The sequence below is a fragment of the Protomyctophum bolini genome (genome assembly GCF_963924005.1).
Source record: "Protomyctophum bolini genome assembly, chromosome: 23".
NCBI classification, from domain to species: domain Eukaryota; kingdom Metazoa; phylum Chordata; class Actinopteri; order Myctophiformes; family Myctophidae; genus Protomyctophum; species Protomyctophum bolini.
The window spans coordinates 2,254,166-2,326,254 of NC_137884.1; the positions used below are offsets into that span (position 1 = coordinate 2,254,166).

Genomic DNA, 72,089 nt, shown 5'->3' on the forward strand with positions numbered 1-72,089 from the left:
CAGGGCATTCCACACTTGGGTGGCAGTGCTGTAGAAGGAGAATTTGCCCATGTTTGTTTTGAAAGTGGGTGGTACCGCAGATCGTTGTTCTCGCTTCCTCTTGTATTGTTGCTGTGAGAGTGGCTCACTTTCTTTAGGTATAGTTTGTCAGGTATATGCGGGTATATAGAGTGCATAGAGGGCAAAGCTGCATTTACAAATGTAAATGTCCAGTCCCAATTTCAATTGCTTAACTCTGTTTTCTACCCGGAGCCACCCTATAGACTATCCAAATGAGTTGCAATAAGATGGGTCATGCATGGGCCCCAGACCGAGGAGTATAGTCAAATTTGTTTGTTTTGGGCAGATTTGGTTAAGGGCGCATGATTTAGTAATTATTATTATCATTATTTATTTATTTTCTTGTTCCCATTGCACAGTAGTACTGACATTTTGTGGCATCTTTGGTCTCGGGGGGGAGGGGTGGGTGGGATTGTTTTTTTTTGTGTTCCTTGCTTTTGCTGTTATGTGTTGTGTTTATGTGTTTTCTTTAGTCATTCATGATGTTAACGTGTCTTATTGTGATTTTTTTGTCTTTAATAAAAAACATTTGATAACAAAAACAAAAATGTGTTTGTTTTGGGAGGTTTGTAGCTTGGTCTTTAGTGTCATGTTGAGAACAAAGAGACACAAGCATAATAGTCAACGGGGCTGAATTAGGGCTCCATGCAGCTGGAGTCTTGAGAGCACTTTTGTTGACAAACGAGGAAAGTCTGCCCAGAAATCCTGTTCTTTGGTTTACTTTTGTGATTACAAATAGCTTCCCCCAGTTGACGTCTCGTTTATCCTTTTATCTTTTTAACCCTGTATCTGTTATGTTTTACTTTGTTTTTTTTTTGTGATCAAAATAGCTTTCCCCAGTTGACGTCTCGTTTATCCTTTTATCTTTTTAACCCTGTATCTGTTATGTTTTACTTTTTTTTTTTTTCTCTTAATAAAGTCTGTTCCTAGTGTTCCCTTGTAAAGCGCTTTGGGTATTTAGAAAAACGCTATATAAATCTGAGCTATTATTATTATTATTACCCTTGTTGCCATGCTTTCACCTGTCAGTTTGTTGTCAAGAATACAGCCAAGATATGAGAGACACCTGCTCTTGACGCTATACTGTCTGGGTACACTGTCTCTCTGCCTGTCTCTGTCTCTCTCTCTCTCTCTCTCTCTCTCTCTCTCTCTCTCTCTCTCTCTCTCTCTGTCTCTGTCTGTTTCATGCCTTTCCTGACTCTCTCTTTCTCACCGTCACTATGAGAAATAGTGAGAAAAAAAATGAGAAAAAAAAATAAAAAAACAAAGAAGCGAAAACTGCGCAATAGTGAGTCACAGTTCTTGTTGCCATGGCGAAACCTACAAAACGGTAAACAAGGTCATTACACCATCTGCAGGAAATGAGTGCTGTTCTGATCGAAAACCATGATGAACAGACGATGTGTGACGATGAATGAAAAAAAAACAACCCACTCAGCTCTCTCTCATTAGTAATTACTGCCAACCAGCAGCAATCACCATGTGCACTTCAGCGAGAAGTGTCTCACATGTCTGCATGTCTGGGGTCTAATTTGACCCTCCTCGGGTCACACCTCTCACATACAATACTTACACCTATGAGTTGACATTGTAATTTAGCCTACTGTACATTGCAAACCAATTTAGTACACAATACAGATAAGGTGGGAGAGAAACCAGTTGCTGCCCTGCCGCGATCACAGACGCTAGAGCGCCGCAGTGCCGCCCCCTTTCATGACGACGACGACAGGCCAAGGAAATAATTCCGCATTCATTTCCCCTGCATAGACATTTCAAAAAGTATTTATTTAAAGACCTTTGAAGCTTCGTACAAAGCCAACTCGAGTTGTGACAAATCATGACAACAAACACAATATTTTGGGCCGAAGAAATAATTACAGAAGAAAAACCTCCAAAAAAAGTGATGTAACCTGTCCCCTTTTTTCTTCTTTCTAATTATTTTTTTCCGACCAAAAATGTATGGTGTTTGTTGTCATTGTGTTTGTTGGCTTTGTACGAAGCATAAAAGGTCTTTAAATAAATACCTTTTGAAATGTCTATGGGGAAAATGAACGGGGAATTATTTCCTGGGTCCTCTTGGACTGCGACGCTCTCCATAGCGTCATCTTCAACAAAACACGAGCAAAGTGCTCACGACTGTATGTGGCCTATAGTCATTATCTTTCGTAGTCCTGCATGGTTGCTTATTTGTCCCTCAAAATCAGACAACACTGCTTAGTTCACATGTATGCACGCAACTTGACGCAAGCGTTTGACTGATGCTAATTTATAATTCACGTGAAGCATAATTATGTTGAGGGGAGATGACAAATGGTTGGAGGCCCTTATTGGTTCATCATCTTTTATGAGATCTGAGGTGTTGTTGATTTTGGAGCCACTCTCAGACAGGGAAGCCATATGTGCCTACCATGTCGTTGAGTGTTTTTTATTCTTTTCTTTTATGTCCTGTACTGCAATGGTTCCCAAAGTGAGTTCCGGGGACCCTCAGGGGTCCTTGAGGGAGTTCCAAGGTGTCCCCTGCAGCAAAATGATAGTTTGGAACCAAATGGACCCTTATGGGTCTGTAACTCTGAGAGCGTTCCATTTGTACACTCTCAGAGTTACATTAACATTGATTTTACAATATAAATTGGGGGGTCCCAGAGATAGAAATGCCATTCATTAAACGGGGGTCCGTAGACGAATATGTCATACTGTGGGGGTCGTTGAAATGAAACGGGTTGAGAATCACTGCTAGAGCCGTAGAAAATCTTCTCTAATGGGGGTCCCTGGCATATCTTTTTCAAATGGGGGTCCGCGGGCTAATCAATTTGGGGGTCCTTGACATGAAAAAGCTTGGGAACCACTGCTGTACTGTAAACAGAGAGGATTGGTTCCCTGAGACTACCTTGCGAGGGCAAACATTAAGCTAATTTGCCTGTGGCGTTTCACTCCCGCGGGGCTTTGAAAAGCCAATAAAGTTTCTGTTGTTGTGAGATGGATTTTTTTGTTTTTTTCTTCTGCCTCCTCGTGTAAAAGTGACTTTCAGACGGCCCTATACTGTGTGATCTGGGTCTAGACAGACAAGCAAACACATGCAATATTCAATACACTGATATGCATGTACAGTATAGAGTATACACTCCCAAACTGGAGTGGGGCAAACATGAATTTACAATGTCATGAAGCAACAGTAAAAGTGCTCTGTGTGCATTCTTGTGTGAAGTCTTTCCCTGTGTGTGAGCTTCGTCTGTCATCTGGTTGAGCTGGATATACGTAGAGTATAGACGATATGGGAGGGGAGACATGAAACCCATTAAAACCAACTGGAGATAGCATCTGTGTCATTTCATAAATGGCTGTTCGAAAATAGCAGATGTACAAGCTCACGGCACGTCACCTTGTGCCACGCTGCGAGCTTTTACTGCTATCGAGATATTTCATCTCGAAAAGGTGCGAGAACTATTGATTTAGAAGGCATTTTGTACAATCGGCCTCGGGTTAACCATCTTCGTGTTGCCGTTGTAAACGCACTTCCTCATTACTATTCCCTACCCAATCTCCTATTCTGTCTCTCTGTCTCTGTCTCTAATGAAACTGTTCCTTCCTTCTGCCTTTCATCTGTCAGTGTGAGGAGGCCGTCAGGCCCGGAAATAAACAAAGCATCGGCTTCTCCTTCTATACCGCCTCTACCTCCATCACTTCATCCCTCTCTCCATCCATCTCCCTTCATCCCGTGCTTCTATTACCGGCGAACACCGTGCAGTGCTAAATAGACTGGATCTCTCAGCTCGGTGCTAATTCCTGTTTCTTCTGGTTACTACAGTGCCGTGGCGCTGTGCGCTCTGATGACTTTCTGACAAATTCACTTCCCCGTCCTTATGTTGCCCTTTCCAGGGCGGCTTGAATGAAAAACGACACACCTTTCGCTTCCCATATTGCCTCCCGGAACCGTGTCAATGAACACCATTATTTTATTTTTGCCCCGGGTGACGTCAGTGTTTGAAACCAAATATCTCTATATGGGGAGCAAAAACAGACATGATACGATCAGAGAGAGAGAGAGAGAGAGAGAGAGAAGGAAATCATAATACAGGGAGTGTCCTCACACGTAATTGTCTCATTATAATCGCTATCATATATTGTGGATGGACACGAGACGGAGCGGAGCAGGTAATTGAGGCCTTGCACGGAACGTCAGCATCGTTTTATTTCTTCTGGCATGTAACCATTGCTGAAGAAAGCACCCACTTTCTGTGCTGTGGTAGATTAGGCCAGTGGTTCTCAAACATTTTCATGTCAATAACCCCAAGTTAATATGTATTTTGGCCAAGGAGCCCCTTCTGAATACATTTTGTGCCAGCGATCCCCATAAGAGAAGATTTTTGTACACCTATTGATACTGTAACTTTACTATATGTCATAGTGTATTTTGCTCAGGACCGACTGTGGAATAACTTGTTGTTAAATGTTTTGTATTAGAGTGAGTTATATTGTATTATTGTCCCCCCCTCGAAAGGGTTTACATTCCTAGCAAATAATTAATTCTAAGCATCCAATGAAAGGCTATAATCCTATGAAGAAAGCGTTAAATCAGCTTATGAGAGGAAAGGTGAGGGAGAAACGTCGCTGGACAGGCACCTATCTGCCTGTCTAGACGAGGATAAGGGCAACTAGGGAGGTAATATAACATTACTCTGGTCATTGAAAGTGTTCGTTTTTTCCTGTCACCCCCGCTGGTATCGTTTTAATTCGCTCTGGAAACAGGCTTGCATGGAGACACTCTGGTTTTATGGCGAGGTGTTAAAAATGTGGCCTGGATGTTTTCCCTATAGCAGTGGAGGGTGAAGGCAATGATGGCTGCTGGCTCCCTCGCACTCCAAGCCTTGTGCTGTGATGACGGCCAACGGTGCTGTTGGGCCAAATCAAGGATTTTAATGGGAGATTTTTTATTTTTCATTTTGTTTTACGTTGCATTACGTTGGATTTACAATCCCACGGAAAACGGAGGAGGCTCATTCCACATTCCTACTGATTGCAGGGGTAGTTAATTTTTCTATAAACCGCGTGTTCGAGTCCTGTTCATGACGACCTTTACTGCATGTCTCTCCCCTTCTCTCTCTCCCTTTCCTGTTCATCTTCACTGTAACTATCAATAAAGGCACAAAAGCCAAAAACAAGATATAGACGTTGTGTGGGAAACCTCACAATTATGTCCAAAACTGTTACATTGAAAGATTCAAATTCGGAAACGAGACAATGAGAGAGATTTACAACAGAAAGCAAACTCCAGGTGGACTAACTAACTAGGGCATTTAAACATATGATGCCTGCCAGTCACAATGTGGGACTGGGTCTCAGTTTGTGGGACGCCTGAAAGTCTTGGAAATGAGGGACTGTCCCACGCAAAGGGCGACGTCATCTGGTCATCCTGTTTATGTTTGAAATGCAAACACATAAACAACAAAGATAATGCAATATGTTTGAAGGATGTGGCCCCCATCCCTTCGGAGGAAAAGGTTTGTACGGATTTATGCAAAGTATTCCAACCCAAATCATAGCTAATCATGCAGCTAAAGGAGAGAGGGCCCGGGCTTCGTCGCACGACTGTGTCGACCGTCCAAGATAGCAGACGTACAAGCTCCCCGGTGCGGCCCGTCGTATACGAAGAAGTACGAATCAAAGTAGACATGGGGCAGCCATGCATGACAACGATAGCCTATACAGACAGCTACGCATATCCTCTTTCACAAGCTCATTTTGCCAGCACTTTCATAACCGCCACAGATGTTGAACTATGAAGGCTGTTCTGCATTCTAATGTATGTTAAGTAAAACAAATATATATATAATAAACATATTCCAGGCTCCTGTGGGGAGAGAGCGAACGTCCTTGCCTGCATATAAGGTCAGGGACGTTGACATTTGCTTATATACGGTAAAATATCAGTATGAAATTGGGTTATTATTATTAGGCTACATTGAGACGCCTAGTGCTCATTGCGGTCACAGAGAGGAAAGCATGATGGGAGATACATTGATCATGAAGATAATGGGCATCATGTGTGCATGGGACAGCTGATTTGAATATGGAAAAAAACAAGTTACAGTATAATGCGTGACGTGATATGGTCTGTTGACACCATGGACTGGTTTGCGTGAAATTGTAGTATTGCAAATAATACATAACATTGCACGTGTCACACGCACGCACGCATGCACACACACACACACACACACACACACACTTGGCACGCATGCATGCATGCACGCAAGCACGCGTGCACACACACACACACACACACACACACACACACACACACACACACACAGCTTGCATCAGATAATAACCAGTAAGACGCGCAAACGCGGGAAGCGAACGCAGCTGAGACCCTGCAGATCATGTCTGTCTGTCTGTCTGTCTGTCTGTCTGTCTGTCTGTGTGTCTGTCCCGCTGTTACTGTATATGTGGACCTGGTCCCTTTTGTGCCCATATATGGAGCTGAGTGATTGCTGATGCAACACACTCCATATTTGGATAGCGGGACAGACAGACACACACACAGACTTGATCTGCTATAGGTCTCATAGTAAGTGCTCACTGCGTTCGCAATCACTGCGTTCGCAATAATGAATTGCATTTTTATAGCGCTTTTCCATGTGCTCAAAGCGCTTTACAATGGTTCATTCATTCATACATTGGGAGGTGAAGCGGCAAACAGTCGACACCAGCGTCCTCACTTCCCACATTCACACACCAATGGTGGCGAGCTCACAACTACCAACTCATTGGAGGCAATGTAGGGTTCAGTGTCTTGCCCAAGGACACTTCGACATGAGGAGCCGGGATTCGAACCACGGACCCAGGGATCATTGGACGACCTGCTCTACCTCCTGAGCCACAGCCGCCCATGATGAAGGAAAGGTGTGAACGATTGACTTTATTTTCGCTCAATAATGACAGGTGTTTGTTTTTCTGTTAATAACTACTACTATGTATTTACAGATAAACAATGATAATGTTGGGTGCATTGGAGCATTCAGTCCCATCTCACACACACACACACACACACACACACACACACAGCTTACACTTTTTTCAGTGGTGCCTACTGCCTCCGCTCCATTATGTAGCTGTGTGTCCCATGTGTATGTAAGTATACGCGTCCCAGCACGGAAAGCTGCAACACGATAACTACGTCATTTCTCGACCGTTTGGACGCGGGAAGGCTCAGCGGAACTATTTTCAAATGTTTTTAAAATGGTAGTAAAAAAAGGAAAGGTTTTGGACATATATCGGCCTACGGTTTTCACTCGACAGCATTAATTTATTGTTCTATATAGGACTACATTGAAAACCAGCTCTGGCAGCTTCTCTACTGTTAATTGTGTAATTGATAATACGTTTCCTCGATTGTTTATACCGATACTTGATATCACAACACTTTATTACTGGATGTTTTCTGAATTTTGGGGGCAGGGCAGCTTAGCTGTTCAAACCTCCAAGATTTATATCATCTTAAAGTGTTATTTGTGAGAGTGCCAAATTATAACATATTTTCCAGCTTTAGCAGTGATGAATGCCCAATTTGCCCATGCTCAGAGTCAGACAGACAGACTTGGAGAAGGATGCTAAAAAAGATCTATTATATGTAAATGTCGACTACATGCTAGCAGATCAAGGTCCTTACTCTGACATATATGAGACATCAGCGCCCTCTGGCGGTCATTTAAAGACAGCAATTCAATGTGACTAAAGATCACTTATGGACAATAAAACATTATGCATTCTTTTTTATATATATATATACATATTTATCCCACGATTTTGCAACCCATTTATGTGTCAAAACATATTCATTCTGTTTACCAATAGTGGAAATTAACTAAATACTTTTAATCAAGTAGGCCTAAGCTTTATATTTCTGCTCCATTCTAACACTTTAGATATTTTTTTATTCAGACCTTTTAGTTGTAAGAAGAGTATGTTTAAATAGTGTTATTGCTGCTTTTAGTGTTCTTGCACTATACTGCTGTGGACTCTTCATAGAACATACGGTGTGTGTGTGTGTGCGTGTGTGTGTGTGTGTGTGTGTGTGTGTGTGTGTGTGTGTGTGTGTGTGTGTGTGTGTGTGTGTGTGTGTGTTTCTGTGTGTGCGTGCCGTGTGTATGGGAATACAATGTACATTTATAAACGATATCAATTATACAATTATGGTGGTTGCATTTTGTCTCCCAAGTCTCACCAAGACACAGGATCTGACTGAATCTGAATTTGAATTTTGACCTGATGGTCAAGATTCCATGTAGGCTATGCCCTGAGCAAGCAGGCAGGCTCAATTAGATCAATAATTGTAAAGATTCAAGGTTCAAATCCCTGGTAGAAGAGCAAAGTTACATAGTGCAACTTTAACTCATTTCAGATGAAAACTTTCATATAGCGCCTTTATCCAAGGTGCTATAGATTGTGCATCGATGGCGGAGGAAACCATGCAAGGAACCAACCTGCACATCGGGAGCAAATAGGGGTTCAGAGTCTTGCTCAAGGACACTTCGACACTAACTCTGGGGGTGCCTGGGATCGAACTGGGAACCTTGCTGTTGCCATCCGGCCACTGTCACACCCTGTTGACTCATGACTCTTAAAAGCAGGTAGGCCTACTGTAAGTGATTTTCTTTGGTTAAGATAAGTGTTAAAAAGCTCTATGTTGTTATATTGTGACGTTTGTTCAGTAACAGGAGCCTCCATGTCTCTCCAGCTTTTTATTAACTTTTTTTTTAGGAATACTTTAAAAATAATACCCACGGTTTTTTTTTAACCGATTTTGACCCCCTATGATTTATTCTTTTGTGAAGTCAGGATGAAATATTAAGGAAGAGATTGATTGATTGATTTATATTTTATATATTATATATTATATATTATATATTTATATTTATATTGTATTGCACCAACAGCGTCGCAATCCCCGGACGGCAAAGTATGACTACATGCCACAACCATGACCGATCAGGGCTTGTCGTCCTGGGTCAGCCCTCGACGAAATGTCGTCCTGGTCACTCATAGCCATGAATACAATTCATGCCACAACACCGTGCGCTAAAAATAAAAACGATAAAAATAAAAACGATACACCATTTTTCACAAACAGCTGTAAATATTCTGAGCATTTTCATACTAATTTGGTAATTTTCCGATGTGTATTTTTCGAGAAAAACACTTTTGCAAACCTGTGACGTCAGGTCAGATGTCTTCCCCGAGACTTTATTAACAAGTTGTATTTCATATCTCTACATCTATATATCGATGGATCTATCGATCTCAGTGTGTTTGTATATAATAATAAAAAAATCTGGCATTTTGTTCTGGCACTCTGGCACTGTTAATGATTAAATGATAGATACTTAATGTATCAATCATTAAATAAAATGTTTGCACCCGGTCGAGTCCACGGCAAGCTGCATCCGGTTTGTCATGCCATCTAGATACATGGACCCTTGGACTGTTTTCGTATCCGGTCTAACAGGATCTCGACCATATATCTATGTCACTTTAATAATATATTCACAGCGGTCTGAATGCATGTATTTAAATACATTTAACTGTAAATGATAGAATAAATTGTTGTTTACATTATTCATGTTTACCTTAGTTTTGTTTGCTAGCTAGAGCTAGAATAAAATATTAATGTTTGCATGAGCCGATGACGTCATATCCTCGGCGCGCAGTGTGATTTCTCTACTACCTCAGGTAAGACGTGTTTCTGTTTCCAATATTATACCTGTATAATCTTATATTTTTACTTAAAATAACATTAACATACATCGTTAATTCTGCACAACCCCTAAATGATAGAACAACGCCACAGGGTTATTGTTTACGTTGACGTAACTTATGTCGGTGTATATTGGTAGCAACTAAAGCCTGGGTATCGAGGCTAGTAGACAACATGACAACACATCCCGTTCCCAAAGTTGGGTCCGGCCCGTCCGGGGACCCCCAGGGGTTCTTGAGGGAGTTCCAGGGGGTCCCCAGCTTAATGATAGTTTGGAACCAAATGGACCCGGTCCCTTATGGGTCTCTAGTCTGTACAGACCCTAGCCCCGCAAGCAGAACCCGAATGTAGTAAAGTTTCTGATACTTTGTTTACTTTACCCATTGGGTCCTGCTTCACGCTGGGCTGTCGCCAGTTACGCACAAACAAATACAATGTAAACACGCCATGAGACGGACTTCTGCGCGCTTTTACCATGTTTATTCATGTATTGACTTACGAATGTGCGAACTATAAGTACCTTACATACCATACCGACACATCTCCTGTGTCGCGGAAGCCGTTAAGTATTTTTAATCCATGATTGATTAAAAATGTCGCTTCTTCCTACCTTGTTTATTGACACCTCATTGTACCGCCTATCTGGCTAGCTAGTGGTGCTACAGCTATGACGGAGCAGATCAGAGGCAGGGACATAGCCCGCAAAGCCAACCGCACATCGAGAGGCGGTACAATAAACGGTAAATAAACAAGAAGAAATCAAAGCGACATTTTTAATCAAACATGGATTAAAAATACTTAACGGCTTCCGCGACACAGGAGATTTTATCAGAGGTATGTAAGGTACTTATAGTTCGCACATCCGTAAACAAACACAATAAAAAGCGTCGTAATACCGCGCCGATCGACTAAACGATGAGTTTGTGTATATCCGCGTTCCAACAATCGCATTGAAAAATCTTAGCATGACCAGGAACCCTACGTATAAAGCGCCCATCAAATTTCATAAAAGCTTTATGTAGGGTTCCGAGAGGGGCTATACAGACCCTAGCCCTGGTCCAGTGGTTACAGCGAGTCTCTCTCTGACGCCCTCCGCAGCCGGGCTAATTGGTGTCAATTTGGGGGTCCTTGACATGAAAATGTTTGGGAACTACTGTGCTAAACAACAACTCCATGTGATTTGTGACTAAAAAACGAAATGTTTTATTGAGTTGTGGTTTTTATTGAATACTTTATAAGTCAAACCATTTCCCTCTCATCTCCCTTACGGACTTATGTGTGTGGGTGGGTGGGTGCCTGCCTGCCTGGCTGGGTATGAGCATAAAAACAGCATGGTTGTTTTTCACCACCTGTGTGTAACCTAACAAACTCAATTGCACATATTAACTGTATATATGATGATTTCGGGTGTGCCAGTACTGTACAGTGACAGTACAGTAGAGGGCCCGGCACACGGTAACTCTGTCTTTTCTCAACCACTTCGGACACGGGGCGGCACGCCGGGGGTCTGGAACTACCCCCCCCCCCCCCCCCCGGGACCCCCACACGGATTTGCACCACTCACTTCACATGGGTGTGATTTTCATTTTGGTCCATTGTACTCAAGTTAATCATAAATAGATGTAATCCAAAACATTGTGATGAAGCTCAGTGAAAACTGAGCTTTATCACAATTAGTTACAGAGGCGGAAAGTTCTTATAACGGCAGGGGGTTCAAGCACCTCCCCCCCCCCCCCCAGCGGTGGAAAAAAAACGAGTTTTGTTTTTTCGAACAAAAGCCACCTTATTAGCATTTGAATGCGGCATGCGCGGCGGCCCAACACCTATCTTGTATAACCCCTCGTAAAGGTATGTCACTTGTGACTACGTGTATGAGATGACAACATGACCACTGGGGAGGGGACATTTCAGTGGACAGTCAGTGGGTGCATAATTTACTGCAGTGCATATAGATATATTTTGCCAAAATGCAGTGGGTTCAGTCGCGCCTTTGCCAAAATGCCAGGGGGTTCAATCGCGCCTCTGAACCCACGGAGTTTCCGCCACTGATTAGTTAGATACCGATATTAATTTGACATGAAAAAACACTGCAATAGGATTCTGAATAGAAGTTCCAACAGTTGGGTGTTACATTCTGAATCATCTTTTTTCTCTTACAGATCTTCCAACCTCAAACAACTCTCCAACTCTCCAGTCCAACACAAACAAAACAAAAGGCACTTTTAAGAGCCACTCTCTCTCTCTCTCCCTCCCTCTCTCTCTCTCTCTCTCTCTCTCTCTCTCTCTCTCTCTCTCTCTCTCTCTCTCTCCCCAGCTCTTCCCCTCTCTCGCTTCCAACCCCACGTGTGTGTGTGTGTGTGTGTGTGTGTGTGTGTGTGTGTGTGTGTGTGTGTGTGTGTGTGTGTGTGTGTGTGTGTATTTTTCCCCCTTGTTTGTCTGTCTGTCTGTTTGTTTGTTTTTTACTCATCACCATGAGTGATGAAAAAGCTGTGATTGCGGATCTGCAAAGGAGTGTAGATGAAGCAAAAAGGGCAGCTGTCATCAAAGGTCTTAAAGACTCCATTCCTCTTGAGTACCACTCTAGACCACCACCACCAGCAAAGAAGGCAAAGGCAGCTAGACCGAGGGTGACATGGGTAGAGAGAGACAGCAATTGGAACGTCGTCCATGCAAAGCCAAGACCAACCAGGAATCGGTCAAATCAGGGTCAGTATTGTTATACCATTAACTCATTTAGACGTGAGGCTGATTCTAAAATCCACTTGAAACTTTCAAAAGCTTTTGCGGTCCCCCTCATCTGACCACTGTTCAATCATTAGATGGGTGGACCGAATACATTTTTGTTTTTTCTTACATTAATTAAAGAGATACCGTAACTGGCTACTATTACCCCTAACTGCTCCCAATGAGCATATCTGGTGTCTGTTGATGGGTGTGAATTGGTACAAAACATTGAAAATCTAATTCTAATTCAAGCTACAGCAATACAGTGATGCAAATAGCCTGCATCCTTAGACCGACTCAGTTGAGAAAGGACACAATCATGTCACCCCCTGGGGTTCCTGTGACGCAATACCGTACTGTAACCGAATCCACGCTAAAAATAAATCAGGGGAATACACACTCCCCAGGCGAATGGATCACCTGCCTAAAAAATATACATTATATTACATAACAATTACATTAGTTTGCACTGTTGGTTGCAACTTTGCATAATACTTTGCCAATCTTAAAGTTGTCGGATACATTTTCTACATGAATATAACCATTATTAGCCATTGGCTATCGCGATTAGGCGATAGCCAATGTAATTCATGTGTCGCTCGCCGTTCTCCCACTGTTAAAACGCACTGTGAGATGTCCCTGGGACCCATCTAAAAGACCACCCCTGGGTCCCATAAACCCATTACACTTAACCTATTTACATCACTGCAATCAGTCCTAATGATTATCCATAGGCAGATAAGTTACGCTAATTCTGTCCACATTATGGTTTGGGAAAAGTATACTAGTCCCCTCAGGATAATAACTAGGCTGACAATTTATAATAATGTTATGAGTGGTGTTGTTTTTGTCCTGTTATAGCTGGTCCGAGTCGGAAGGATGGTCCAGGTGCTTGCAGTCAGAAACCTGTTCCTCCGATCGATCTTCCTGACACCATCTCTGAGGTCTCCGTTGCTCCAGTTGCCCTTGGTGTGTATTTCATTAGTGTAAAGAAATATGCTCATAATATATATTGTAATAATCTGCCAATGAGTTTGAATGTTAATTACGTCTTTCTATTACACATTTGCCACAATAAATGGGCAACTACCCCTTTCACAGCCATTATTATACTTTTTTATTTATTTTTCTAAGCACAACATGTTTTTAAATATCCCATACTCTTTATACAGAGCGTTTCTTACAAGAGCTCCAGCACTCTCTGAGCGTTGCCTCGGCTGACATTGAGGAAGCCCCAACCCCAACAGCTCCTCTCCTAGCTTCATCAGACTGGGCCACACGGAACCGCTCTCTCTTAGAGAGATGGCGGGCACAGAGACCCCAGCTGATTAACAGCACTGCAGCAAAGCAGAATGTAGGCACACGCATGTGCCAACAGTGTGCCGTGAATGCAGCTGCTGTGTCCTGTCATGGCTGTGAACCACGCCCATTCCTGTGTGCTGGATGTGACATCATCGTCCACACAGACATGAGGAACGTGTTCCACAACAGGAATGCGATGACTGCCGGGTTCTTCCAGCCTTTGTCTCCCACCACCTGTATTGAGGATAAAGCTCATTGCCATTGTGGTAAGTTGTTGTTTGTGAGTACTGAGTAGACCATACCACGTCCTCTCTGCTCATTAAACTCATTAGTTTGACCACTTAAACAATGCCTTTTTCGTCTTGTGTTACGGCCATGGTCAGTGGCCTACAGACACAGGAGATAGGCTCCTGCCCTATATGGGCCTCATGGCTCGGCAAGGCTTACTACTTTACTTATGGCCATGAATCTTTTTAATTTAGTAAAGATTCAGTCTCTTCAATTATCTAAATTCAAATGTATGATGTTTTTCAGAGCGCTTTGTACCTGTGCGGATACCGGACAATATCTGCAGTTGTCCAGATGCATTGAGGGTCAACCCGGGAAAGAACATTGCTGTGATCACACAAGATGGTAAGGATGGGATTTAGTTTTTGTCCTTTTTTAAAAAGCATCTTAAAAAATATATTTACTAAGTAATTCCCACAAGGTTTGTCATAGGTGTATTTATTAAATCAAACGCATGCCTATTGACTAATTTATGCCACGCTAAGTTTTACATTATAGTGTCTTTGATTTTTCCAGGACGATATGATCTCAGGATGCCTGACCTGAGCTGTAACTCATGCAAAGCCACGTGGACTGCTGGAGTGGACCATCTCATTCACAGGAACTACTGGCCTGCTACCCCTCAGTTTTCGACGGTGTATGACACGGATGTCTTTTTTTCTTTTCACCAAATGAAGATGGCTTCACCAGGCTTGTCCTGTCAGGCATTTTTAAGAATGCTACAAGCTCGAACTGTCCACTTTGGCAGAGTGAGTACGGTATTTAGCCTACAGTATTTTTTTCATGTGCGTTTAATTTGTTGCTCGTTATTAGCAGTTGATTTTCCTATTTTGAAATAGACTGGGACCATCTGTGCCGATTCCTTCCTGAAAAGCTACTTTCAGTGGGAAGTTGTACAGTTCGAGGTAGACAACATCTGCAAGGAGGAGCCCTTCAGTTGTCCTGCTTGCACGCCAGAAATGGTAGCGATTTCGGTGGATGGGAATCGTAAACTGTATCGCTTTAAGAGCGCAGCAGCCAGGTAATTCAAAATGAGTATAATGTAACAGCATTAAAATTACCAAGAAAACAAAAGACTTGTCTTATTTGCACCAAGAAACCTTAGCCTGAAAGATGTAAAATGACAATGTTGAGTATGTTGTCTTTCTTTCTTAGATCTGAGGAACAGGCCATCTTTGATGGAAAATTCATCGCAAGCGATGAAGATGTCTCCAGCTTTGTGGACTACATTCACCAGACCACCAATCATGTAAGATTGCATACTAGCTAGCCCCTTTTCGGAACCCTCGGTTACCTTTTCTGAATTTTGGACGGCGGTACCCTAGGTTCCCTCGTAGATTTTTACAATAAGCTCATTGCTTATACGAAAATGTTTTCATTATCCATTTTCCATATTGTAGGTCTCTGGAAGAGGCGTTTGTGGTGGTCAGTGGTCTGCAGCCAGGGAGACGTCCAAAAAGTCCACCAGTAACCTTGACGAGGAGGGGCTGGAGCTGGCAGTGTGCAGGCATGGAGTGCTACACGGGGCACTTAACGTGTTCAGGGGGGAAATATTTGCGTACCCATTGTACCTACAGAACCAGCTGGCCAGCAGGAAAATAAATTTCTTCTGCATGGACGTGGCCTGCAAATACTGGCCCTACCTGCAAAAGGTCAGCAACAAATGTCCAGAGCTGAAACAGCTTCTCGACATGAAGCCCTTCTTGTCAGTGTTTCACGCCAAGGCCCACGACTTCAAATGTGAGGTAAGGAAACATTCTCATGTGATTTCTTTATCAGAACACCAGCACATGGATGTCAACATCATCTGTGCATTGTATTTGTTGTTGTATATTTACCCAGGTGAAATGGAGTGGACAATACCAGGATGGCGCGGGTCAGACACTAGGGGAGGAGGTGGAGCAATGTAACGCCTTCCTCTCAAGGATTGGAGTGACCACCAAGCACATGTCTAAAGCTGGTGAGATGACCACATACTGCAACATTTAAAAAATGTGCATATACTGTTGTCACGAAACGGTCGGTGGCGTGACGTCAGGCCACAACGTCATGTCACCCTATAAAGTGTGGCACAGACTCAGCAGTCAGTCAGACTAAGAAGTGTGCCAGTCAGTCAGTCAGAAGAAGAAGCAGTAGAAAGAAGATCAATAATATAATAATATACTACAAGCAATATAAAAAGGAGGTACTTCCAACGCCGAAGGCAAGATACAGATCCTCTCTATAAGACCTCCTCAAGGAGCCTCTTATACCAGCCCTTTGACAGCTCCCTGCTAATACAGGAAATGGTCATTACATATACTGTATAATCGTACTCGCAAATGTGTTAACCCATTAACACCTGGGACCAAATTCTACAAAATGTCTGGTCCTCAATTTTTTGTATGTCAAGGACCCACATAATTATCCCCAAATACCCCTATTTGACAATATGTTGTTGTGAAAGAATATATATTTAAGGATTTGCACAAAAAAATAGCACTTCATAGCTTTAAGCTGCTATATTTCAACAGATAAAGCAAAAAAAAATGGTTTATGGTTAAAGCTTTTAAAACAATGAGGTGACACATATGCATCCTCAGTTCTAAATGGGTTAACCTATATTATGATGATATTAAACATCAATTTCAGTTTGAATCACACACAGACATGTTGACCCTCGTGACCATGTAATCGGCAAAATAGTTTGGTTAATGTTTGCAACTTTTTTATATTTGCAGGACGCACAGACATGTTGACGCTTATGGCAATGCGCTGGAATCAACAGAAGTTTGCCAATTTAGCCACCTCTTTGTCTCGCCGATATCGGAAGGTAATGACATCAGTAATGTTCTTTAAAGATCTTTAAAGGGGAAATCTACTCATTTACAACAGTGAACTGTGTCATTAATATACCTTAGTGTCGAAGGAATGAAAAAGTCCCCCCTTCTGTTTAGCATAAACCTCCGTTTATGTTGCCTTCACAGGAGGCAGATTAAACGATTCATTGTCAAAGGAAGCCATGCAGCGACATGACGTTGCAAAGGCTCAACGATGAATGTATCTGCTTCAAATCTCACAACGCGTTTTTGTATTGTTTAATCTGCCCGTGTGAATGCACCATTAGATTATGTCATGTGATCAGTGACATCACAAAATTGTATCGTTCTACACAACAACTCTAAGGTATAATGACATAGTTCAATGTTGATAATGATTGGTTTTCCACTTTAATGTTCCATGTGAAAGTATTTGACATGTTTGAGACAACATTTGTTTTCTTGTCTTTCTTTGTCATTGTAGTGCGTTAAAGATCTTCAAAGCCAGCTCCAGAACCTGGAATCAATGAAGGTTGATTTTGCAGTGGCTGAGAGCCAGTTGGAAGACTGGGTGAAGGACGTCCAGGAGTGGGCAGAAAGTGAGAAAATTATTATTGTTAATGCACATTTTGTTTTCCAGAATAAGGTAGGGTATTTAGCCAATTTAGGCATTTATCAAACGCTCTTAATCCAGAGCGATTCACATTAAGCAAGAACAAAGAATATGGTAATACATCAAATAAAAGATAGTCATCATGAATCATACGTAAGCCCAAGAACCTAACAGTGGAATATCTATATATATATGATTTTTGGTGTGCAACTGGCTTAAGTGAGCATTGTGTATTTTGGTCTCCAGCAAACACTCCAAACCCTTAACAGCAGCTTTCAATGACCTGTGTCACTGTCTGATGCCAAAGTAATAGACATTAGAGACTAGCATTAGAGAAAAAATATTTCATGGTCAATGAGAACATTCCTTAATAGCTTTTTCTGTCTGACACTTAACCCTTGTATCTTATAATTTAGTTTTGTACACACACTCATTTCTTCTCTGCAGCAACAACAACTACTGCTGATGAGCCAGATGCGTTGGCCAACAGTATTGAGATGATGGTGACCAGTATCAAGCGGAGGTCTCAGCGTCTCTATAGAGACAACGATGGAAACAAAGCTCGTGCCAGGCTCCGTACCAAGATAAGGAGGGAGACGGAGATCCTTACTTCTGTTGTGGAGCGGTACAATGCGATGGTTCCTAGCACAGAATCCCTGTGCATGGACACAATCCTGACTGTGGATACAGCATGGCCATGGCAGCTCCAAGACGGTGGTGTGTACACTAGTCTGTTTACTACTTCCAACAAATTTGACACGTAATGACCCATAATATACTCGCTTGCTCGTTGAGTTGGTGAGAGGCAATTTTGAGTGTTGTGGTTATAAGCATCAATTCGTTAATCCCTGTGAATCTTTGTCATGAATGCATTCCAGATTATGTCGGACTCAAAAAAAAGAGAAAGGCGTTTGACACCATCATGGCAGTAAGGAGACTCAAGGAGGAGAAGGAAATCCTTGTGACCGAGATGGAGCATCACTGGAGAACTCTTTCAGCTTGTGCCCGTGACCTGAAAGAGATGTCCTGCATTGTTTGTTCTGGAACAATGACAAGTATGTATTGCGATAACATCTTTTGCTAAAACTTTCTATGCATCCTATGTATGTCTATAATTCATTATAGATATACTTAAAATACATTACCAGTAAGACGCACGCATCCGCCATTCCGCCTGGGTAACGGCAGACTGCTGGGGGAGCGCTGGCTGGTAAGATCTTAATTTTCAGGCCTGTTAAGTTTTTGCCGGCTGCCGGGCATGGCTGCACTAATAACTTTGGGGCAGGCCCGTCTAGAGTTTAAATCGACTGGTATCAGTCAAAAGGGAGACATCGAAGAGGAAGGATGGATGGGGAAAGATCAACATATGGAATGTCTGAACAGGTCAGCTCCATATATGGAGATCTAAGGGTTTGAGGTCAGATGTAGAGTTTGGATCTCCATATATGGGCTTAATATTGATGACATCCCTGATGATGTCACATGCTCCATCCCTGATCATGAATATAATACACACCATTGATGATTACTGTTACTAACAGATTTTATTTTGTGTTCTACCCCCAAGACTCCTGGGACCTAAGTGAAGATGGGTTGAGAGGTCTGCACTGCATAATACTCAAGAAAGAGTGGGACATGAGAAAGGTGATGATGCAGTCACGAGCATGTTACATGCAGGCTTTGAGTGGAGCAGAGAACGTCACCTTTTTGGACAACTCAGATGAGGATTATGACAGCGGCTCTGACATGTCTGATGACGATCTTGTTTAGCTCTCCTGTGGTTGTGTCTCTCGCTCTCTCACCCACTCCTACAGCACGTTCTTAAAGCCTCACCAGACCCCTGTCCTTGACGGACTCCTCCCATATATTGGATTACCAATGTTTTCGCTCTTTTTTTGCCGTATGATGCGGTGGTGATAGTTATACTGCCTTAAATACTGCCTTTTCCGGCATGGCATGGAAAGGAGTGGCATTTGCATTTCTTTCATCATAACTAAATGCTGCATTCGTGGTCTGGAAAGGGCAGTTGGTTTACAGACGGGTAAACGGGCAGGGGCTGGAGCCCTCTTTGATGTCTATATGCACGTCCCTGACTAGTAGCCTGCACTTAACCTAAAAAGAATATTCAAAATTTGAGACACAATTTGAAAAGGTATATGGCTGCCCCTCGATCATTCCTTATACCTGAATAATAACAGTTAAGGACAATTAGTGTGGTCGAATGTCTTATCATCACCTTCACAATGTCGTTTTTGTTCTCCATGCAGGCAACAATGTGTGGGTTTTCATTTATTTTTTGTCTTTTTTTTGAGGGGCGCTAGGGCTAGACCCTCATATGTCCAGCTTTGTGTGTTTGTGCATACCACGTTTTGGCTGATTTGAGTGGCTGACCATGCACGGAATAAGATGATCACGTGTTATTTTTTTCCCCTCCTTTGGATTTTGTTGTATAGGGAGAAAAATTACACTTGTGTGAAGTGAGCAGCGCTCTTATCATCACATTCCATTCTCAGCCAATCAGCTGAGCACATTCGGTGTGCTCATATACAGACGTGCATACACAAAGCTGTGCATACATAAGGAGCGCCACTCAAAAATAAGAATTTGTATTACATTTTGTAAAAAGCAGTATTGTTTTTGTCGACTAATACCGAGACTAAAAATGTTCGACGACTACCTTTTTTCACTGACGAAAACTAAATGAAAGCTAAGATATGATGACTAAAGCTTAGACTAAATGTATTGACAATTTTGTCAACAAAAACTAGACTAAAATGCTAAGGGTCTAGTGGACAAGAGATCCAGTAGCCCATAAGTCATTTAGCAAATAGCAAATCTACAAGTTCACAACGCGTTGCGCTGCGACGTGTTGTGAGCTTGTAGATCATTAGGTCATTACGACGGCATCAAGGCCCGCCAAAATACATTTTAGTCGACTAAATCAACTAGATTTAAGTCGACAAGTCTTATGATATTTAGTCGACTAAAAGTAGACTAACACTAAAACATTCCAGGTGACTGAAACTAAATGAAAACTATTCAAGAGACTATGACTAAAACTAAAATCTAAATTTGCTGCCAAAAACAACAGTAACAGGCTCTGGGCCTGCCTACAAACAATGCCTATACAATTTAAGAAATGGGAGGACACTCACACAACCTGTGAGTCACACGCCAAAGGAACCAGATGTCATCCCTCCCAAGAGCTTCCAAGTTTTACCAGAAAACAATTTACACATCAAACAATAAATAAAGTGTCTGTTACACTTTAGTTTTTGCTTTGTTTGATGTGTCTTGATGTGTGCTGATTTGTTTATAGAGCTGTCCTCTTGAATTGTAAGAACCATAATTCATATTGTTACGCAATTATGTTTTCTAAAGAAACTTGAACTTTAATCTATATTGTTCTCAGAAGATGCACTCTGTTGAGGACAAAGAACGACAGGCCCAGCCCACTGTCCTCTACCACCTCACTGTGTGATAGGATGAGCTGTGTGTCCTGACCCTAGACTGACGCTCTGCTGTGTCTCAGGAGGACAGTAGAGATGTCCCTGCGGTCTGTGACAGTCAGAGACAGAGTCACCGCCTGGCCTGCTGCAGTGCTGCTGCTACTCTGTCCAGTATTAGTAAGTCATCTTGATCTCCACTAGATGGCGGCATTTCTATATAAACGGATCACCCAGGATACCTTTAGTTTAATGACCATAATTACTACAACAGCAGTTACAGCGCCTATATCTGAGCCCGGCCGAGACGCATATGAATGAATTCCTGATGCTTTCACAAACCTGTCATAGTTAGTTGGTGTGAAGTGAGGCCGGGGCGCGTGTGAAGTGAGGGGCGCTTATTGATTACGTGATGTTATGATGATGTAAAACAAACGGTGACAAAGCAAACATTAATTTCTCTTTATTGTTAATGGCGTTTTTAAAACAATCATTGAACTATTAACAAACATACATTTCTGTTAATTGTCAATGTCGTTTTTAAAACAAACATTGAACTAAAAACTAACATTAAACCTGTAGGCATAATAGGAGGGGCTAGCGCCCCTCAAAAATAATACATGTGTATTGAGCTTGAAACGTACGCCACTGCACTCACATTCTGCACGAGACTAGACATCTCTATAGCAACAGGCGCCCATGGGTTCGACAGTAACATAACATAAATTATGGGGCTAAGCAAATACATTATAATTTTGTATTATGTAATATTCTACACGAGTGAAGACTAGGCTACGCCGCTACAACACATCCAAACGTCACCATGCATAATGTGATTATCCTATTAGGATAATCAAAATGAAATGTGATGTGAATAAGTCTAAAATTCGTAATTCCACCGTGTTGTATAGGCTAATGTAGGCCTATATAAATGGACATTTGCGACTGTCGGCTGTCTCAGCTGTTGCTGGAATATAGGCCTATAGTTTCATTTTTCATTTTGGGCGTTAATAGTCTACACAAATCAGTGTACAAAAAAAAGAAAAAAAGGACATATCATGCAAGCTATAGCCTATACTGACAGATTAATAATATTGCTTTTACTCTGAAAATGTGCTGACTATAGGCTATAGCCTATATATATATATATATATATAGGCTATATGTATACGTATTTAAGCTGTGGACAATTTGTGCGCGCGTGTGAGAGAGAGAGACCCTCTGGGCGGAGAGAGAGAGAGAGAGAGAGAGAATATTTTACAGTCAGTCAGTCGCCCCGGTGGAAGCGTCATTGAAGAGCAGATTGGAGTTGGGTTTGATTTAAGGTCAGCGGAACTGCGGAACAATAGGTTAGTTAGATCAACTAACAGGTCGCAGTCTTCAATGACAATTAAACATTTCACTATAACTCTACATCAGATAAATCCCGCGTCTCTGTAGTAGGCTAGAGTGCTTTTATTTACTTACCTGGCTGCATGCAGCGACACCAGTTGCGTAACCGTAACCTATATATTTCTGATGGATTTTCTTCACTGACGACTTCAACCTGACAACCAACACAAAGTAAGATGTTAAAATCGTATTTTATTTTGTTATTCCGTGTATTTATTTTATGCTTGTATATTCATGCGTAGACCCATGCTATGGTTTTCAAAAGTTTTCATGTTAAGGACCCCCACAATGGTATGGCTACCGGTATTTGGCTACCATATCAATTTTGGAAAGCAAAGATTTGAGTTAAAAAAAATATTCTCCTTAAAAATTCAAGATTGCACACATCATTCAAAAGTAGAAGATCTACAAGCTCATAGCGAGCGCTATGAGCTTATATAGCTGCTATTTTTGAATAGCCAAAAAATATGTTTAAAGTGGTTAAAATCTGATTGTGAAGCTATATTAACACATTATTGCTGGGTACCTCTCCAAGGACCCCAGACCAGTGAGTGAGACCACACTGCTGTTGACTCTATATGAATGAGTGATGTAGAGGGCTTTAATCTTTAGCTCCAAAATCATTTGAGTTTGAACAACCAGGAAAAGAGGTACCAAATCCAAGTAATGGACAATCCATGTGCAAACACTCTTACATAGTGCTCTTTTTTTAAAGGGTGACATTTTCAAGTCAAAGAGACCGACCACATCACTGACATCAGACAAGAAACACAATGTAAAGGTTTTATGTTAAAAGTATGCAATACAGAGATGGTGATGAATACGAAGATAATTAACACATGGCCAGGTCTTAATTAATTAATTAATTGATTGAATACCCTTAATTTTGAAGGCCACTTAGATCCGGATGAACATCTACCTCATCCACGTCCAGGTGGCCGGCCTTGACTCAACATCTCTGGTCCTACAGCGAGATTCATGCCATCCACCTCGCACTGGCATTGGAAAGGCGGGCACTACAGTGGTTCTCAAAGTGGGGTCCGTATGGTGGGGGGTCCAGCTTGTATACACCTGCTTTCAGACATGACGTCACGTGGCAGTCCAAGTCCACGGACATGTATCAGCAAGTCCCCTGGTGGCTCAGGGGTAGAGTGGCTGGATCGTAACCGCAAGGTTGCCAGTTCGAACCCGGGCTCCCCCAGAGTTAGTTAGTGTCCTTGAGCAAGACACTAGAACCCCTAATTGCTCCTGATGTGCTGGTTGGTGCCTTGCATGGTTTCCGCCGCCATCGGTGTATGAATGGGTGAATGTAATGCATAATATATGTAAAGCGCCTTGGATAAAGGCGCTATATAAATGCACCATTTACCCCAGTCACATCATGTGCTCTAATGATGTTTGTTTAGAGCACTTATGTCGTAAGTCGTCTGCCAGCCAAGTCTCTGGACTTTAATGTTTGTTTAGGGCACTAAATGACACCGTAAGACATCATGTGGCCCACATAAATTCATCTTGCTGCACCCCTCACTTCACAGGAGCTGTAACAATAGGATTGTTTGGTTGTAGGTTTTTAACATTGGATGATCACGTCCTATGGAACCTGAATAAAGTGTAAGCAGCTTGAAATAATGCTTTAATTAGTGTGATTAATACAGTAAGTGTGGTTCTGCAGCCAAATTTATATCAACTTGACGTGTAAAAGTGTGAGAACCTCTGCGTTGCACTACAGACGTCAGACCTCTGCCGAAAGGAACAACTAATCTGCACCACCGGCGTTAGAATAACTCCAAAGCAGAGATCTGGGCGGTCTCTCTAAGAAGATGCCAGGAATGTAGTGTCTATCAGAACAGGCCGAGAGAAAAGGAGAGCATGGGAACCGATGTTGTTCACACACAACTTAGTGGATTTGTGCGCAAACAGGGTGCCAAACCCCTTTTCAACTAGGAAGGGTAAACCCCAGAACCTTCCATAACCTGAAACTGTCCAGAACTCGTGAAGTTCTGTCATGGCTTGTACGTTTACGTTAGACAAAACAGGAAAGGGTGCACACCAGTGTTGGTGAGATGCTGGCCTAAGGCAGTAAATAAGTGAAAAAGAGAAAAAGGCCGCACACTCGTAGCCACGATGCTGTATTTTTATTACAAACACACACTTATAGGGGAGCAACAACAGGTGCATTCCATAGGGGGTGTGGTCGTTTCTCCTGATGACGACCACACCCCCTATGGAATCCACCTGTTGTTGCTCCCCTATAAGTGTGTGTTTGTCATATGGCTTGTGTATTCCCTGAAGAAGGCCGAAAGGCCGAAATGTTGGTTGCTAATAAAAATACAGCATCGTGGCTACGAGTGTGCGGCCTTTTTCTCTTTTTTACTTGTACGTTTACGTTTCCATTAATATCTAGAACTGGGAATGTAGCCTATACATCATTAAAAAAAAAAGAAACATGAGGAAAGGAAAAGAAAGCAAAAATTGCTGATCTGCAAGCTCACGACACATTGCATTGCAACGTGTTGTTTGCAATTGTCCTTAATGTGGCTTTGTTTATATGAAGATGAAGTTTGTAATTATAAACTTCTGCTGCTCCTGAGCGTGTGGTCTGTTTCTCTGCAGTCAGACACAGTAGCTTATAGGCCTCGTTCGCAAAGCAACGGTTAGGGATTCATTGAAAGTAATAGGCTAGTAAAACATAGGAGTAGCTGCACTTCAGGTCAGTTAAAAGAACAGAACCAATTCAACGTGCTACCATAGCCGGGCTCTGAATGCACACGTAAATCACAGTGCAGCAGGTGTCTCCATTCTCCCCTCACCAGCGATGTCGGAGGGCAACGAGGCGCGGAAGGGGCTGCTGTCGCTAGTCTGGCTTCCACTCACGTGGCGAAGCCGGTGACCGCGTCATTGCCCATGCCGTCATCGTCGATGTTAACTACAGAAGTGCACCACAGTGAGGGGAGCGCTCGCCAAGCCGCCTCTCCCGTAGTCTCAGTCGGGCGGGCCAATTAAGCTGAAGAGCTATACTTAAAACTGTTTCTTGAAGGGTGTCCAAGCCCTCGATGACTCTGGGACTTCTCTTTCAGCCTGGTCTGTACCAGCTGACCCTTGCTATGACTCTGGCTTCTCCATCGGCCAAAGGGCTGTGGCAGTTTAAGGTCAAGCCCTTTGGCCTCTGGAACGCCACCGGGCACCTTTGATGGAGTGTGCGTGTGTGCGCGTGTGTGCACTGTGCACGCGCGTGTGGGTCCGTCCGTCCGTCCGTCCGTGTACAGCTAAGCTCCAGCACCGTTGGCCTGGTCGATGCCAAACTGTGCACACACACTACCCTGGATGCCAAATCCGAACCTCTGCCCCAAATCTTCCAGAACGGCCTGTTATAACGCCACCACAAGCCCAATTTTATCCGTTTTGAACAAAAATGCCCCCAATCATGATCACAGCGTTCGATTTCCATGGAAATGTGCATGCACATTCCCACTAGGGCCTAGTAATATATAACAGGCCGATTTGTTTTTTACTGCACTGATCCGTGTGCGATCTTGTCTGTGCTCTCCTAAGGGCCGATTCATACTCCTGTTTCGGCGCTGTAGTGCCGAAATGATTTCGGCTCGTCAGAAAATGTCAGTAGCACCGAAGAGCCGACTTTAGGACGGTACCCGCCCCCCCGAACCTCAAATGACGTCAAATTGTAGGCTCTACAGCGCCGAACCGACTTTTATTCGGCTCTAAAATAGGAGTATGAATCGACCCTTAGAGGCCAAGAAAACCCTTTGCATTGCATTTTTCACTGCCTTTTATATCGCAGGAGGCTGACATTGTAAAAAAAATAATAATAATAATATTGAAATTACATATTTGATTCACTCAAATGATTGTGCTGCTGTTTAAATGGAATCCCCCCCAAGGACCCCTCGGTGTCCCTGGACCCCACTTTGAGAACCACATGCTGTAGGCAATGGTAGCAGTGTGGTGTGGATTTTAGGATTTTAGCCCCGATGCAAGCTTCATATCAACATAGGTTGTAATCGGTCATTTTACTTATTGCAAGCTATGAAGATGTAGTGTGTCATTTTAGTTAACGCGGCTTTATGTGAAGATGTTGTTTGAACTGTTGAAGTGCAACTTAATATTATAAATAATATAAATTATTAAGATGATGCTTCTAGTTTGTTATTGTAAACATTGGCTGTTGCTGAGCATTTGGTCTGTATTTCTCTCCGGTCAAACATGGTATTAGTCAGGCCTCGTTCGTACGAGTCGTACCTCTCAAAAATGTCATGCAAAGCAGTCAGGGATTCATGGAAATTATAGTAAAAATAGGAGTAGCCGCACTTCCAGTTAAAACCCCAAATCACCAGAAAAATACAGAGGACATGACTTCAGTGTCCTCAGTGGTCGCTACGGACATGAATGGTAGGTTCTTCCGGGAATACAGGGCTAGATGATGGATAAAATGTGCCAATTCCTCTCAAGAACATGTCAAACTGACTTCAGGATTCACTGCAAGCTCACTGCAAGGCGTTGTGAGCTTGTATGTAGATCATCTACAGTATTCTCGGCACAGAGGTTTGTTGGTGTGGAGGGGGAAATGGTTTAAGGCCAGTGGTTTAAATGTGAAAATACATTAGATAGATAGATAGAAAAGAAGATTAACAATACATTCTTCATGTTTTTCAGGGCGCAGTCATTATGACATTCTCTCTGGCCGTCCTCCCTGTGTTGCTGTTCATCTCTGGATGCTGTGGCTTAGATTTCCATTACCACGACAGCCTGCAGACCGAGCGCTACCTACTGGACATCAACACCACCTTCCCTGATATCACGCACCTGTACAGCATAGGACAATCAGTACAAGGTATGCATGCAAGCACGCACACACAGAAGAAAGAAAGAAAGAAGCTGTTAATGGGTTAAAAAAAGGTGCAATACTGAATTCCATCAAACAACAAATAGTGGGGAAATGCTGCATATTGTGAATTGTAATTGTATGATTTAGCTCAAAATGAAATACTGATATTTTGTTTTACAAACATAACCATGCTTGGAACGATTAAATGATTCCTAGGAAATTAAATGATATAGACCTTGAAGGGTTTTTTGCATCTACAATAGGCTACAGGCCTATATAGCATGTGTGTCTGACAAAATGACAGCAGGAGGAGTTAAGAAGCTCTAATCTGTAATCCAGGACAGTTTAGTCTGCCTAATCTGTCACTACTAGTCACACACACCCATACATACATATATGACACACAATTTACAATTACAATTTACAATTTAGGCATTTAGCAGACACTCTTAATCCAGAGCGATTTAGATTAAGCAAGAACAAAAGCATGGGAATACATCACATTCCATATCATGAAACATGCGTAAGCTAAGAAAGTAACAGTGGAATATCTATATAATGAAACTATACATATAAACTATACATATATACTATATGCTATCCATATGTACTATGGCGTGCTATGACTATATACAATGCAATTCTAGTGCTGTCTACATAACATGCTATAAGTCTGTATCATATGCTATCTAAGTCTACAGAAATGCTATCTAAGGGGGTAGGGTAAGTGCTATGGGCCATGATGGAGTCTGAAAAGGTGTGTTTTCAGACTACGGCGGAAGATTGGGAGTGATGCTGCAGTTCTGCCTGCAATGGGAAGTGCATTCCACAGTTAACACACACAAGCTAATCATAGTTAAGCTTGGATGCCAGCTTGTGTGTGTGTGTGTGTGTGTGTGTGTGTGTGTGTGTGTGTGTGTGTGTGTGTGTGTGTGTGTTGTTTATTACGGATCCCCATTAGTCCTCACTACAGTGAAGACTACTCTTCCTGGGGTCCAAACAGTCATTACAATCAAATTAAAACATAATACAATGTAATTCTGTCGTTAAAAACAAAACAAAACAAAAATAATTGAAGCTTTCAGTCTTCATGCATTCTAGAAAAGATATTACATTACAAATGTACAAACTAAACATTGTATATCCTATTATTAATTATTGAAATCAAGTGTGCGTGTGCATGTGTGTGTGTGTGTGTGTGTGTGTGTGTGTGTGTGTGTGTGTGTATGTGTGTGTCTGCGCGTGTGCGTGTGCGTGCGTGTCTCTAATGATACTCCTTGTCTTGTGTCTCTAGGTAGAGAGCTGTGGGTCATGGCTGTGGGTACAAATCCCAGACAACACACAGAGGGAATTCCCGAGTTCAAATACGTTGCTAACATGCATGGAAATGAGGTGTGAAAACGCACGCACACACACACGCGCACGCACACACACACGCACGCACCTGGACGCCCTGGGCAGCGCCCTGGACAGCGTGCATGCACTGTGCACACAGTATACACAGACAGGCAGGGGCGGGTCTTTATATGCAACCCTATTGGGGTTTTGAATGACTCGCTACCACTGCTACTAATGAAAGGTCTGTTCCATTCTGGTCAAACAGAGTCAGGCTGCTGCTATTGTGCATGTTGGCTCACTGGAAACTCTCCTACACCAGTATGGGTCTCAAATTGTCCTTGTCTGGATGTGTAACTAGAGTTGTACCTTTTTTTTCCAGACAGAGTATGAGTACAAGTAGGCCTTACTTATTTTTAGCACTGGCCGATACCGAGTACCGATACGAGTACCGATACGAGTACTTTCTTTTTGTTGAGTATAACCACTTATTTGAGCCCCTTTTTGCTCATAGATGCAGACTGATCTCCGATCTGCACTTCTCAGTTGTCATTTAAGCTTGTAGATCAGCTGTTTTTGGGCGATCTGCTGCAGTGTTGGATCAGACTTTCCTCCCGTTGCATTCGTTCAGCCTATTATAGTGTCAATTGGATGTTTTGGTATACTCGGGTCAAAGTATATCGGGGGCCGGTTCCGAGTATACCGTGTACTTGAGGGTGGTATGGGCCTGAGTAACCGATACCAGTATCGGTATCGGAACACCTGTATGTGTAACTCTGAGATGTGTACACTCCCAGCGTTATGTCTGAGAACCACTGCACACTAAATGGAACAGAGCCTTAATCGTAGTAGTAGTAGTATCATCTGTATAACACCTGTGAAGGAAGTAGGGAAGTGGCCCGGAAGTACAGTAGGAATAGTAATGGTATGGAATATTAAAACTGTGTGTAGAGGGAGCAACAAAAAGATTGTCTATAGCAAGAAAATATAGATATAGGGAGTTGGCCGACTGACTGAGTGCACTAAAGATTTAGGCGCTGATTCGGAGAATGGTTTGCGAGATCACAGATATAAAGTACAGAGCTGAGTTGTGAGAAGAGAAGGGCTTAATGAATAACAAACCTCCTGAGAGAAACGTAGAAGGGTGGGAACTCTGGAGGCGTGTCTGTGTGTGTGTGTGTGTGTGTGTGTGGAATGAAAGGAAAGCCAGAGGCGGTACTAGTTTTAGCACGCTGCTGTTTCCATTCTTGTGTATATATGTGTTGAATGTGTGTGTGTGTGTGTAGGTTGTCGGCAGGGTGTTACTCCTGCAGCTGATCGACCACCTGGTCCAGGGTCACCGCGACAACGACCCTGGCTTGTCACAGTTACTGAACAGTACCAGGATTCACATCATGCCCTCCATGAACCCAGATGGCTTTGAGGCCTCGGACACTCACTGCGTGTACAGCCATGGCAGGTACGCGCGCACACACACACACACACACACACACACACACACACACGCACACACACACACACACACACACACACACACACACACACACACACACACACACACACACACACACACACACACACATAGCAGTTTTTGTATTGACCTGTACTTTCATTTGAAGTGTACCATTCCCATTCTACTAACTGTGGATACAATTCTCAATCAATCAAACAAAAGTTGTTGCTATGTACACACACACAGCAGTTTTTGTATTGACCGGCACTTTCATTTGAAGTGTATACCCATTCCCATTCTACTAACTGTGGATACAATTCTCAATCAATCAAACAAAATAAATTTCGCTGGCTTATGCTGTCTATGGGGACGCAGCTTTTTGAACGCTATATGTATCTCAGATTGTTTTGATTGCGGGTTTCTGATGTGTCCACAGCCCCCCCCTGTATTTCCCCCGGATACGATATATTTTTGACCAATCACAACACTTGTTTCATTCACGCAGATTTGTAAAGTATCAACGTCATTTCCAAATCCCGCAACTTCCGCCCCAAAGAAATGATAGCGTCTACAGTGTATTGTATAGGTCTTGCCCAGCGTGCCCTATATGAGGCATATACCGAGTTTGAATGTACCAGGTGGGCCTGTTGAGAACTTACCGGCCATAATTTTATAAGAAGCATGTATTGAGTGTACAGGGCTTGATGAGGCCAGATCAACATATGGAATGTCAGAACAGGTCAGCTCCATACAGTGTAATGGATATCTATGGGTGGTAGCGGGGACATTCTCTTGAGTGTACAGGGTTTGATGAGGGCCCAGGTATAGGGCCAGGCTTTGATTTCCGGGCCTGTTGAGAACTCTAGTTTTCGCCGGCTGCCAGACGCGGCTGCACTGATAACTTTGGGGCAGGCCCGTCTAGAGTTTGAATGGACAGGTGGGCCTGTTGAGAACTCTAGTTTTCGCCGGCTGCCAGACGCGGCTGCACTGATAACTTTGGGGCAGGCCCGTCTAGAGTTTGAATGGACAGGTGGGCCTGTTGAGAACTCTAGTTTTCGCCGGCTGCCAGACGCGGCTGCACTGATAACTTTGGGGCAGGCCCGTCTAGAGTTTGAATTGAGGTATAAGTCAAAAAGGGCGACATCGAAGAGGAAGGATGGATGGGGATTCGGGAAGGATCAACATATAGAATGTCAGAACCGGCTCTGACATAATTATATCCATATATGGAGATCTGAGGTCTGAGGTCAGATGTAGAGTTGCTGGCCAATATTGATGGCATCAGGGATCTCCTTAACTGCGACAGTAGGTCGCATTTACCATGACGTCACGTGATGTCAGGATGACCTGGGCACCATATATAGTGGCTGAAGTCACGTGATGTCTGACGGGAAACTCAAGATTCCATAGTAAATGAGCATTCGTGAGGAGAGGACCAATCATATGAAGTTGAAAATGAAGTGAAAATTCGTCCTTTAAAGGGACCTTTCACCGCTGGAAGAAACTGCAGTCACTCATTATGTTAATAGTATTTGTAGTAGATAACAGTAGCACAATTTGAATGTTTGCACTCTACGGCCAGAAAAATAATGAAGTCTGTGCGTTTGACTATAGGGTTTGACTGGATTGTTGAATTACTGCAATGACCATAATGCTTTGGTGCACTGCCCCTCCTGGGGAGGTTGCATGGATGTGTGACAACATGTCCAGGAAGGAAGTGAGACCAATGTCTTGACGCATCATCAGACATTTGAAATACTAAAATATAAAAAAAATACACATATTACACACCATAAAAACCCCCAGTAAAGTGGTTCCTGCATTCCTACATGTCCTAAACGTCAAAATAAGATCTGGTTGCAAAAAAGTGGCCCTTTAAGAACACAAAGAAGTAGACCTACTTATATAAAGAAATTAGTAGACCTATACCTACTTGTAAAGACATCACAATCATCTCCAAGATCTTACTGTTTAACAACCTAGTAAAAGCATTCCTCTTGTAACCGATGGGTATAATTTCACTGCTTCACTACGGTAACCCCTTTTGGTGTTTTAAGCATTATGTTATACTTTATAGCTATTGATAATAGTAGATCTACAAGCTCATAGCGCTGCACTCGATCTGCTATTTTTGAAAAATCGTGAAAATGTGCCTCAAATCTTTGAATATATATTGTTACAGAGTGAATGTTTTTAACTCAAATCTTTTTCTTCTGGGGGGTCCCTGGAACAACATATTTTGAGCACCACTGACATAGAAACATAGGTTTTTCAGAAAACTGTTAGAAGTCTTTTTCTTGGAATTGGCCTCAGGTCTAAATGGGTTGGTCGAACTTGTGACACGGTAAGCCTCACTGAGTCGGTGCCAGTGAAATACTACTTATTAGGAGGACGGAACGTGACAACAGAGAATGATGTCTCTTATTCACAAAGTCCTGTGTGTGTGTGTGTGTGTGTGTGTGTGTGTGTGTGTGTGTGTGTGTGTGTGTGTACAGTATGTGTGCGCCTGTGTATGTGTCGGGACATGTTGTGTGAAGTGATGTAGGGATGTTTTGACGTGGCTAACACCACTTGCTCGCTCGCACACACACACACACACACACACACACACACACACACACACACACACACACACACACACACAGAAAGAGACCTGTTATTTCATGGTCTGCTGCTTCATCAGATAGTTTTTTTATCATTGGAAAAGAAATGCTACTTATTCTCTCGTGGTCTCTGTCAAGGTTCAGGGTGTTTTACATATGGCACATCTGTAAAGCACCATCGCAGACAGTGACAGTTTTGTAGTTCATTTCTTAGATTTTTTGAAAAGGTGGAGCAAATCTTTGAATATATATTCTTTCACAGCAAACGTTTTTAACTCAAATCTTTGCTTCTGGGGCCGCCTTAACAACAACATATTTTCAGATGGGGGGTCGGCGGCCAATCACATATCATTTCTGGGGTCCTTGACATGAAATAGTTTGAGATATAGAGATATAGAGATATAGAGATATATCAGAAAACTGTCGGTTCAGGAATATATAAAGACATATCACATGTTGTTTTCTAATCACTTGTTTTTCAATGTGCACACTGTCTACATTTATTGAGGCATCTAAACAGCGCCAGAATCGTGGGATCGTGGGAGGCTGTCAATGACCAACAGTCTTGCGATACTTTGGCACGTTCAGCAACATACTTTGAGCTCTTTAATACCCCATTAAACATATACAGTGGCACACATTAAAAAAAACAACAACAGAAAACAATGTGTGATGTCGTCTTAATATCTTCCTGGGCCCTGCAGTATTTTATAAAGGTCTCACTAGTTCAGAAATGGTGTTTGTGGCCCCTATCGGTCTGGGAGTTTGCTTCCCCGAATCTGCCGGCTGGAATTGCTGGATAGAGAAAATGATGACGACCGTATAGCTTCTTTTTAATTACCTTGATAGGTCAGGTGCTGCTGATGCCAATTAGCACCACCTGGGCTCAAGTCAAGGATCTGGTTGCAGTCCTCTAGATCTGGACTGTCTGTAATCACCGAACAGCTTTCTCACATGCTACTACACGTATACGCTAAACTCACGCCATTTATTATTCAGTGACAGGATGTTCCCTAGAATAACCTGGACGAGGAAGGCGCCTTTCCCCTCACACAGCTTTGTGTTTCCTTAACCTGATCATTTCCGTGTCTCTTCGTGGCCCCGTTGGCAGCGCCATGCGTGAACAGGCAACCTTATCTTATCTAAAGATAGTTTGTGTGATAGCCGTTGATTCCCCCCCTTTCTCTCTGCCCCCTCCCCTCTTCCCATCTCTTCATCTTCATCTCCATCTCCATCCCTCTCTCTCTCTCTCTCTCTCTCTCTCTCTCATGTCTCTCCCCCCGATCTCTTTCTCTCAGGTTTAATCACAACGGTGTGGACCTGAACAGGAACTTTCCGGATTTCTTCGCCGGTCACAGACTACGCCGACAGGGTGGGGAGGGAAGAGAGCTGGAGGTATAGAGGCTATCTATGACACGTGTGTGTGTGTGTGTGTGCGTGTGTGTGTGTGTGTGTGTGTGTGTGTGTGTGTGTGTGTGTGTGTGTGTGAGAGACAATCTCGTATGATAACATGTCTCCCCCCCCCAACCTCATGACTCACACCTCATAACAACCCCTCCGTTGTCGTCGGGCAGAAACCTCGTATCTCCACATTCTAACTTTTAGTGTTTTTCCGTACATTAACGGCACGCCCTATACGTGATCACACTACACTACAGCGTCACAAGCTTGTAGATCTGCTATACTTTAACTACTTTGGAATTTGAATCCTGAAAAGTAGCAGTTTTGGACATATGAGGTTTTCTGCCACCCGACAGAGACAATATGTGTACTGTACCATGCCACCATCTGTGTATGTGTGTAATATTGTGTAATATTTGGACGATTTATTTTTTGAAACTTTTTTTTCAAAGGGAGGTTAGGAACAAATACACATTTTATGTGGGGGTCCATAACATGGAAATATTTGAGAACCACTGGTTTAATTAACAATACAAAAATGTGGAAGCAAGCCCAAATAAGCAAATACACACTATAGGAACAAGACCACCCCCACAAGACCCCCCACACACACACACACACACACACACACACACTCTGTGTGATGGTGTTGGGTCTCTGGTGGTGATGTAACCCCCCTGTGTGATGGTGTTGTATCTTTGAAGGTCCAGGCAATGATGGGCTGGCTGAACACGGAAAGTTTCGTTCTTTCAGCGAACCTCCACGGTGGAGCGCTAGTCGTTAGCTACCCCTATGACAACAGTAATGGAGGTATGCACGCACATACGCACGCACGCACACACAGACACACAGACACACAGACACACACACACACACACACACACACACACACACACACACACACACACTGCATCTTACGTTGTCATGGTAATAAATGGACCAACACACACATCAGGACTATTGATCGACATGACTCATTCAGGGCTTCTGGAATTGAGTTGAGTAATTTCACTTTAAAACACTTAACACTTAGAATGCTGAAAGCGTTTTTAAACGTTTTATTATAGCCACCCCTAAGATGCGCATAACGTTTTTATACGTTTTATGGTCCAAAAAACGTTTTTTTATTGATTACTATAGTTCAACTATATTTGCGCCCGGACAACTCATAATGTAACACCGATCGGCTCTAAAAAGAGTTAAAACCCCCCCCTGCTGAAAAGAGGTGTTGGTCTGAGAAGCGTCTGGCACCGCCTATTGGTTGGTCTATGCGAGGACGTACGACGTAATGGAGACGGCCGTCCGGCATAGACCAACGCAGATGTCAGGGGATCTAAAATGGATGGGTCCATGCTCTTGTGTGTGTGAATACACTCGATTCCCCCTCCCCTCCTGTTTCTACATGGTTTCTCCCGAGGGAGAATGGTGGGGGGGGGGGGGTCTCTTCCTCTTGGATCGCATTGGCAGTTCCCCCCCCACTCCCGAGTCCCCACTGCTTTCAACTGCAAGGCTTGCACTCTCATTCTCGGAACAAGATACAACGCGATTTGCTCTCTGCCCGTATATAAACCTGCAACGATCGGCATTTGATTTCATAACGTAACGTTTGCCAGACACATGTGGAGTTAGTCATGGACAGATTGCACATCATTATCGAGGGCCCGCCATGATACGTTGGTCGCTGATCGCAAGCCGTACTGCTGCTGCTGCTGCGCTGCTCGCATCCAACCATCCAATCCATCCCCCTTTCTCGTTACAACAGGCTATTATAAACTCACCGTCGAGCAGCCTGCCCTGCACCTAATGTGATAAAATGAACGGCAGGACAAAATCGGATCGATTATTATCTGTCTATCAGCAACATTTCTTCCAAATACGTTGACGTGCTGCTTCTGCTGCTGCCGCATCCTACCATCCATTCCCCTTTCTCGTTGGTTGTTTTTCTCTCCAAACATGTCCAGACACAATCCGATCCAGTCTCGCGTCTCACCTTATAGCTACGCGAGACTGGATCGATGAGGTTAGTGGTATGTCTGGACATGTTTGGAGCGGCACACGACAATCGACAATAATGTTGATTATGCAAGATCATTTCCTCAAAGCCTAGTTGCCCCCCCCCCCCCCGTTACTGCGATTGTAGCTCGAATCACAGAATGAGTTCAATGAGCGTAGGGAGAGGGCACATATGGGGCTACGATTGAGGCTGATTTATATTTTCTAACAACTTAGGAGAGAGACTGACCACGATGCAGGCAGAAGAAAGTTTCCAAGTCCGTTTTATGATCAGATAATGTGCATCAAGACTCTCTGCTTTCATAAGAAAAAAACTAATACTGTAATTGCGAATGCAATGAGCACTTACTATGAGACCTAGCAGATCACGTCTGTCTGTCTGTCTGTGTGTGTGTGTGTGTGTGTGTGTGTGTGTGTGTCTGTCTGTCCCGCTTACTGTATATGTGGACCTGGCCCTTTTGTGCCCATATATGGAGCTGAGTGATTTGTGAGTCATGGTGACATGAGTGTGATGGCGTGGTCCTGCTTTGGGGACTCCTTATATGGTTATGGCTGAGTCATGGTGACATGAGTGTGATGGCGTCTTTTGTGACCATATATGGAGCTGGCGTGGTCCAAGCACTAACTATGACACCCTGCAGATCATGTCTGTAATTTATTCTAATTGTTATTGCAATTTACGATCTGCGTTCGCTTTCCGCGTTCGCGCGTCTTACTCGTAATAATAAAAATCACACCCCTGTGAAGTGAGCAGTGCAATGTTGTGAAGTGAGCAGTGCAACATTGCACTGCTCACTTCACTGGGGTGTGATTTCTATTATTATTACAGTATTAGTATTTTTCTTATGAAAGCAGAGAGTATTCTGTTTCATACGGTATATAGTATGTACATGTCGCTATAGGCCTTATTTTGTGAATATTTAGTTGTTAGGTCCATGCTTTCTCTAAAATTATCTTTTTCAGAGAACTTTAGAGATGGCATGGGCCTGAATAACTATTATTCACAAAATAAGGCCTATAGCGACATGTACATACTATATACCGTATGAAACAGTAGACTCTCTGCTTTCATAAGAAAAATACTAATACTGTAATAATAATAAAAATCACACCCCTGTGAAGTGAGCAGTGCAATTGCACTGCTCACTTCACAGGGGTGTGATTTTTCTGGGTGGTATTTTTCTTATGAAAGCAGAGAGTCTACTGTTTCATACGGTATATAGTATGTACATGTCGCTATAGGCCTTATTTTGTGAATAATAGTTCTTCGGGTCCATGCCTTCTCTAAAGTTCTCTGGTGGGCGCAAGCTGCATTCAATAGCCAATTAGTGACAAACTGTATATGTGTACAATGTGTACTGTTTTCCTCCTAAAAGTAGACATTCAGGGCTTTCATTCGGTATATGGTTTGTATAGGATATTATTTGTGCTCAATTTTATATCGGTCTTTTGAACTAAAAAAACTGAACTGAAATGTCTGTCAACTTCAGGCCTCCATATCTCTGTTGTTTTTTTTCACAAGCAGCGTGCAGGCAAAAGCAGGTGTTAGAAAAAGGTCAATATCTCCAGAATGGAAGATGGTAGAATCATAATTTTTTTTTAAAATTGAAGTGGACAAGTTGGGCTTTCTTTTGATTTATGCGGTGTGATTCTCGCTATAAGAGGCCCCTCGCTGTGGGCCCCCCAAAAAGTTCAAAAATCCCAATGTTAATCCCCTTAGCACTGGAAATCCTTGGTCCACTAGAACCTGTAGCATTGTATGTGTTAACGTCTGTTCTGGCTTCCCTCCTTTTGTGTGCACCCCAGACCGCTTTCAAGTTGCTTGAATCAATATTTAGATATTGCTTTATTATTCATTAGATCAGCTCACTTTTAAGCTCATCCAACCTCATAACACACTTTCCTGCTTCTGCTGACCGATATTGTCCTTCTAATGTGTGAGGCATTTCTCTTTTTGCATTGATCTTTATTAATTAATAATGCATCGTGCTACTTCATGCATCGTATAATACAGAAGTCATCAGCTCACTCTGCCGATTGTTTACAAACAGCCAGTGTCAGCACATTTCTATTTTAGTTAGGTGATAGTCTCTTCGACTATACTAATACTGGATCTCTTGTCCACTATAGTCCCTTCCTAACAGTTTTGTCTAGTTTTTAATTTTGTTGACGGAATTGTCAATGTATTTCGTTTTAGTCATCATAGCTTAGTTTCCATTGCCTTTCTAAACACGTCATAGCTTGCGCTCTCTGCAGGGCGAGCACTTTAAATAGGGCTTCCTCCTTCATTGGATCTCTGCTTGTCGTGCTGCTACACGCTGCTTCTGTTGCTCCAAACAACAACAACACGAGACACTTTCAGCTTCCTGGGGGGGCCTGGGGCTGTCTGTCTGTCTGTCTGTCGCGCAATGCACTGTGGGTAATGTAGGAAATGAGCGCACCGTGCCTCGGCTCGTTACATGAGCCGTTGGCATGACAAAGGCCATGTTATAGTGGCGAACAACGTTTAGATTTCTAATCATATGCAGGTGTGTACATGTAACAATTGAGAGCGGACGGATACATTTCTATTTTCATTTAGTGTGGTACGAGGCGTCAAAAAAACAGCTCCCGTAGGATTTTTGTGCTAAAATTGTTTTTTTTTACAGATCTTGGTTCTATAGAGTCCAAACTATGAGAAAATGATGGGGTTCAAATTTTCCCGACCCCCACCCCATTTCTGGGGGGGTCATCTATTTGGGACCTCCCAGAACAGTATGCCAGCCAGTTAATGTCCGATTTTCATAATATTATAATTATTTTGTATGTTTTAAAACATTCTGAGTTGATTTCTTAAACTTTTAAAGTGATCAGAAGAATCTTTTTTTCCTTTTGGTAGGGGTGTTTCCTCACCTGGGACCTCCCGGACTGACCCCTGGGCCTATTCCAGTTCTCATTACATTCCTCGCTCTGCTCCTGCTCCAGAATATTGTCAAATTAGATCATAAATGAAGCATAAAAGTATTTGTAGCTGGGCTCTGATATAAAAAAAATGGTAGTAGCCAATAGCAGGGGTCTTCCACAGGGGGCCCATGACCCCTAGGGGGTCCTCAGAGTTACTATACAGGGGCCCACCAAATCATTGTGGGATAGGAACTTTTTTTCTTTTTTTTACATTAAACCACTTGAACCATAGCATCCCTTTTCCAAGGAGAACTTTAGCCAACAATAGCTGATCTACAAGGTTGTAGTTTGAGCTTGTAGATCAGCTATTTTCAAAGTAAGGTGCCTCAGACCCAAGTGTAGCAAATATTGCTGCTAAATAAAGATCAGCCAAGATCAGCCAGGCTGCTGCTGTCTTTCTCTTTTCTCTTTGTCTTTCTGTTGTCGGTCAGGTGACTGGGAGGGCTATTTGTCATCCTTAGAGGAACTAGTATTTCTTTGCTCGTGATCTCCTTAAATATGCTCGACTATCTTGCCCAAATGAACGCTCTTGAACAGGATGACCGCAGTTTAGGTGTGCTTCCCCGTGGGAGGTTAGGGTGTGGGTTTGAGATGATTAACATCGGTAGACTGTAGACAACTTGACTGCGTGTACTGTACGTGCGTTTGATTTGTGAGTTCTCTTGGCACAGTACCATGGGTGTGTACGCATAACAAAACCATGATGCTTCTATGCAACGATTGATTGATTGATCATTGAAGCTGAGAAATGTCGGCTATGTGGTTGACACGCACTGTGAGAAGATGAGTTCAGATATGTACCAGTGCCACTGTCTGCTATTTTGTTTAAAGCTGCATTACACCTCAAGCAGACTGAAATTATGAACCCTTTTGGGTGTTATTTTGTCCATAAAGTGATGCTATTCTTGTGTGATCCTCAAAACAGGATTTGATATATTCAGACTAAAATTATTAATATTGCCACCACCACCAATAACCATGATAATACAGCAGCTATCTGCACCCGGGGAAATCACTTTGCCAGCTTGTGAATGTGATGGACATTTCCATTAATATTTTATTTTTGCCACGGACATGCAAAACAAGTGATCAATGATATTACCAGAACACAAATGTATAGCCTATAGTACTAATTGACTCTTGACGTGTCATAGTGTCTACTCTATTCCACTGCGCTACACATTTTAAAATAAGTCATTTATCAAAACTTATTTTTGGGGAAAAGCCGATCTACAAGCTCACAACACATTACGGCATGTTGTGACCTTGTAGATCAGCAATTGTCCTTTCTTCTTAGCCTATAATGACAGGCCCAAAATTGGGATTTCAGGGTAAAAATAGCTATATAGTCACCCAACTTACCCAGAAAGACTGGGAAGTTATCCACTGTATACTGGCAGGTGGCCGTCCAGACAGGCATTATATGTGGCATAATGCATGGTCCAAGTATATTCCATGTTTGGGATTTCAATAAATGGGTCTTCCGTCTTATACAGTAAGTAGGCTACAGTTGCAGTCCGAGAAAGGGACACTTAGCTGCAAAGGTGAATGGGTGCGCAGTATACTTAATATTAGGTTATTGCAGATGGCCTTTCAGAGGACAGTGTTACTTGGGGACATGAGGAGACAGGATGTTCTACAAGCTAAACTAGTTTTGTGTTTGTCAGCGTAGCTTAAATAGTTGGTGTCAGTTCATGCAATGGAAACATACCTGAGATTCAAAACAGATAATTAAGTACTGTTTAAGGAATGTTTCACTGTTCACTGTTTCACTGTGTTGTTGTGGAGCATTTGCTATAACAAAGTAGATAGACTAGACCCCATGCAGTAGTGTCATTGCTGTAACTTGGTATCTGTAATGTGTTCTGTTGCTGCAGGGTGAACTACTGTATGGGTAGCATTATAGTATAATCGATGCCTTACAGCCCCCCCCCCCCCCCCCCTCTGTTTTGGAATGAGGGAACATAGGGCTGAGGGAACATATAGGGCTGAGGGAACATATAGGGCTGAGGGAACATATAGGGCTGAGGGAACATAGGGCTGAGGGAACTTGGGTACGGTCCCAACACTATTAGGGAGGACATTCAAGATGATGATGACGAAGATGAATAGATCCTGCAAATAATGTATTGTAGGCATAATTGACCATGGGCTCTTTAAGAGGATAGGTGTGTGTGTGTGTGTGTGTGTGTGTGTGTGTGTGTGTGTGTGTGTGTGTGTGTGTGTGTGTGTGTGTGTGTGTGTGTGTGTGTGTGTGTGTGTGTGTGTGTGTGTGTGTGTGTGTGTGTGTGTGTGTGTGTGTGTGAAAGATTATTCTGGCTACTTTCAAAGTGTAATAATAATAAATCAACTCAGAATATTTAAAAACCTATAAAACAACCCTAATATTATGAAAATCGGACATTAATTGTCTGGCGTAATATTATGGGAGGTCCCAAAATATATGACCCCCCGAATAAGGGGTGGGGGTCGGGAAAATTTTAACCCCATCATTTTCTGACAGTTTGGTCCCTATGAAAGCCAACAAAGCAAAAAAATCACTTTTAGCAAAAGAATCCTACGGAAATACACCTCGTACCACACTAATTGGTGGAAAGTAACTAAGTACATTTATTTAAGTACACATTTGAGGTATAGGCTACTTTAATGGTGTACGTCACATTTTCAGTACTCTTACTTCTACTCTACTTTTAGTTACTAGTTACTTTGTAGATTTTGATTATTACCACTTCAGCACTTATATACATTTCGGCCATTTAAAAATTGCTGATCTACAAGCTCACAATGCGTCGCGACGCGACGCATTGTGAGCTTGTAGATCAGCTATTTTCAAAATATTCTGTACTCATTTTGAACTTGTGAAATGGGACATTCTACAATATGAGTACTTTTAACTTTAAGTGCATTTTGATACCGATACTTTTGTACTTTTACTTACGTATACATTTTGAATACGGGTATAAGCACAACATTTGAGTACTTTTCCCACCACTGTCCCCCCCGCGTGCAGGTGTTGAGTTGGTGGGCAGGGCCAGCGTTGCCCCCGACAACGACGTGTTTGTTTACCTGGCCAAGGTGTTCTCCTACAGCCATGCCAGCATGCACCAGGGCAACCGTTGCCGTGACAACTCGGCGTTCCCAGACGGCATCACCAACGGTTACCAGTGGTACCCTCTGTCAGGTTGGTGTTCGTCGCCGTGGCAACTGTGACCGAGTGAGATTGCGTTGGCAACGGTCAATGGTTGGAATAAAGTACTCTTCTTTCAGTGCTTTTATTTTATTTTTAAGTAAAAGTATCGTATAACTTGAGCACCTCAATTTGACGGGTGGGAACGGGCGGGACAATATATAACTTTATAAGTTAACGGGTACGGGTACGGGCGGAACGCGACACAACGCGGGTGGGTGACCTTTTTTAATCAGTGGACCCACACTGCGCAATGTTTATAAACAGCAGCTGAGCTGGGGTTTCTCCTCCACAGCGGAGACAAGTTAAATCCGTCACATGCCCAAGGAATCGTCAGTGATGTCACGTCACTGCCGATTCCTTCATAATGGCGTTCTGTTTCTGCTGCTCTGCTTCATGCTACATCCTTGTTGCATAGCAGTGACATCACGGTCTAATCCTTGCTTCCTTATCGTAGCATTTCACGTGTTGAGTTTATTTTTTTATCACCAGGCTGCAGACTAGTGTAGCCTATATTTTCGTTCGCGCTGATGAAACACCAAGGGATTATAATTTATAATGCCAACATTCAACACAAGATGTAAGCTATAACCCAGGTAATGTTGGCCCAATGCGCCACTCTGTCTAAGTGTAAATAAAGTTAAAAAGATTAGCCTGATGAGTGATGACCATGTTTGAAACAGCCTTGGATCAAGACGGTCGACTCATCAGGCTAATCTTTTTTTTTATATCATCCTCTCCTTGTTGATATATTATGCCAATATATTGATTCATTTAGGTTGAAATCATGATATAACTTTATGTTGTGATAATAAGCAGCAGTAGCCTCAGTCATGAACTACATGTCTGCCGCCGCCCACCACCACCACCACACCAAAAACTGGAGAAAATATAAAAATCACGGCACTCCATCTTTAATATTTTGATATATGTATGCTTATATATTTTGCAGGTGGAATGCAGGACTATAACTACATTTGGGCCCAGTGCTTGGAGTTGACCCTTGAACTGTCCTGCTGTAAATATCCACCAGCCAATCAGCTTCCAGCTCTGTGGAAGGAGAACAAGCAGGCTCTGCTGGATTATATTAAACAAATTCACCTAGGTTAGTGTCTGTCTGTCTGTCTGTCTGTCTGTCTGTCTGTCTGTCATTCATTCAGAAACTGGGCCACCTTTGTTGTTAATTAAAGTTCTGGAAAGGATCTGAAACCTTAGAGCAACACTGGATCACTCATTAATAGTCAATGGTTAGCATAATGTTAGCTGATAGTGACGCCCCCTTTGTGTGTGTGTGTGTGTGTGTGTGTGTGTGTGTGTGTGTGTGTGTGTGTGTGTGTGTGGGGGTGGGGGGGGGGGTGGTGGCGTGGTGGCCAGACTTTGGCACTGACTTTTGCAGGGGTGTAATGAAGTGCACACACACACACACACACACACACACACACACATACACACACACAACTGGCCACGGGTTAGTTGTTACCAGCCACATCGTGTGTTACCGTGTGTCTGTGCATGCGTGTGCATGTCCATGTGTGTCTGTGTATGATGGACATATGACCATTCCATTCTGTGTCTCTCTTCCTATCTAGGAGTCAAGGGTCGTGTGTTGTCATGGTCGGGTCTTCCTTTAGAGGGCGCTGTTGTCGAGGTTCTGGGCAGAAACAACCTGTTTCCATTTAAAACTGACAGGAGAGGAGAATATTACAGATTACTTCTGCCAGGAAGCTACACGTTCAGGGTAACACACAAACGCAAGCAAGCACAAGCAAGCATGCACACACACACACACACACACACACACACACACACACACACACACACACACACACACACACACGCATACACATATAAATGGCTTTTCAGGGAAACCCCCCCCCAAAAAAACCTGCATCAAAAGAAGCAGATCCACAAACTCGCGATACGTTTCAAGCTTGTAGATCTGCTACTTTTTTATTTTTAATCTTTTATATATCTTTATATCAAATATGAAACTGTTTATCACTTTTAACTCTGGCCTGGTTACTAGGCAACGCCTTGCTTATATACTTATATATGCTTATATTACCCCCAGCACCAGCATACGTGTTATACCGATCGATAAGCTCAGAGTTTTTGACACTGTCATACAACAAAGTGTGAAATGGTATAAAATGGATTCATGAAAAAAAAAGAAAACCCAATTTCTCAACGTTGAGTCCCTTATGTAAAGGTGGTTGCACACTGGGCACGTTTTTCTGAAAAACCGATGGAGAAACGCAGCTAAAAATCAGAGAAACGCGTTGTGTGTGCAAGGACCTTTATGGGTCCATTTGTTACCAGAGAGTTTAACCCATTCAGAATGGGAACCCCATTTGGTGTTTTAATGATTATGTTATACTTTAGCTATTGAAAAATAGCAGATCTCATAGCTCTCTCATAGCGCTCACTATGAGCGCTATGAGCTTGTAGATCTGCTAGTTTTTTTAATCGTGAAAATGTGGCGCACATCTTTGAATATATATTCTTTCACAGGGAACGTTTTTAACTCAAATCTTTGGTTCTGGGTGGTCCCTGAAACAACATATTTTGAGATGTGGGGGGGTCCGCGGCCAAATACAGACAATTCTGGGGGTCCTTGACATGAAAAAGGTTCACCATTGGTGCACCACTGACATATATAAACATAGCGTTTTGCATGATTTAGAAGGCATTTGTAGAAGGCATTTGTCCAAATGGGTTAAACAAACACAGAGGATTTTACAGTGTAGATTGGTAGATTGGCAGGTAGTAAAATAAATAAATAATAATAATAATAATAAAATAAGTGTATACCCTTCTGATGAAAAAGGTTGAGAGTCACTGCTGTGTTTGATTGACAGGTGTCACATCCCGGACATGACGTTCTGAGAGAGACGCTGTCCGTCCCCCACGGCCCCGACGACTACTCGGCCCTCGTCCATCACTTCCGCCTGCGGAAGGCCGCCGACGTGGCGGCAAGCCACGCCCCCTCGCCTGGCCTAAGCCCCACCCCACTCCCTTGGACACCCGCGAATGGACGGGGGGCCGTGTCTATACCCCGCCTGCTCTGGGTTGTGGGGGTTTGGTTTGGGGCGGCGGGGCTAATTTAAATCTTCAGCCGCAAAGGACGCTATAAACGTGCCGAATACCTCGGAAGACAAAACAAAATATGTATAATGAGACAAGAATACTGTGTGCATTATATTATATGCATTGTATACATATTTGTCCTTCGGAGAACGACACTGTCCGTCCCACAGCAGTCTGGGGGCACACATGCACTTTCAAAGGGGGGGGGGGGGGGGTGGGAAGCCTGTCACGCGGAGCCAGCGGAGCCTCCCTATTGGTTAATCAATCTGTCTGTCTCTGTTCTGCCCTTGCCCGCCGACACTCTGCAGCAATAGAAGTATATGACACATTTTGAAGACGATGGTGCAGTATATCACACACAAAACTCTGGTATATCACAGACTTCAGCACCTGTGTTTAGATATGCAGTTTGTTATCAAACAGAGATGTTCTCGCTTGCTTGACTATAAGCCCCCCGGCCCCTCTGCACTCTGATTGGTTGGGGAAATAACTACATGGAAAGTCCCAAGAAGGTTGGCTCCTTTGTTTAAGCATATTATAGGTAAGGCAAGGGCCAAGCTCTGCTGAACAAGGTTGGAAATGAGACCCAGACTGTTATGGAATGTGTTTAGGACAGCAGGCTACTGGACATGGCCTACTGCAGTATGTCTTATTGCAGTGTTTTCTTTTAAAATGTTATACCGGTATATATATATATTTTTTCCATGTTCTTGCTCTATTTGCACAACAAACAAGCCAAATTGTGTTTTTCTTCTTGCAAATTGTGTTGTAGTTATTTTGAATATCTATAACAAATCCAATTATGTAAGATGTGTTATCTTTGTAATGTATTTTTTACGAGCGGATTCTCTGCACAATGATAACGTTTCTATAAACATTTTAATGTACCTCTGACAGAGACACTGTTGTTGAATAATGATGAAGGAATTACACCAACCCTTCATAGGCGCCCATCAAGATAGACTGTTGCTCTGGGCTTGCGTCCCTGTAGTAGAGTGTAGATGTAGACAGTTAATTTATCCCAGGTCCCAGCTGTGAAAACTGCAAAGACGCACTTCCATTGAATAATAATTAAATTCACATGACAAATTCATAATTTACGCTCGCCTTCAGCGATGCCTTCAAATTAGAATAACAATAACTAGCAGATTGACAATATTTCTGAGAGAGTGGGCTCCAAGGAAGAGTGGTCACCTGCCGGCCAATTGGTCCAACATGTTAAAAAAAAGAAGAAAAAAAAATCTTATACCTATAAACGCACCACGTCTCTGTATGTGCGTACATCTGTAATGCACTTAACTCGAGAACCGTTCGCCCCACCGACTTCAAAGCCGACGCATGAGTTCCGCACCCACAGGGGTCTGCAATTTCTGAAATTTCCGCAATTTCCGCAATTTTGCAATTTCAGCAATTTCCAATTTCAGCAATTTCCGCAATTTCCCCAATTTGAAATTTCCGCAATTTTCAATTTCCGCAATTTCCGCAATTTCCGCAATTTCCGGAAATTTCAATTTTCGTAATTCCGCAATTTCCCCAATTTCCATAATTAGCAATTTCCCCAATTTGCAATTTCCGCAATTTCCGCAATTTCCACAATTTGCAATTTCCGCAATTTCCCCAATTTGCAATTTCCGCAATTTCCGCAATTTCCCCAATTTGCAATTTCCGCAATTTCCGCAATTTGCAATTTCCACAATTTCCGCAATTTCCGCAATTTTCAATTTCGGCCTTTTTCCGGAATTTTCAATTTGCGCAATTCCGCAATTCCGCAATTTCCGCAATTTCCCCAATTTGCAATTTCCGGAATTTTCAATTTTCGCAATTCCGCAATTTCCGCAATTTTTCCGTAATTTTCCGCAATTTTTCCGCAACACTCCGTAATTCCTCCGCAATACTCGGCAATACTCCGCAATAAAAATAAAAATAAAATCTAAAAACATGGGCTATAACCCATCGTTTTTTCCGCAATTTTACGCAAGACTCAGCAATTACTCCGCAACACTCCGCAATTTTCCTCGATTTTCACCTTTTTTAAATCCTTAAAAATGATGAAGACTATAACGATGACCTCTGAGACCATGGACCAATGAACCATGTAAATACAACAAATTGAGCAGGGCACTGCAGGGAGTTGCACCCCGTTCCGGTAAACCAGAAGTACGACACCAGTGCCTTAGTTTTTGTGTTGTCATTTACAGGTCCTTTGGTTAAAATTTTAATTTTACATTTCAACAGTAAAGTAATATATAAAGAAGAGAAACACAAAAGTACAAAAATAACATTTTCGAATTACCTGTATTTGCTTTGATTTTTTAAACTTTCTCTAACCATTATTTGACACTTTTGGTTGTTGAAAAACAGCTTCTAACCATTATTTGACACTTTTGGCTGTTGAAAAATAGCTTCTAACCATTATTTATTATTAAAAACGGCGTGCTATAGTATGCCGTATGTGCTATAGTATGCCGTACGATATAAGCTATAGCCCTGTTACGACACAATTAGTCTAGGGGTAATTAAGTGTAACATTGAATGGACCGACAGGACACCAGCTTCAAAATGCGAACATTTATTTTATATATGGATGAATAAATAGGGAAAAGACTAATGTTTTACAGAATACAGATTAAACTCAAAAGAAAACCTAACAAACAGACACAAAATAATACTACAACTAAAGCAAAACGAATTCCTTTCCGAAGGGAATAAATTAAGGAATAACTATAATCAAAAGTCCACTGTACAACTGTGTGGCGGCTGGGAGAGAGAGGGTTCCGGCCTGTCTCCCCGTTGTCCTCTTGGAACAGACTGACTCATATAGGATAGGTGAGTAGGAGAACCATGATCAGCACTCCCACTCCAGACCGACAGCCAGTCAGGGCCGATCACTCCCTGACAGACGGGCCAGCCTCTAGGTGTCAATTATGAATCAGTCCACCTGCGGATGATTAGGGAAAACACACACAGGCACCACTCCCCCCACCCTAGTAGTACGGCAGCTTAGGGCCATATTTTAGAGAAATGTGGACACGGCTGACAAAAGCGCCAAATTTTTTCCACATGTTCTCCATAACCATACGTTTCATTTTGGAAGGGGAGCCACGTCATCAAGATGTCAGAAGGCGGCCATCTTGGCGTTCAAAGATGGCCGCCATGTAATATCTATAAGTGCAGCTATCTCAGCTTCTAAGCCACCTAAAAGGTCAAACTTGGTGTCAATATATACATTTTCTTTGTCAAGGAATGCAATATAACTATAGGTAATATCAATAAGTGACTAAATCTGCCAATATTAGATAATTTTGTTCATTCTGGCAATATATGTACACAATTATGGTTCGTTTTTGGACTTTACTTTGATGTATTCCTATTCTGTTTGGTTTTGGTGCTCATGTAAGTGATGGTGGACAGATTACAGAGGGACCCGCGTCTGCCACCAACCTCTCTCGGGTTTCAAATCAACCAGGAGAAGAGCATGTTAACTCCGACACAGTCTATAGACTTCATCGGTATAACACTAGACTCGATCTCTTTCACAGCTCGCCCGAGCCAAGAGAGAATAGAGGCAATAATACATTCCGCGGCATCATTCAAGAGGGATCGTTCGATTCCTTTTCATGCATGCCTCCGGATGGCGGGGCTTATGGCCTCAGTGGTTCACATAATCCGCCTAGCCAGGCTGAATATGAGACCTTTTCAACGTTGGATGACGCATACCTATGCACCATCGCCACCAGAGGGTAACAGTGACGTCACAATGCGTGCTGGCCCTGAAATGGTGGGCAGACAGACGGGCTCTCTCAGAGGGCGTCCCTATGGGCAGACCTCTGACCAGGAAAGTCGTCACCACAGATGCCAGCATGACTGGCTGGGTAGCCACACTGGAGGGCACTACAACCAGAGGGATGTGGACAGAACAACTACGGTCCTGCCACATCAACTATCTGGAGCTGATGGCGGTATTCCTCGCTCTGAGGGATTTCGAACCGCGCATCCGAGGTTGTCACGTCCTGGTCAGGACGAACAACACAGCAACTATGTGCTACATCAACAAGCAAGGGGGACTCAGGTCCCCTCGCTTACACCAGCTGGCTCTGAGACTCACAATGTGGTGCGACGCTCGTCTACTATCCATCACAGCGTGTCACGTCCCGGGTGTTCTAAACACAGGGGTGGACCTGCTGTCCAGAGGACCCTTCCGCTACGCAGACTGGTCGTTACATCCCCAGGTAGCGAACCAGATCTGGGACAGGTTCGGGACACCCAAGGTGGACCTTTTTGCCTCAGAGCAGGACACGAAGTGCCCTATCTTCTTCGCCATGGGAGGACCATCGACATTGGGGCTAGACGCTCTAGCACACCAATGGCCCAGGTCCCTCCTATACACCCCACTGAGTCTCATTCTTCCCACTCTGGACAGAGTGAGGACTCGGGGTCTGACGGTACTACTAGTAGCACGAGCCTGGGGCGTCTGGAGGACGGAGATAGCTCCCCTCCTTTACAGCCAACCATGGCAGCTCCCTCTACGAGCGGATCTTCTCACGCAGGCGGGACGAGAAATCTTCCACCCCTGCCCCAAGGACCTAGACCTATGGGTCTGGCCCGTGAGAGGCTAATGCTGACTGAGGCCGGTCTCCCTCCGAATGTTGTCGCAACAATTCAGAAGGCCAGAGCCCAATCAACAATGACCCGCTTTCTCAGTTTGCGTACCGGTGGACCTACAGACTTTCCACCCCCCTCCCTTCGCTACTGAAGAGGACAAGAGGCTGAACTGCCTTTGCCCAGTGAGAGCGCTCCGCCCTTACATGGACAGAACAGGCCCCTCAAGGATAGGTCAACTGTTCATATCCTGGGGTGACGGAACCATGGGAAAACCTGTCACAAAGGTTACTATCTCAAACTGGATAGTGCAGGCCATTCGCCTGGCCTACACCACTCAGGGAGTGGAGCCCCCGCTAACGCTAAAGGCTCATTCCACAAGAGGCATGGCAGCATCCTGGGAACTCCACAAGGGTGTCTCAATCCAGGATGTCTGCACAGCGGCAAGCTGGTCCTCCCCCTCGACCTTCGCCACGTACTATAACCTAGATGTGGCAGTGCCCTCTTTAGCGCACGCGGTCTTGGGAGCTGTCGCACCATAAATGGACTCCGATCAAGTCCATCCCACAAGAGCTCTAGAGGGAATGAGGCAACGCCCCTCCTCACTCTATAAAACCCAGGCTGCCTGGGGCAGTCTCCGCCCTACCCCAGTTAGCCACTCCGGGAAGACACGGACAGTCTAAGACTGTCACCTTTCCACCCTGTGGGACCGGGCTACAAACCTAAGGTTTATCCCCAGCCCTTATTTATCCTCAAGTCCTAGGACTCACTGGCTAGTTCAGGATACGGGAGTTTATAAGGTCCCATAGAGCGAAATATTTCGCGAACACAACTTAAAAGAACATGAAGGTTACTTTAGTAACCATGGTTCTTAAGTAAGTGAGCGAAATATTTCGCTGAACACCCTTTTGTCTTGCTCTTGGCAGAAGGAAAAGTGTTCAAGTGAGGCGGTGACGCAGACACAGGCCTTATAAACCCTGAGGCTTTGGGCTTCACCGCTCTTAAACCCACAGGACATTAATGATGCCCTGTGCTGAGTTCATAAATGAAATTCTGTACCTCGGTTTCGGAACGAAAACCTCCCGCCACTGGCAGAGTCTGAGGAGGTCTTAAAGAACACTTAAAGACGCCACAACCATATGTGTCTTTAAGCGTGACACCAGTCAGGGTTTGCCCTGACTGGCTCTCACAGGAGAGCCAGTCCTGTGACAGGTTACAGGTGCTCATGTAAGAAGGCACACTGGAATTGCACAGCTCTTTGCAGTTGTAAATGTAACAGATAATTTGAATGTTGTTATCATTCACTTCATGCTCCATTTTTCAATGTATCTGACTGCTAAAAGAGTTGAAGATGACGTAAATATGTTGCTAGAATGACCTATTTATTCGATATTGGCACAAATAAACATCTAGTGATATTCTCAATGACCTTATTGCATTCCTTGACCCAGATAATGTATATTTTGACACCAAGATTGACCTTCTAAGTGGCTTAGAAGCTGAGATAGTGGCACTTATAGATATTACATGGCGGCCATCTTTGAACGCCAAGATGGCCGCCTTCTGACATCTTGATGACGTGGCTCCCCTTCCAAAATGAAACGTATGGTTATGGAGAACATGTGGAAAAAATTTGGCGCTTTTGTCAGCCGTGTCCACATTTTTTTGCTAAGCTGCCGTACTATAGTACTGTGTAGTTGAGAACAATATGAGAACTTCTGATAAATATTCATATATATCCTCCCAAATATACACTATAATGATATAATGATCCCCGATCATCACAAGCCCATGGTCCAAAATGATGAGAAACGAGGATAACTTTTTTTTTCAAAATTTCAAAAAAATGGGCTATAACCCATCGTTTTTTTTCATTTTGTCATTTTTGTCAAATCGTCAAAAATGATGAAAAACGGCGTGCTATAGTATGCCGTACCATATGGGCTATAGCCCATGGTCCAAAATGATGAGAAAATTTAAAAAAACATGGGCTATAACCCATCGTTTTTTTAATTTTGTCATTTTTGTCAAATCGTCAAAAATGATGAAAAACGGCGTGCTATAGTATGCCGTACGATATGGGCTATAGCCCATGGTCCAAAATGATGAGAAACGAGGATAACTTTTTTTTTCAAATTTTCAAAAAACATGGGCTATAACCCATCGTTTTTTTCATTTTGTCATTTTTGTCAAATCGTCAAAAATGATGAAAAACGGCGTGCTATAGTATGCCTTACCATATGGGCTATAGCCCATGGTCCAAAATGATGAGAAACGAGGATAACTTTTTTTTTTTTAATTTAAAAAAACATGGGCTATAACCCATCGTTTTTTTAATTTTGTCATTTCTGTCAAATCCTCAAAAATGATGAAAAACGGCGTGCTATAGTATGCCGCACGATATGGGCTATAGCCCATGGTCCAAAATGATGAGAAACGAGGATAACTTTTTTTCAAAATTTAAAAAAACATGGGCTATAACCCATCGTTTTTTTAATTTTGTCATTTTTGTCAAATCGTCAAAAATGATGAAAAACGGCGTGCTATAGTATGCCGCACGATATGGGCTATAGCCCATGGTCCAAAATGATGAGAAACGAGGATAACTTTTTTTTCCAAAATTTCAAAAAACATGGGCTATAACCCATCGTTTTTTTCATTTTGTCATTTTGGTCAAATCGTCAAAAATGATGAAAAACGGCGTGCTATAGTATGCCTTACCATATGGGCTATAGTCCATGGTCCAAAATGATGAGAAACGAGGATAACTTTTTTTTTTTTAATTAAAAAAACATGGGCTATAACCCATCGTTTTTTTCATTTTGTCATTTTTGTCAAATCCTCAAAAATGATGAAAAACGGCGTGCTATAGTATGCCGTACGATATGGGCTATAGCCCATGGTCCAAAATGATGAGAAACGAGGATAACTTTTTTTTTCAAAATTTCAAAAAACATGGGCTATAACCCATCGTTTTTTTAATTTTGTCATTTTTGTCAAATCGTCAAAAATGATGAAAAACGGCGTGCTATAGTATGCCGTACGATATGGGCTATAGCCCATGGTCCAAAATGATGAGAAACGAGGATAACCTTTTTTTTCAAAATTAAAAAAAACATGGGCTATAACCCATCGTTTTTTTCATTTTGTCATTTTTGTCAAATCGTCAAAAATGATGAAAAACGGCGTGCTATAGTATGCCGTACGATATGGGCTATAGCCCATGGTCCAAAATGATGAGAAACGAGGATAACTTTTTTTTTCAAAATTTCAAAAAACATGGGCTATAACCCATCGTTTTTTTTCATTTTGTCATTTTTGTCAAATCGTCAAAAATGATGAAAAACGGCGTGCTATAGTATGCCTTACCATATGGGCTATAGCCCATGGTCCAAAATGATGAGAAACGAGGATAACTTTTTTTTTTTTAATTTAAAAAAACATGGGCTATAACCCATCGTTTTTTTCATTTTGTCATTTTTGTCAAATCCTCAAAAATGATGAAAAACGGCGTGCTATAGTATGCCGTACGATATGGGCTATAGCCCATGGTCCAAAATGATGAGAAACGAGGATAACTTTTTTTTTCAAAATTTCAAAAAACATGGGCTATAACCCATCGTTTTTTTCATTTTGTCATTTTTGTCAAATCGTCAAAAATGATGAAAAACGGCGTGCTATAGTATGCCTTACCATATGGGCTATAGCCCATGGTCCAAAATGATGAGAAACGAGGATAACTTTTTTTTTTTTAATTTAAAAAAACATGGGCTATAACCCATCGTTTTTTTAATTTTGTCATTTCTGTCAAATCCTCAAAAATGATGAAAAACGGCGTGCTATAGTATGCCGCACGATATGGGCTATAGCCCATGGTCCAAAATGATGAGAAACGAGGATAACTTTTTTTCAAAATTTAAAAAAACATGGGCTATAACCCATCGTTTTTTTAATTTTGTCATTTTTGTCAAATCGTCAAAAATGATGAAAAACGGCGTGCTATAGTATGCCGTACGATATGGGCTATAGCCCATGGTCCAAAATGATGAGAAACGAGGATAACTTTTTTTTTTTTTAATTTAAAAAAACATGGGCTATAACCCATCGTTTTTTTCATTTTGTCATTTTTGTCAAATCGTCAAAAATGATGAAAAACGGCGTGCTATAGTATGCCTTACCATATGGGCTATAGCCCATGGTCCAAAATGATGAGAAACGAGGATAACTTTTTTTTTTTTTAATTTCAAAAAACATGGGCTATAACCCATCGTTTTTTTCATTTTGTCATTTTTGTCAAATCCTCAAAAATGATGAAAAACGGCGTGCTATAGTATGCCGTACGATATGGGCTATAGCCCATGGTCCAAAATGATGAGAAACGAGGATAACTTTTTTTTTCAAAATTTAAAAAAACATGGGCTATAACCCATCGTTTTTTTAATTTTGTCATTTTTGTCAAATCGTCAAAAATGATGAAAAACGGCTTGCTATAGTATGCCGTACGATATGGGCTATAGCCCATGGTCCAAAATGATGAGAAACGAGGATAACTTTTTTTTTTTTAATTTAAAAAAACATGGGCTATAACCCATCGTTTTTTTAATTTTGTCATTTTTGTCAAATCGTCAAAAATGATGAAAAACGGCGTGCTATAGTATGCCGTACGATATGGGCTATAGCCCATGGTCCAAAATGATGAGAAACGAGGATAACTTTTTTTTTCAAAATTTCAAAAAACATGGGCTATAACCCATCGTTTTTTTCATTTTGTCATTTTTGTCAAATCGTCAAAAATGATGAAAAACGGCGTGCTATAGTATGCCGTACGATATGGGCTATAGCCCATGGTCCAAAATGATGAGAAACGAGGATAACCTTTTTTTTCAAAATTAAAAAAAACATGGGCTATAACCCATCGTTTTTTTAATTTTGTCATTTTTGTCAAATCGTCAAAAATGATGAAAAACGGCGTGCTATAGTATGCCGTACGATATGGGCTATAGCCCATGGTCCAAAATGATGAGAAACGAGGATAACTTTTTTTTTCAAAATTTCAAAAAACATGGGCTATAACCCATCGTTTTTTTTCATTTTGTCATTTTTGTCAAATCGTCAAAAATGATGAAAAACGGCGTGCTATAGTATGCCTTACCATATGGGCTATAGCCCATGGTCCAAAATGATGAGAAACGAGGATAACTTTTTTTTTTTTAATTTAAAAAAACATGGGCTATAACCCATCGTTTTTTTCATTTTGTCATTTTTGTCAAATCCTCAAAAATGATGAAAAACGGCGTGCTATAGTATGCCGTACGATATGGGCTATAGCCCATGGTCCAAAATGATGAGAAACGAGGATAACTTTTTTTTTCAAAATTTCAAAAAACATGGGCTATAACCCATCGTTTTTTTCATTTTGTCATTTTTGTCAAATCGTCAAAAATGATGAAAAACGGCGTGCTATAGTATGCCTTACCATATGGGCTATAGCCCATGGTCCAAAATGATGAGAAACGAGGATAACTTTTTTTTTTTTAATTTAAAAAAACATGGGCTATAACCCATCGTTTTTTTAATTTTGTCATTTCTGTCAAATCCTCAAAAATGATGAAAAACGGCGTGCTATAGTATGCCGCACGATATGGGCTATAGCCCATGGTCCAAAATGATGAGAAACGAGGATAACTTTTTTTCAAAATTTAAAAAAACATGGGCTATAACCCATCGTTTTTTTAATTTTGTCATTTTTGTCAAATCGTCAAAAATGATGAAAAACGGCGTGCTATAGTATGCCGTACGATATGGGCTATAGCCCATGGTCCAAAATGATGAGAAACGAGGATAACTTTTTTTTTTTTTAATTTAAAAAAACATGGGCTATAACCCATCGTTTTTTTCATTTTGTCATTTTTGTCAAATCGTCAAAAATGATGAAAAACGGCGTGCTATAGTATGCCTTACCATATGGGCTATAGCCCATGGTCCAAAATGATGAGAAACGAGGATAACTTTTTTTTTTTTAATTTCAAAAAACATGGGCTATAACCCATCGTTTTTTTCATTTTGTCATTTTTGTCAAATCCTCAAAAATGATGAAAAACGGCGTGCTATAGTATGCCGTACGATATGGGCTATAGCCCATGGTCCAAAATGATGAGAAACGAGGATAACTTTTTTTTTCAAAATTTAAAAAAACATGGGCTATAACCCATCGTTTTTTTCATTTTGTCATTTTTGTCAAATCGTCAAAAATGATGAAAAACGGCGTGCTATAGTATGCCTTACCATATGGGCTATAGCCCATGGTCCAAAATGATGAGAAACGAGGATAACTTTTTTTTTTTTAATTTAAAAAAACATGGGCTATAACCCATCGTTTTTTTAATTTTGTCATTTCTGTCAAATCCTCAAAAATGATGAAAAACGGCGTGCTATAGTATGCCGCACGATATGGGCTATAGCCCATGGTCCAAAATGATGAGAAACGAGGATAACTTTTTTTCAAAATTTAAAAAAACATGGGCTATAACCCATCGTTTTTTTAATTTTGTCATTTTTGTCAAATCGTCAAAAATGATGAAAAACGGCGTGCTATAGTATGCCGTACGATATGGGCTATAGCCCATGGTCCAAAATGATGAGAAACGAGGATAACTTTTTTTTTTTTTAATTTAAAAAAACATGGGCTATAACCCATCGTTTTTTTCATTTTGTCATTTTTGTCAAATCGTCAAAAATGATGAAAAACGGCGTGCTATAGTATGCCTTACCATATGGGCTATAGCCCATGGTCCAAAATGATGAGAAACGAGGATAACTTTTTTTTTTTTAATTTCAAAAAACATGGGCTATAACCCATCGTTTTTTTCATTTTGTCATTTTTGTCAAATCCTCAAAAATGATGAAAAACGGCGTGCTATAGTATGCCGTACGATATGGGCTATAGCCCATGGTCCAAAATGATGAGAAACGAGGATAACTTTTTTTTTCAAAATTTAAAAAAACATGGGCTATAACCCATCGTTTTTTTAATTTTGTCATTTTTGTCAAATCGTCAAAAATGATGAAAAACGGCTTGCTATAGTATGCCGTACGATATGGGCTATAGCCCATGGTCCAAAATGATGAGAAACGAGGATAACTTTTTTTTTTTTAATTTAAAAAAACATGGGCTATAACCCATCGTTTTTTTAATTTTGTCATTTTTGTCAAATCGTCAAAAATGATGAAAAACGGCGTGCTATAGTATGCCGTACGATATGGGCTATAGCCCATGGTCCAAAATGATGAGAAACGAGGATAACTTTTTTTTTCAAAATTTCAAAAAACATGGGATATAACCCATCGTTTTTTTCATTTTGTCATTTTTGTCAAATCGTCAAAAATGATGAAAAACGGCGTGCTATAGTATGCCTTACCATATGGGCTATAGCCCATGGTCCAAAATGATGAGAAACGAGGATAACTTTTTTTTTTTTAATTTCAAAAAACATGGGCCTATAACCCATCGTTTTTTTCATTTTGTCATTTTTGTCAAATCGTCAAAAATGATGAAAAACGGCGTGCTATAGTATGCCGTACGATATGGGCTGTAGCCCATGGTCCAAAATGATGAGAAACGAGGATAACTTTTTTTTTTCAAAATTTCAAAAAACATGGGCTATAACCCATCGTTTTTTTCATTTTGTCATTTTTGTCAAATCGTCAAAAATGATGAAAAACGGCTTGCTATAGTATGCCGTACGATATGGGCTATAGCCCATGGTCCAAAATGATGAGAAACGAGGATAACTTTTTTTTTTTTAATTTAAAAAAACATGGGCTATAACCCATCGTTTTTTTAATTTTGTCATTTTTGTCAAATCGTCAAAAATGATGAAAAACGGCGTGCTATAGTATGCCGTACGATATGGGCTATAGCCCATGGTCCAAAATGATGAGAAACGAGGATAACTTTTTTTTTCAAAATTTCAAAAAACATGGGCTATAACCCATCGTTTTTTTCATTTGGTCATTTTTGTCAAATCGTCAAAAATGATGAAAAACGGCGTGCTATAGTATGCCGTACCATATGGGCTATAGCCCACGGTCCAAAATGATGAGAAACGAGGATAACTTTTTTTTTTTTTTTTTTCAAAAAACATGGGCTATAACCCATCGTTTTTTTCATTTTTTCATTTTTGTCAAATCGTCAAAAATGATGAAAAACGGCGTGTTATAGTATGCCGTACGATATGGGCTATAGCCCATGGTCCAAAATGATGAGAAACGAGGATAACTTTTTTTTTCAAAATTTCAAAAAACATGGGCTATAACCCATCGTTTTTTTCATTTGGTCATTTTTGTCAAATCGTCAAAAATGATGAAAAACGGCGTGCTATAGTATGCCGTACCATATGGGCTATAGCCCACGGTCCAAAATGATGAGAAACGAGGATAACTTTTTTTTTTCTTTTTTTTCAAAAAACATGGGCTATAACCCATCGTTTTTTTCATTTTTTCATTTTTGTCAAATCGTCAAAAATGATGAAAAACGGCGTGTTATAGTATGCCATACGATATGGGCTATAGCCCATGGTCCAAAATGATGAGAAACGAGGATAACTTTTTTTTTTCAAAATTTCAAAAACATGGGCTATAACCCATCGTTTTTTTCATTTTTTCATTTTTTTCAAATCCTCAAAAATGATGAAAAACAGCGTGCTATATTATGCCGTACGATATGGGCTATATCTTGGAGTTACACTGGACAGGACACTCTTCTTCAAAAAACACCTGGAGAACACAAAAGTCAACACCCACAATAACATCCTGTGAAAACTACTGAACTCCAAGTGGGGCGCAGACCCACAAACAATCCGTGCAACTGCCATGGCCCTGTCTTTCTCTACAGCAGAGTATGCCTGCTCAAGCTGGAGCCGATCACGTCACAACAAATCGGTCGACACAGCCCTAAATGACACCTGTCGCATCATCACGGGATGCATCAAGACAACACCTGTCCCGTGCCTTTATGCCCTAGCCGGCACCTCCCCCCACACATCAGACGACTGTGTATCGCTCAAGATGAATGGAGAACACAGAAGATAGACAGTGAAGTTGGGGATGAACGAAGGAAAGTCTGGAATGAAATGATAGAGAACACCTCACACACACATAGTTTCCTTTCGTGGCTGTTTACAAGCCCATGGTCCAAAATGATGAGAAACGAGGATAACTTTTTTTTCCAAAATTTCAAAAAACATGGGCTATAACCCATCGTTTTTTTCATTTGGTCATTTTTGTCAAATCGTCAAAAATGATGAAAAACGGCGTGCTATGGTATGCCGTACCATATGGGCTATAGCCCATGGTCCAAAATGATGAGAAACGAGGATAACTTTTTTTTTTTTTTTTTTTTTCAAAAAACATGGGCTATAACCCATCGTTTTTTTCATTTTTTCATTTTTGTCAAATCGTCAAAAATGATGAAAAACGGCGTGTTATAGTATGCCGTACGATATGGGCTATAGCCCATGGTCCAAAATGATGAGAAACGAGGATAACTTTTTTTCAAAATTTAAAAAAACATGGGCTATAACCCATCGTTTTTTTTATTTTTTCATTTTTGTCAAATCGTCAAAAATGATGAAAAACGGCGTGTTATAGTATGCCGTACCATATGGGCTATAGCCCATGGTCCAAAATGATGAGAAACGAGGATAACTTTTTTTTTTCAAAATTTCAAAAACATGGGCTATAACCCATCGTTTTTTTCAAATCCTCAAAAATGATGAAAAACAGCGTGCTATATTATGCCGTACGATATGGGCTATATCTTGGAGTTACACTGGACAGGACACTCTTCTTCAAAAAACACCTGGAGAACACAAAAGTCAACACCCACAATAACATCCTGTGAAAACTACTGAACTCCAAGTGGGGCGCAGACCCACAAACAATCCGTGCAACTGCCATGGCCCTGTCTTTCTCTACAGCAGAGTATGCCTGCTCAAGCTGGAGCCGATCACGTCACAACAAATCGGTCGACACAGCCCTAAATGACACCTGTCGCATCATCACGGGATGCATCAAGACAACACCTGTCCCGTGCCTTTATGCCCTAGCCGGCACCTCCCCCCACACATCAGACGACTGTGTATCGCTCAAGATGAATGGAGAACACAGAAGATAGACAGTGAAGTTGGGGATGAACGAAGGAAAGTCTGGAATGAAATGATAGAGAACACCTCACACACACATAGTTTCCTTTCGTGGCTGTTTACAAGCCCATGGTCCAAAATGATGAGAAACGAGGATAACTTTTTTTTTCAAAATTTCAAAAAACATGGGCTATAACCCATCGTTTTTTTCATTTGGTCATTTTTGTCAAATCGTCAAAAATGATGAAAAACGGCGTGCTATAGTATGCCGTACCATATGGGCTATAGCCCACGGTCCAAAATGATGAGAAACGAGGTTAACTTTTTTTTTTTTTTTTTTCAAAAAACATGGGCTATAACCTATCGTTTTTTTCATTTTTTCATTTTTGTCAAATCGTCAAAAATGATGAAAAACGGCGTGTTATAGTATGCCGTACGATATGGGCTATAGCCCATGGTCCAAAATGATGAGAAACGAGGATAACTTTTTTTCAAAATTTAAAAAAACATGGGCTATAACCCATCGTTTTTTTTATTTTTTCATTTTTGTCAAATCGTCAAAAATGATGAAAAACGGCGTGTTATAGTATGCCGTACCATATGGGCTATAGCCCATGGTCCAAAATGATGAGAAACGAGGATAACTTTTTTTTTTCAAAATTTCAAAAACATGGGCTATAACCCATCGTTTTTTTCAAATCCTCAAAAATGATGAAAAACAGCGTGCTATATTATGCCGTACGATATGGGCTATATCTTGGAGTTACACTGGACAGGACACTCTTCTTCAAAAAACACCTGGAGAACACAAAAGTCAACACCCACAATAACATCCTGTGAAAACTACTGAACTCCAAGTGGGGCGCAGACCCACAAACAATCCGTGCAACTGCCATGGCCCTGTCTTTCTCTACAGCAGAGTATGCCTGCTCAAGCTGGAGCCGATCACGTCACAACAAATCGGTCGACACAGCCCTAAATGACACCTGTCGCATCATCACGGGATGCATCAAGACAACACCTGTCCCGTGCCTTTATGCCCTAGCCGGCACCTCCCCCCACACATCAGACGACTGTGTATCGCTCAAGATGAATGGAGAACACAGAAGATAGACAGTGAAGTTGGGGATGAACGAAGGAAAGTCTGGAATGAAATGATAGAGAACACCTCACACACACATAGTTTCCTTTCGTGGCTGTTTACAAGCCCATGGTCCAAAATGATGAGAAACGAGGATAACTTTTTTTTTCAAAATTTCAAAAAACATGGGCTATAACCCATCGTTTTTTTCATTTGGTCATTTTTGTCAAATCGTCAAAAATGATGAAAAACGGCGTGCTATAGTATGCCGTACCATATGGGCTATAGCCCACGGTCCAAAATGATGAGAAACGAGGTTAACTTTTTTTTTTTTTTTTTTCAAAAAACATGGGCTATAACCTATCGTTTTTTTCATTTTTTCATTTTTGTCAAATCGTCAAAAATGATGAAAAACGGCGTGTTATAGTATGCCGTACGATATGGGCTATAGCCCATGGTCCAAAATGATGAGAAACGAGGATAACTTTTTATTTCAAAATTTCAAAAAACATGGGCTATAACCCATCGTTTTTTTCATTTTTTCATTTTTGTCAAATCGTCAAAAATGATGAAAAACGGCGTGTTATAGTATGCCGTACCATATGGGCTATAGCCCACGGTCCAAAATGATGAGAAACGAGGATAACTTTTTTTTTTTTTTTTTTCAAAAAACATGGGCTATAACCCATCGTTTTTTTCATTTTTGTCAAATCGTCAAAAATGATGAAAAACGGCGTGTTATAGTATGCCGTACGATATGGGCTATAGCCCATGGTCCAAGATGATGAGAAACGAGGATAATTTTTTTTTTCAAAATTTCAAAAAACATGGGCTATAACCCATCGTTTTTTTCATTTGGTCATTTTTGTCAAATCGTCAAAAATGATGAAAAACGGCGTGCTATAGTATGTCGTACCATATGGGCTATAGCCCACGGTCCAGAATGTTGAGAAACGAGGATAACTTTTTTTTTTTTTTTTTCAAAAAACATGGGCTATAACCCATCGTTTTTTTATTTTTTCATTTTTGTCAAATCGTCAAAAATGATGAAAAACGGCGTGTTATAGTATGCCATACGATATGGGCTATAGCCCATGGTCCAAAATGATGAGAAACGAGGATAACTTTTTTTTTTCAAAATTTAAAAAACATGGGCTATAACCCATCGTTTTTTTCATTTTTTCATTTTTTTCAAATCCTCAAAAATGATGAAAAACAGCGTGCTATATTATGCCGTACGATATGGGCTATATCTTGGAGTTACACTGGACAGGACACTCTTCTTCAAAAAACACCTGGAGAACACAAAAGTCAACACCCACAATAACATCCTGTGAAAACTACTGAACTCCAAGTGGGGCGCAGACCCACAAACAATCCGTGCAACTGCCATGGCCCTGTCTTTCTCTACAGCAGAGTATGCCTGCTCAAGCTGGAGCCGATCACGTCACAACAAATCGGTCGACACAGCCCTAAATGACACCTGTCGCATCATCACGGGATGCATCAAGACAACACCTGTCCCGTGCCTTTATGCCCTAGCCGGCACCTCCCCCCACACATCAGACGACTGTGTATCGCTCAAGATGAATGGAGAACACAGAAGATAGACAGTGAAGTTGGGGATGAACGAAGGAAAGTCTGGAATGAAATGATAGAGAACACCTCACACACACATAGTTTCCTTTCGTGGCTGTTTACAAGCCCATGGTCCAAAATTATGAGAAACGAGGATAACTTTGTTTTTCAAAATTTCAAAAAACATGGGCTATAACCCATCGTTTTTTTCATTTGGTCATTTTTGTCAAATCGTCAAAAATGATGAAAAACGGCGTGCTATAGTATGCCGTACCATATGGGCTATAGCCCACGGTCCAAAATGATGAGAAACGAGGATAACTTTTTTTTTCAAAATTTCAAAAAACATGGGCTATAACCCATCGTTTTTTTCATTTGGTCATTTTTGTCAAATCGTCAAAAATGATGAAAAACGGCGTGTTATAGTATGCCGTACGATATGGGCTATAGCCCATGGTCCAAAATGATGAGAAACGAGGATAACTTTTTTTTTCAAAATTTCAAAAAACATGGGCTATAACCCATCGTTTTTTTCATTTGGTCATTTTTGTCAAATCGTCAAAAATGATGAAAAACGGCGTGCTATAGTATGCCGTACCATATGGGCTATAGCCCACGGTCCAAAATGATGAGAAACGAGGATAACTTTTTTTTTTTTCAAAAAACATGGGCTATAACCCATCGTTTTTTTCATTTTTTCATTTTTGTCAAATCCTCAAAAATGATGAAAAACAGCGTGCTATATTATGCCGTACGATATGGGCTATATCTTGGAGTTACACTGGACAGGACACTCTTCTTCAAAAAACACCTGGAGAACACAAAAGTCAACACCCACAATAACATCCTGTGAAAACTACTGAACTCCAAGTGGGGCGCAGACCCACAAACAATCCGTGCAACTGCCATGGCCCTGTCTTTCTCTACAGCAGAGTATGCCTGCTCAAGCTGGAGCCGATCACGTCACAACAAATCGGTCGACACAGCCCTAAATGACACCTGTCGCATCATCACGGGATGCATCAAGACAACACCTGTCCCGTGCCTTTATGCCCTAGCCGGCACCTCCCCCCACACATCAGACGACTGTGTATCGCTCAAGATGAATGGAGAACACAGAAGATAGACAGTGAAGTTGGGGATGAACGAAGGAAAGTCTGGAATGAAATGATAGAGAACACCTCACACACACATAGTTTCCTTTCGTGGCTGTTTACAAGCCCATGGTCCAAAATGATGAGAAACGAGGATAACTTTTTTTTTCAAAATTTCAAAAAACATGGGCTATAACCCATCGTTTTTTTCATTTGGTCATTTTTGTCAAATCGTCAAAAATGATGAAAAACGGCGTGCTATAGTATGCCGTACCATATGGGCTATAGCCCACAGTCCAAAATGATGAGAAACGAGGTTAACTTTTTTTTTTTTTTTTTTCAAAAAACATGGGCTATAACCTATCGTTTTTTTCATTTTTTCATTTTTGTCAAATCGTCAAAAATGATGAAAAACGGCGTGTTATAGTATGCCGTACGATATGGGCTATAGCCCATGGTCCAAAATGATGAGAAACGAGGATAACTTTTTATTTCAAAATTTCAAAAAACATGGGCTATAACCCATCGTTTTTTTCATTTGGTCATTTTTGTCAAATCGTCAAAAATGATGAAAAACGGCGTTCTATAGTATGCCGTACCATATGGGCTATAGCCCACGGTCCAAAATGATGAGAAACGAGGATAACTTTTTTTTTTTTTTTTTTCAAAAAACATGGGCTATAACCCATCGTTTTTTTCATTTTTTCATTTTTGTCAAATCGTCAAAAATGATGAAAAACGGCGTGTTATAGTATGCCGTACCATATGGGCTATAGCCCACGGTCCAAAATGATGAGAAACGAGGATAACTTTTTTTTTTTTTTTTTTCAAAAAACATGGGCTATAACCCATCGTTTTTTTCATTTTTGTCAAATCGTCAAAAATGATGAAAAACGGCGTGTTATAGTATGCCGTACGATATGGGCTATAGCCCATGGTCCAAGATGATGAGAAACGAGGATAATTTTTTTTTTCAAAATTTCAAAAAACATGGGCTATAACCCATCGTTTTTTTCATTTGGTCATTTTTGTCAAATCGTCAAAAATGATGAAAAACGGCGTGCTATAGTATGTCGTACCATATGGGCTATAGCCCACGGTCCAGAATGTTGAGAAACGAGGATAACTTTTTTTTTTTTTTTTTCAAAAAACATGGGCTATAACCCATCGTTTTTTTTATTTTTTCATTTTTGTCAAATCGTCAAAAATGATGAAAAACGGCGTGTTATAGTATGCCATACGATATGGGCTATAGCCCATGGTCCAAAATGATGAGAAACGAGGATAACTTTTTTTTTTTCAAAATTTAAAAAACATGGGCTATAACCCATCGTTTTTTTCATTTTTTTCAAATCCTCAAAAATGATGAAAAACAGCGTGCTATATTATGCCGTACGATATGGGCTATATCTTGGAGTTACACTGGACAGGACACTCTTCTTCAAAAAACACCTGGAGAACACAAAAGTCAACACCCACAATAACATCCTGTGAAAACTACTGAACTCCAAGTGGGGCGCAGACCCACAAACAATCCGTGCAACTGCCATGGCCCTGTCTTTCTCTACAGCAGAGTATGCCTGCTCAAGCTGGAGCCGATCACGTCACAACAAATCGGTCGACACAGCCCTAAATGACACCTGTCGCATCATCACGGGATGCATCAAGACAACACCTGTCCCGTGCCTTTATGCCCTAGCCGGCACCTCCCCCCACACATCAGACGACTGTGTATCGCTCAAGATGAATGGAGAACACAGAAGATAGACAGTGAAGTTGGGGATGAACGAAGGAAAGTCTGGAATGAAATGATAGAGAACACCTCACACACACATAGTTTCCTTTCGTGGCTGTTTACAAGCCCATGGTCCAAAATGATGAGAAACGAGGATAACTTTTTTTTTCAAAATTTCAAAAAACATGGGCTATAACCCATCGTTTTTTTTAATTTTTTAATTTTTGTCAAATCGTCAAAAATGATGAAAAACGGCGTGTTATAGTATGCCGTACGATATGGGCTATAGCCCATGGTCCAAAATGATGAGAAACGAGGATAACTTTTTTTTTCAAAATTTCAAAAAACATGGGCTATAACCCATCGTTTTTTTCATTTGGTCATTTTTGTCAAATCGTCAAAAATGATGAAAAACGGCGTGTTATAGTATGCCGTACGATATGGGCTATAGCCCATGGTCCAAAATGATGAGAAACGAGGATAACTTTTTTTTTCAAAATTTCAAAAAACATGGGCTATAACCCATCGTTTTTTTCATTTGGTCATTTTTGTCAAATCGTCAAAAATGATGAAAAACGGCGTGCTATAGTATGCCGTACCATATGGGCTATAGCCCACGGTCCAAAATGATGAGAAACGAGGATAACTTTTTTTTTTTTTTTTTTCAAAAAACATGGGCTATAACCCATCGTTTTTTTCATTTTTTCATTTTTGTCAAATCCTCAAAAATGATGAAAAACAGCGTGCTATATTATGCCGTACGATATGGGCTATATCTTGGAGTTACACTGGACAGGACACTCTTCTTCAAAAAACACCTGGAGAACACAAAAGTCAACACCCACAATAACATCCTGTGAAAACTACTGAACTCCAAGTGGGGCGCAGACCCACAAACAATCCGTGCAACTGCCATGGCCCTGTCTTTCTCTACAGCAGAGTATGCCTGCTCAAGCTGGAGCCGATCACGTCACAACAAATCGGTCGACACAGCCCTAAATGACACCTGTCGCATCATCACGGGATGCATCAAGACAACACCTGTCCCGTGCCTTTATGCCCTAGCCGGCACCTCCCCCCACACATCAGACGACTGTGTATCGCTCAAGATGAATGGAGAACACAGAAGATAGACAGTGAAGTTGGGGATGAACGAAGGAAAGTCTGGAATGAAATGATAGAGAACACCTCACACACACATAGTTTCCTTTCGTGGCTGTTTACAAGCCCATGGTCCAAAATGATGAGAAACGAGGATAACTTTTTTTTTCAAAATTTCAAAAAACATGGGCTATAACCCATCGTTTTTTTCATTTGGTCATTTTTGTCAAATCGTCAAAAATGATGAAAAACGGCGTGCTATAGTATGCCGTACCATATGGGCTATAGCCCATGGTCCAAAATGATGAGAAACGAGGATAACTTTTTTTTTTTTCCTTTTTTTCAAAAAACATGGGCTATAACCCATCGTTTTTTTCATTTTTGTCAAATCGTCAAAAATGATGAAAAACGGCATGTTATAGTATGCCGTACGATATGGGCTATAGCCCATGGTCCAAAATGATGAGAAACGAGGATAACTTTTTTTTTCAAATTTTCAAAAAACATGGGCTATAACCTATCGTTTTTTTCATTTGGTCATTTTTGTCAAATCGTCAAAAATGATGAAAAACGGCGTGCTATAGTATGCCGTACCATATGGGCTATAGCCCACGGTCCAAAATGATGAGAAACGAGGATAACTTTTTTTTTTTTTTTTTTCAAAAAACATGGGCTATAACCCATCGTTTTTTTCATTTTTGTCAAATCGTCAAAAATGATGAAAAACGGCATGTTATAGTATGCCGTACGATATGGGCTATAGCCCATGGTCCAAAATGATGAGAAACGAGGATAACTTTTTTTTTCAAATTTTCAAAAAACATGGGCTATAACCCATCGTTTTTTTCATTTGGTCATTTTTGTCAAATCGTCAAAAATGATGAAAAACGGCGTGCTATAGTATGCCGTACCATATGGGCTATAGCCCATGGTCCAAAATGATGAGAAACGAGGATAACTTTTTTTTTTTTTTTTTTCAAAAAACATGGGCTATAACCCATCGTTTTTTTCATTTTTTCATTTTTGTCAAATCGTCAAAAATGATGAAAAACGGCGTGTTATAGTATGCCGTACGATATGGGCTATAGCCCATGGTCCAAAATGATGAGAAACGAGGATAACTTTTTTTTTCAAAATTTCAAAAAACATGGGCTATAACCCATCGTTTTTTTCATTTGGTCATTTTTGTCAAATCGTCAAAAATGATGAAAAACGGCGTGCTATAGTATGCCGTACCATATGGGCTATAGCCCATGGTCCAAAATGAGAAACGAGGATAACTTTTGTTTTCTTTTTTTCCAAAAAACATGGGCTATAACCCATCGTTTTTTTTATTTTTTCATTTTTGTCAAATCGTCAAAAATGATGAAAAACGGCGTGTTATAGTATGCCGTACCATATGGGCTATAGCCCATGGTCCAAAATGATGAGAAACGAGGATAACTTTTTTTTTTCAAAATTTCAAAAACATGGGCTATAACCATCGTTTTTTTTATTTTTTCATTTTTTTCAAATCCTCAAAAATGATGAAAAACAGCGTGCTATATTATGCCGTACGATATGGGCTATATCTTGGAGTTACACTGGACAGGACACTCTTCTTCAAAAAACACCTGGAGAACACAAAAGTCAACACCCACAATAACATCCTGTGAAAACTACTGAACTCCAAGTGGGGCGCAGACCCACAAACAATCCGTGCAACTGCCATGGCCCTGTCTTTCTCTACAGCAGAGTATGCCTGCTCAAGCTGGAGCCGATCACGTCACAACAAATCGGTCGACACAGCCCTAAATGACACCTGTCGCATCATCACGGGATGCATCAAGACAACACCTGTCCCGTGCCTTTATGCCCTAGCCGGCACCTCCCCCCACACATCAGACGACTGTGTATCGCTCAAGATGAATGGAGAACACAGAAGATAGACAGTGAAGTTGGGGATGAACGAAGGAAAGTCTGGAATGAAATGATAGAGAACACCTCACACACACATAGTTTCCTTTCGTGGCTGTTTACAAGCCCATGGTCCAAAATGATGAGAAACGAGGATAACTTTTTTTTTCAAAATTTAAAAAAACATGGGCTATAACCCATCGTTTTTTTCATTTGGTCATTTTTGTCAAATCGTCAAAAATGATGAAAAATGGCGTGCTATAGTATGCCGTACCATATGGGCTATAGCCCACGGTCCAAAATGATGAGAAACGAGGATAACTTTTTTTTTTTTTTGCTCAAGCTGGAGCCGATCACGTCACAACAAATCGGTCGACACAGCCCTAAATGACACCTGTCGCATCATCACGGGATGTATGCCGTACGATATGGGCTATAGCCCATGGTCCAAGATGATGAGAAACGAGGATAATTTTTTTTTTCAAAATTTCAAAAAACATGGGATATAACCCATCGTTTTTTTCATTTTTTCATTTTTGTCAAATCGTCAAAAATGATGAAAAACGGCGTGTTATAGTATGCCGTACGATATGGGCTATAGCCCACGGTCCAAAATGATGAGAAACGAGGATAACCTTTTTTTTTTTCTTTTTTCAAAAAACATGGGCTATAACCCATCGTTTTTTTTATTTTTTCATTTTTGTCAAATCGTCAAAAATGATGAAAAACGGCGTTTTATAGTATGCCATACGATATGGGCTATAGCCCATGGTCCAAAATGATGAGAAACGAGGATAACTTTTTTTTTTCAAAATTTCAAAAACATGGGCTATAACCCATCGTTTTTTTCATTTTTTCATTTTTTTCAAATCCTCAAAAATGATGAAAAACAGCGTGCTATATTATGCCGTACGATATGGGCTATATCTTGGAGTTACACTGGACAGGACACTCTTCTTCAAAAAACACCTGGAGAACACAAAAGTCAACACCCACAATAACATCCTGTGAAAACTACTGAACTCCAAGTGGGGCGCAGACCCACAAACAATCCGTGCAACTGCCATGGCCCTGTCTTTCTCTACAGCAGAGTATGCCTGCTCAAGCTGGAGCCGATCACGTCACAACAAATCGGTCGACACAGCCCTAAATGACACCTGTCGCATCATCACGGGATGCATCAAGACAACACCTGTCCCGTGCCTTTATGCCCTAGCCGGCACCTCCCCCCACACATCAGACGACTGTGTATCGCTCAAGATGAATGGAGAACACAGAAGATAGACAGTGAAGTTGGGGATGAACGAAGGAAAGTCTGGAATGAAATGATAGAGAACACCTCACACACACATAGTTTCCTTTCGTGGCTGTTTACAAGCCCATGGTCCAAAATGATGAGAAACGAGGATAACTTTTTTTTTCAAAATTTCAAAAAACATGGGCTATAACCCATCGTTTTTTTCATTTGGTCATTTTTGTCAAATCGTCAAAAATGATGAAAAACGGCGTGCTATAGTATGCCGTACCATATGGGCTATAGCCCATGGTCCAAAATGATGAGAAACGAGGATAACTTTTTTTTTTTTTTTTTTCAAAAAACATGGGCTATAACCCATCGTTTTTTTCATTTTTGTCAAATCGTCAAAAATGATGAAAAACGGCGTGTTATAGTATGCCGTACGATATGGGCTATAGCCCATGGTCCAAAATGATGAGAAACGAGGATAACTTTTTTTTTTCAAAATTTCAAAAAACATGGGCTATAACCCATCGTTTTTTTCATTTGGTCATTTTTGTCAAATCGTCAAAAATGATGAAAAACGGCGTGCTATAGTATGCCGTACCATATGGGCTATAGCCCACGGTCCAAAATGATGAGAAACGAGGATAACTTTTTTTTTTTTTTTTTTCAAAAAACATGGGCTATAACCCATCGTTTTTTTCATTTTTTCATTTTTGTCAAATCGTCAAAAATGATGAAAAACGGCGTGTTATAGTATGCCGTACGATATGGGCTATAGCCCATGGTCCAAAATGATGAGAAACGAGGATAACTTTTTTTTTCAAAATTTCAAAAAACATGGGCTATAACCCATCGTTTTTTTCATTTGGTCATTTTTGTCAAATCGTCAAAAATGATGAAAAACGGCGTGCTATAGTATGCCGTACCATATGGGCTATAGCCCACGGTCCAAAATGATGAGAAACGAGGATAACTTTTTTTTTTTTTTTTTTCAAAAAACATGGGCTATAACCCATCGTTTTTTTCATTTTTTCATTTTTGTCAAATCGTCAAAAATGATGAAAAACGGCGTGTTATAGTATGCCATACGATATGGGCTATAGCCCATGGTCCAAAATGATGAGAAACGAGGATAACTTTTTTTTTTTCAAAATTTCAAAAACATGGGCTATAACCCATCGTCTTTTTCATTTTTTCATTTTTTTCAAATCCTCAAAAATGATGAAAAACAGCGTGCTATATTATGCCGTACGATATGGGCTATATCTTGGAGTTACACTGGACAGGACACTCTTCTTCAAAAAACACCTGGAGAACACAAAAGTCAACACCCACAATAACATCCTGTGAAAACTACTGAACTCCAAGTGGGGCGCAGACCCACAAACAATCCGTGCAACTGCCATGGCCCTGTCTTTCTCTACAGCAGAGTATGCCTGCTCAAGCTGGAGCCGATCACGTCACAACAAATCGGTCGACACAGCCCTAAATGACACCTGTCGCATCATCACGGGATGCATCAAGACAACACCTGTCCCGTGCCTTTATGCCCTAGCCGGCACCTCCCCCCACACATCAGACGACTGTGTATCGCTCAAGATGAATGGAGAACACAGAAGATAGACAGTGAAGTTGGGGATGAACGAAGGAAAGTCTGGAATGAAATGATAGAGAACACCTCACACACACATAGTTTCCTTTCGTGGCTGTTTACATTCGAGGGTCGCCGGTCCTCTCGAACGGAACAGTTTAACGTCATGCCCAGGACGAAAAGATATAGAGAACACCAACATGAAAAATAACAGTATATAGCGTTGTCTATATAGCGCGCCGCTCAATGACCTGAGACCATGGACCAATGAACCATGTAAATACAACACCTGGCTCGTGGGGATGAATGAATGAATGACCTTTATTTCTATAGCACCCTTCTCAGCAGTCAGCACGAGTGCACAGGGTGCTTTACAATAGTACAAAATTATTCAGCTTACTGTGGGCACACATGCTGGAACTTTTTACTTTGAAATGTTTTGTAGTTTCTGAGTTTTTAACTTAATGCATTCTCAATGGCAATAGCACAAACTTTGGCATGCTACTAGTCCTATATACACTAGTAGTATACAATAGTATACTAGTAGTAGACTATTGTAGACTTTAGTTCAATATTTTGAATGATGTGAACTGTTAATATTTAAAATTGTTACCCGTGAAGGCGTGAACTGTGAACTTTCCCAACACTACCCCAATCCCCCGCACCCTTTCTGTGAACTTTAGTTCAACATTTTGAATGATGAACTGTGAACGGTTCATATTTAAAATTGTGAACCGTGAACTGTGAACTTTCCCAACACTATCCCAGCTCCCCCTTTCTGTGTGCA

General features: G+C 41.5%; 2 protein-coding genes and 1 long non-coding RNA gene across 6 annotated transcripts; all 3 read left to right on the plus strand.

The window, feature by feature from the left end:
* Positions 1–6,823: 6,823 nt before the first annotated feature.
* LOC308310789 lies at positions 6,824–9,460 on the plus strand. The gene is made up of 3 exons (XR_013963539.1): positions 6,824–6,963; positions 8,462–8,690; positions 8,997–9,460. It is a non-coding gene; the product is annotated as an uncharacterized lncRNA (long non-coding RNA).
* A 4,366-nt stretch (positions 9,461–13,826) lies between these two features.
* LOC308310962 (uncharacterized protein) lies at positions 13,827–21,108 on the plus strand. 2 transcript variants are annotated; one of them, XM_080757448.1, is made up of 13 exons: positions 13,827–14,106; positions 14,375–14,473; positions 14,645–14,877; positions 14,968–15,149; positions 15,284–15,377; positions 15,529–15,873; positions 15,971–16,088; positions 16,849–16,940; positions 17,411–17,525; positions 17,987–18,256; positions 18,418–18,594; positions 19,107–19,183; positions 20,952–21,108. In XM_080757448.1, the coding sequence occupies exons 1-13, from the start codon at positions 13,905–13,907 to the stop codon at positions 21,018–21,020; spliced, it is 2,073 nt and encodes a 690-aa protein (XP_080613574.1). In that variant the 5' UTR covers positions 13,827–13,904; the 3' UTR covers positions 21,021–21,108. The 2 variants fall into 2 exon arrangements, with proteins under 2 accessions (XP_080613574.1, XP_080613573.1); XM_080757447.1 differs by lacking the exon at positions 20,952–21,108 and having other exon boundaries at positions 19,107–20,793.
* On the plus strand, positions 21,085–45,394 carry LOC308310963 (carboxypeptidase M-like; the record flags this gene model as incomplete). Of its 3 annotated transcripts, none has more annotated exons than XM_080757449.1 (10): positions 21,085–21,165; positions 27,049–27,226; positions 28,515–28,612; positions 29,842–30,014; positions 33,910–34,006; positions 34,717–34,822; positions 41,979–42,149; positions 43,108–43,260; positions 43,745–43,893; positions 45,014–45,394. In XM_080757449.1, the coding sequence occupies 10 exons, from the start codon at positions 21,085–21,087 to the stop codon at positions 45,260–45,262; spliced, it is 1,455 nt and encodes a 484-aa protein (XP_080613575.1). In that variant the 3' UTR covers positions 45,263–45,394. The 3 variants fall into 3 exon arrangements, with proteins under 3 accessions (XP_080613575.1, XP_080613577.1, XP_080613576.1); XM_080757450.1 differs by lacking the exon at positions 21,085–21,165 and adding an exon at positions 22,290–22,548; XM_080757451.1 differs by lacking the exon at positions 43,108–43,260.
* Positions 45,395–72,089: the final 26,695 nt, after the last annotated feature.

Coding starts and splice junctions, on each gene's coding strand:
- LOC308310962 (XM_080757447.1), top strand. CDS start 13,905: ATGTGCCAACAGTGTGCCGTGAATGCAGCTGCTGTGTCCTGTCATGGC. Junction 14,107..14,374: donor TAAAGCTCATTGCCATTGTG/GTAAGTTGTTGT, acceptor GATGTTTTTCAG/AGCGCTTTGTACCTGTGCGG. Junction 16,089..16,848: donor CAAGCACATGTCTAAAGCTG/GTGAGATGACCA, acceptor TTATATTTGCAG/GACGCACAGACATGTTGACG.